The sequence below is a fragment of the Centrocercus urophasianus genome, unplaced genomic scaffold (assembly GCF_019232065.1).
Source record: "Centrocercus urophasianus isolate 14NV4802_14NV808 unplaced genomic scaffold, USGS_Curo_1.0 seq_25, whole genome shotgun sequence".
Lineage (NCBI taxonomy): Eukaryota > Metazoa > Chordata > Aves > Galliformes > Phasianidae > Centrocercus > Centrocercus urophasianus.
Genome location: NW_024884811.1, coordinates 7,576,256 through 7,648,344, shown reverse-complemented (window position 1 = coordinate 7,648,344; position 72,089 = coordinate 7,576,256). Strand labels below are relative to the sequence as shown.

The following is a 72,089-nucleotide window of genomic DNA, read 5'->3' as shown; positions in this document are numbered from 1 at the left end:
GTTGGTCAAGCAGGACCTGCTCTTCGTGAACCCATGCTGGCTAGGCCTGGTCCCCCGGTTGTCCTGCACATGCTGCATGATCTCCCTCAAGACAATCTGCTCCATAACCTTCCCTGGTACTGAGGTCAGGCTAACAGGCTTGTAATTCCCTGAATCCTCCTTACAACCCTTCTTGTAGATGAGAGTCCCATTGGCAAGCCTCCAGTCTTCTGGGACCTCACTAGTCCATAAGGAGCGCTGATAGATGATGGCAAGCAGCTCGGCTATCACCTCTGCCAGTTCCCTCAGCACTCTTGGGTGAATCTCATCTAGCCCCATAGGCTTGTGGCAGTCCAGTTGGAGTAGTAGGTCTCTGCTTCCTCCCAAATTGTGGGGGGTTCTGTCAGCACTCCAGTCGAGACCACCAGGTCAGAGTGTGGAGTACCCTGAGGATAACTAGTCTGACCTTTAAAGACAGATGTAAAGAAGGCATTCAGAACCTCTGCATTTTCCTTATCCTCAGTGATCATCCAGTAAAGAATGGAGAGTTTCTTTAGTCCTCCTCTTACTGTTGATATATTTGTAAAAGAGTTTCTTGTTCCTTTTAACGCCAGTGGCCAGATTGAGTTTAAGCTGGGCTTTTGCCTTTCTGATTTTCTCTCTACACACCTTAACAACTTCTCTGTACTCTTTCTGAGTCATCCATCCCTTCTTCCACAGGAGATCACAGAATCACAGAATTGTAGGGGTTGGAAGGGACCTCCAGAGATCATCGTGTCCAACCCCCCTGCCAAAGCAGGTTCCCTGTAGCAGGTAAGCAGGTACAGCAGATAGATTCTCTTTTTCTCCTCAAGCCTCAAGAATAGCTCTCTATTCATCCACGCAGGTCTTATTGTCTGCCGGCTCATTTTGTGGCTCAGGTGGACAGCCAGCTCCTGAGCCTTTAAGATCTCCTTCTTGAAGAGCAACCAGCCATCTTGGACCCCTTTACTCTCTCAGGCTGAAACCCAGGGAATTCCCCCTACTAGCCTACTGAGTAATTCAAAGTCTGCTCTCTGGAAGTCCAAGGTAGCAGTTTTGCTGTTGCCCCTCCTGGCTCCACCAAGAATCAAGAACTCTACCATTTCATGGTCACTCTATCCAAGACAGCCCCCAATCTCCACATCTCCCACCAGACCTTCTCTGTTTCCTAATAGCAGGCCAAGCAGGGCAGCTCCTCTCATATCCTCCATACACTCCAGAAACCTCTTAGACTGCTTCTTCTGCTCTATGTTGTATTCCCAGCATATGTCAGTTGAAGATGATGTGATATGGGAAGTTGAAGATGATGTGAAGATAATATGATCATATGATCACAAGTCACGATGTGAAGATAATAAACACTCTTACTTCAAAGACTCTTGAATAGTGGCAACATATCCAAAAGAGTCTCTCTTTCTCCAGGCATTAATTCCCAGATGCACCACAGTCTGTGGACTAACATTCCATAACAAGGAATGTTATGTCTGACAAGGGTAAATTTTACTTCTTTTATTTTCATATCCTACAAAAACACTTTGTTTTTATTAATATTCAACCTGCAGAAAACAATCAACCACAATAACGTTTTTATTTGACTGATACATGGCTCGGGTATTTTCTTATTTGTAATGAAACTGATCTGCCAAATAAATTGTTGTGTTCAAAGGAATTTAGGAAAAAGGAATGGAAAAGTTTTCAAAGTGTTCTTCCTCTTTCGATGGTTCTTTGGTCGATTTTTCTATTTTACTTTAACTGATGACAATAACAGAATCAAGCTTCTCAATAATTTATTTAATATGCGTAAATGAAGCACAGTTTATGGAATGTGAATACATGATATATTAGGGAGCTAGTTATTTAAACCACAAGTAAAGTTAAATTAACCACATGTTAATTATTATAAGGCAGCTAACCAAGGACAGCAAGCAGGAAATAGAACTTTCCACACTTCGCTTTGAAATTTTTTTTTCTTGATAACATACAAAACAAATCTGCTTCTTTCTAATGGAAGCATAAACAGACTCTTGAATGCAGCAACCTCAATGTGCTGTGCTTTCAGGGAAGTTTGTCAGCAGCTGTCTGATTAGCTCTGATCTTGCTTCCCACTGTAAACATCAAAGATGCCTTTTGTGACTTGCCATAAAAATATGCGTCAGGCTCCAGCATGGACTGTTTCTGGTAATTATCTTCTATGGACAACAAACCGCAGAAACACTGCCTGTGGAAATGCTAGAAGAGACCCAAAGAAATTCCTTTTGCTTTGCTCCAACAACTCTTCTTTGCCGCTTTTGCTACTGCTACTATAGCCATATCACTTAGTCTTTCAAATCACAAAATCAAAGAACTGTAGGGATTGGAAAGGACATTTGGAGAGCACCTAGTCCAACCATCCTGCTAAAGCAGGTTTCCTACAGGATGTTCCATAGGAAAGTGTCCAGATGGGTTTTGAATATCCCCAGAGAAGAAGATGCCACAGCCTCTCCGAGCAGCACACTCCAGTGCTCTGTCACCCTCAAAGCAAAGAATTCTTGCATCATGCTCACGTGGAACCAAATAGGCAAATATCTTAGTGTCCTGAGAACCAAACATGAATAGTTCAACGTTAGACACATCAGAATCAGTCTGCCTGTATTTTTACACAGAGTAGACTGGGTCTTTGTTAGATCCTCACAGTTCAATGGCTTTGCTCCTTCCGTGTCATATTATGTACTCAGTTAGACTGGTATCATTTATGACATCGATTCCTCATTGATCCAGAGTAGGATTAATGCTGACGAGAACAGAACACTTCCCGCAGCAGAACACCACTTTTAGAATTTCTGAAAGCATCATACCTTTCTTGGGTTTCTCTTCGGTGAAGAATAATTGTACAGATATTCCTGATTTAAGCAGCAGTCCCAGTCCTCACAGCTCCCAGATAAGTCAATTAGAAACCTAATTCAGCTAGTATCATATCACTGTTGAAAGGTCTCTTTGCAAATAATTGAGTAAGACGTGAAGTGTCCTCTCTGTGGACACCAAGAAGAAGATATCAGGGTCCACTACCTACATAAAGAACTTTTAGAGCAATACACAATTAAATGTCATTAGGCTGTTTTCATAGAAACAGGTTTTAATAAAAAACCATTGGCATCATAGTATATCAAAAGCCTTTTAAAATTAATGGTATCTCCAAAGATGTACTCCAAAAATGCTAAAGGCCAGTAAAAAGGGAACTTAAAAGAAGGGATTTTTTTTTTTTTTTAATGCACATTTCTGTGCAATTCGATTATTGTTGCAACACAATCGTCTTGTGGATTAAATAATCATGTTTTTTATAGAAATGAAATACTATGTATCATGTATTTTTTCTGCTAATTTGTTGAAAAAGTCATAACTAATGAGTTGTGACTGACATAAAACATAAGCAGATTTCATGAACATGAGCTGGCCAACTTCATTTGTGTTTTTTTATATTTTTATGAAACATTTTAAAATTAAGATCCATAAATAAAATTCATTCATTCTAGGTACTATTGAGCACAAGAATACGTAAAATAGACAGAATTCCCATGTAAGGTGTAAAGACTAGCAGCGCTGGTTTCAGTGGATTAAAAGTCAATGTATCTTTTTGGTACTGTGATCAATTCAGATAAAGTGAATTTAGATGGGAATCTTTCCCATTACCATTCACAGTACTGTTTCCTGTGATTTTTGATGTTTGGAGTTCCATAATACTGCTGAAACAACTGCAGTAACATTGTATGAAGTTACTGCAGTTACAATCATTATTTCTGCTTACTGAAAAGAACAACTTAGAGCATGGACTGGGGGTACAGGAAAAATCTAGGCCGTAAGAATATTCAAGATAAGTTTAAGCTACATGGCACTGACAGTTTCCTCTTCATCTACGAAAGAGGATTTCTTTGATTTCTTTTCATGTATCCATGACGATATTGCACTGCTCACATTTACAATTCAACAGCTTTTTCTTCTCAAAAAAGAATAAAACTCAAATTCTTCTCCAAAATATTAACTAGTAAAGACTGTCTTAAGGTAGTCCCAGCTATCTCTTAGGAGATGCTGTCTTCTCCAGTTATACTGTTTCCAAACATTACTTTCCACATGAAAGGAAAATGGTATCCACACTCAGTGTTCTCTCAAAACCCATCACTGTACAGGTAAATATGATCAAGCCAGTATACTGCAATTTAAATATTTTAAACTGATTTTTAATTTATTAAACTATTTTTAAAAATACATTCTATAAACTTACATTTTACACCTCCCCCCTATTTATTCTTCTTATATTAAAGTAATCTCTATACCACCTCCGCACTAAGAAAAATTCTAGCCACAAATTGTATGAACAAGGACCAAATTCAGCCATACCCCTAGGAACTGTGTGCCCTTGTGTGGAGTGTTCCCTTGTGGCCAAAAAAGGCCAATGATATATTAGGATACATTAAAAAGAGTGTGACTGGCAGGCTGAGGGAGGTGGCTGTCCCCCTCTACCTCTCCCTGGTGAGGCCACATCTGTTGCACTATGCTCATAGTTCTGCTCAAGAAAGACAGTGAACTTCTGGAGAGAGTCCAGAAGGTGAGGAGAGTACACAGAGGTGATGAAGAGCTTGGAGCACCTTGCTTATGAAGACAGACTGAGAGACCTGGAGCTGTTCAGCCTGGAGAAGACTGAGAAGGCATCTTACCAATGCTTATAAATATCTAGAGAAGTCAAATGGATGGAACTGGGATCTTTTTGGCAGTGCCCAGCAACAGAACAAAGGGCAATGGGCACAATCCAAAACACAGGAAGTTCATCTGAACATGAGAAAGAGCTTTTTTACTATGAAGGTGACAGAGTACTGGAACAGGCTGCCTGTTGTGGAATCACATTCTCTGGAGATAAGCAAAACCTGTCTGTACACTTTCCTGTGCAGCTTACTGTAGGAAACCTGCTTTAGCAGGGGGTTGGACTAGGTCCTTTCCAATCCAATTCTGTGATTTTGCTGTGTTTATTCCTCTTCCAGACATTGCCATCTTTTTATCATTAGTCTTGCCCGTTAATTACAAAAAAATGAAGAGAAACTTAGAAATCAATTGCACTTAATGACAGCAATTACAGATTATATCAATCAGAAGTCAAATCTAAACACTTTTGTTTTAAAAATGATATAGCAAATGCTGATATGTTATTGTTTCTTACAGGATATGTGGAGAACTGTACCAATTTATTCTCAATTTATCAAGAATGGAAATTACTTGATTTTAAAAATAGAATTATTTCAATGGTTTGCATTTAATTCCATACTGGAGTTTAAAAACTGCTATTCAGCTTGACAAAATTCTGGCTATTTTTATGTTTTAGTGTTACTTTTTTTTTTTTTTTTTTTGATTTAGACAGGTTTTTGCTTTATAGCATTTATACTTAGCCCTGCAAGTTCCATCAAATTCTTTAAAAGACAGAATTAGTGCATGTCAAGGATTAAGTTTGAATATAAATATTTAACACTTCACTTACAGGCAACCCAGTTTCTAAAATATTATCAGTAAAATTCCACATTTGGTCACAAAGTCAGTACCCTTGCATCATGAGCATTTTCAGCTCTAATTTCAGAGAAAACAGGAGAAAAACTAGAAACATTTCTCCATGTATAGCCTATAGGAATTAATTTAGGGAATTTCAGAAATATGCAGTAAACAGGTGAATCATCTTTTAAAAGTTTTGAATTCTGATCCTATGGACTGGGCTTCTATAACAGACTGTAAATTCCATTTTGCATGTGACTTCTGATTATTTCAAGCACTTAAATCTCAAAGGATAATGACACTTGACTGATGCATTAATGTCATCACTTTGTATTACTGATCTGGTTGGTAGTTAACCAGGAAGACACCCATTCTGAAAGTGCATCCTTGATGTTTCACTTTGAGCAGCTACATTTGGGACTGAAAATTTATCACACAATAAAAAATGGAAATAATTGATCCAGAACTTAAAAATAAACATATTGAAGAATGCTACAAGCCAGGGAATTTATGAAAGCATGTATTGCATTTACAATGGATTTTAAGAAGAATTGCTGACAAGTCTGCTAAGAAGTTTGTGTGGGCCGTCGAGCTGTACCATAGAAGGCAGGCGAGCAGACAGTGCTTCAGATCACAACGCTCTGTGTGCAAGTTGAGCAAACTGGGACCAGAACCATCAACCTGGTGAGTGCTGGAAAGCACAGCTCAGCTGAAACAGTAGAACAGAAACTCTGAGGTGGCATACAGCCTGTATACACTCCACAGTCAAGAGCTATAACTGTCTACATTAATCTGTTAGGAGCACATAGTTAATTTGTACATTTGTCAGTTTTGTTACTGATACCTGATCACAGAATGATAGAATCATAGAATGGATTAGTTTGGAAGGAAAGGACCTTAAAGATCACCCAGTGCCAAGCCCCTGACACCAGCTCAGGCTGTCCAGGGCCCCATCCAACCTGTCCTTGAGTGCCTGCAGGGATGGGGCACCCACAACTTCTCTGGGCAGCCCGTGCTAGTGCCTCACCACTTTCTGAGTAAAGAATTTTCCCATAACATCTAAAGTCATCCCTCTTTTATTTAAAACCATTTCTTCCATGTCTTAGCACCATCAGATCACGCAAAAGGTTGGTCTTAATCCTGTTTATAAACTTCCCTCAAGTACTGGAAGGTTGCAATGAGGTCTCCCTGGAGCCTTCTCTAGGTTGGACAAGCCTCACTCTCTCAGCTTCTCTTTATAGGAGAGGTACTCCAGCATTTTGATCATCTTTGCAGCCCTCCTCTGGACCTACTCCAACACCTCCACATTCTTCTTGGGGACCCCAGGCCTGGAGGCAGTACTCCAAATGGTTTTTCATGAGGGCAGAGCGGAAGGTGACAATCCCCTCCCTATCCCTGCTGGACACTCCTGTTGATGCAGCTCCGGATAGACTTGGCCTGCCAGGCTGCAAGTGCACACTGCTGACTCATGCCTATCTTTTCTTAAACCAGAATCCCCCAGTCCTTCACCACAGGACTCTTCTCAATGAGTCTTCCTCCCAGTAGACAGATCAGTCATTCTCCTATCAAATGCCAGTGGCTTTGTAAGAGCTGACAAATGTTTGCTCTGTACTTTGGGTACATATTTGCTATAAAAATACTAAGTATTAGAATCAATATAAAACCAGAAGTGCAACACGTTTTATTTTTACATGATTTTTTTATTCACTACATAATTTCAGGAAGTTAGTTTATAAGGAAAAGCCTAAGTGTTATGGCAGTTACAGTAAAATAAATTATTTTTTAAAAAAAGTGTAAGAAGAAAACATAGGGAAATATGTGAGAAGAAGTTGTTTAAGACTTTCCAGAATATTTCTCAGGAAAAGCTATGGTGTATTTTAGGAATAAAACAGGTACACGTGAAGATTGAGTAGTGGCAAATATAATATCATTTTGAAAAGCCCCTCCCTCTTCCTTGGGGAAAAAAACCCACAAAATTGTGATTATTTATTCTTCACATAATGATTGTTACTTTTATTGTCTTCCTTACAGCTTTCTTATGTACTTTGCAATTTCCCCAGTCATTTTCACAAATCTGCTTTTGAGTCAGTAGTTCAGGTAAGTTCCTGTCCTCCTCATGTCTCCTGCTGTGTTAGTAACTCAGAGCAAATAAGGAAGTCATAGAGCAGGACTAGAAAGATTTCAATTCCTTTGTTCTTTCTTCTATATTCTTTTCTATGGTTGAAATTCACTGTTTCCATAGAAAAGCAACATCATCTGTGAATTCATTCCCAGATCCACTGTGGTATCTGTGAGAACAATGACAGCCAAATAAATAAAGCTCAGTTGAAGATCAAGCTAAGAGTTTATAGATACAGAAACAGAGAAGCAATGTAAGAATATAAAATTTGTCTGGCAGAAATGCACTTTTATCAGATAAATCTTTGAAACACTGATGCAGTTTCAATTAAAAGGAAGCTTCCTATCCTAACTAAAATGAAATAAGATGGTAATATTCAGTATGAACTGATGAGCTTTGGAAGTGGAATTTGATGACAGAAAATCTGAAACAAAACCTCTTAGATAACAAATCATACCCTTGAACTAGAAGACGTACCATGTTAATCAGCTGAGATTAGCACGAAAATAAAATATAGCACCTTGGTATGTGAGTATTTTTGTCTTGGTGAGCAGTGCTGTGCTGCATTATTTCTGTTATTGACTGGGCAACAAGAGCAGGCTATGCAGTCACTAGGACGATCAGTCCTGAAAATACAAATCTACGTGTAACAGCAATGCTACTCATGCAGACATATTGACTCATCGATGAACACAGAGTATGCTCAGTACTACGGACAAACCTATGTAGTATACAAGGACTATGTGGAATGTTGATCTTCAATTTTCTTCTCATTAATTGTATTTAGATTGGAGGAATCCTTAGTGCCTCAGTTTACTTGGGATCTAAGAAACAGATTTGGACTATAGAAATAAAATTTTTCATTGCCTTCATTTTCCAGGTGCCACTACAGATTTGAAAAGCAAGTTTCTCCTAGCAGAGAGAGGCAGAAGAGATCACTCTAGAGTTGCTTTAATCCACGGAGGTCTACTGAATTTTCATCTTCCAGATGGAGGGTCATAACTCTGCACTGTTGATACAACGTCAGGGTGATGTCTTCGTTTTATGATTCATACAGGCCCAATGGGAATTCTATTCCCTATCTCTTCAATACTTTCTATTTAGCTAGGCTTACCTACCAAACAACCTCTTGCATCTGGTGGTGCTGAGCCATCTCTTTGATGCAACTTGCTTCAACCTGCCATTTTGTGACTCATTAAAATAAACTTTTCCCATAGTCCTGCACTACCATAGGCCTCTAATGTGGCAGATATTTTGCAGTGACCCAAGCTGTCTTAAGAAAATGGTTTTTAGCTGTCCCTAAAAAAATGGATTTCAGCATTTTATGCTCATATCCACAGTGACAAGTCATTAGAAGAAATTATTACAAATAAAATAGAGTTGTGTGAATGCACTGAAACTCCAGGGTTTTTGTTTTTGCTGTTGTTGTTGTTCTTTTTTAATACACAGTACAATTGCTTATTATTGATCTGTTCACTAGCATCATCATTCAGAGGTGTTTTATTTGCTTCATGTTTGGTGAAAATTGGGACATGGTGGAAAGATGGCTTAATGAAAATATGACAATCTACAAGACCGTGACAATGAAGTTCTGAGATGATTTTTTAACTCCAGAATTCAAAAAATTAAATACTTAACTGTAACCCCTAATTTTCAGAGATCTGAATATCCATAGCTGCCTGTTAGATCTCCATGAATTATTAGTTCAAAGATCTATTCATCCTTTTTTTATTTTCATTTTCATTTTTAAGAAGGATTTTAATAGGTAATCAAAACTGAGAATGAAAGGCAACGGTCCTGTAATTTAACAATTAATGTGACAACTTTCTGGGTTGCAGCCTGTGTGGTCAAAGCACATCTGTCCCTTATTTCCTCATTTTTCAGTGCATTAGTATCTTTTCAGCAATTCTCTGTGGATGACCAATTTGCTTTTTTTTAAAAAAATTTTAAAAAAAAAAAAAAAAAAAAAAAATAAAAAAATTTTAGTTAGTCACTTATTTGTGTAGTTCTCTTTTACGTGAGAGTGAATATAACAATCTCTAAGATACGAATGGAGGAAAGTTGCAGGATAGAACTTTGTTCTTTTCCTAATTCAGAACTGTTATTTTCCTATTTTTCTTATATCAGATGGTGCTGCGCCATGAGCCACAGAAAAAAAACTGATGGGAAAGTTTCCGTTGTTTAGGTTTAGTTTTACATATACTGCACATTCTGGAATGGCTTGGCTTAGTCTTGTTTTGTCTATTTCTTGTTTACATGGTTGAGACTGCAACCTCAGAATTAGAAATGAAAAATGATAGCAACTGTAACAACCCAGTAATTACTAAGTAACTTCATTTTAATGCCCCCGAAGGGCACTTCAGTGGTTTTGTACCTAATTATTTGGAAAAAAGAAAGGCCTCCACCTCTTCTGCTAACATACTGAAAGGGAGAGATTCTTTCTTTAAATGTCTTAGTGCAGGCACGCCCAAGTTATCTGGTAAATTGCATGGGTGGTGGTTGGACACAGTATTAAATGCACTGCTAAGATTACAACAGCCATGAAGTTCAAAGGTAATCTGTTAACCCAGGCAGAGGAAAGGCCTTCCACTCGAGGAAAAGAATTTGCCATAAATATAACAGAAATGTAAGGCTGCAAGGATGTGAGATAGGTCATCTATTCTATCCACCTGCTCAGAGACTGATATTTAATCTTTTCTTGAATCACTTTCACCAGAGGATTATGGCAAACTCCCTGCATCATCAAACCAAGTGCTTACTGCTCTTAAACTGTGCTTAAACAGAAAGGTGCATACTTTTCCTATAATGTACTGGAAATTATTTCCAGGCATTTCCAGGAGAAGGCAGTCATCATGAATAGTTAGCACAGGTTCACCAAGAGGAAGCTTCTATAATGAAATGACCAGTGGGAGGAATGAAGAGGTAACAGTGCATATTGTCTTCCTGTAACTTAGGAAGGCCTTTCACTCACATAAGACTATTATAAAGAAACTTTTGAATTATGGACTGGAGGAACTGTCAGTAAGATTGATCAAAAACTGGCTGAACAGCTGGACTCAGAGGATAGTTGTCACTGGTGCAAAATCTAGTTAGCTGGTGCAAAATCTAGTTAGCTGGAGGTCAGTAATGAGCACAGTACCTCAGGGGTCAGTACTACATTCAGATTTGTTAAACATCATCATTAACAATGTAGATGATGGGGCAGAGTATTCCCCTACTAAACTCATGGGTGACACAAAACTGTGGTGAGTGGCTAACTCACTAGAGGGCTGTGCAGCCATTCAGAGAAACCTCAACAACCCGGGCAGGTAGGCTGAGGGGAACACCATGCAGTTCAACAAGTAGAATAGCAGAGTCCTGTTCCAGGGGAAGAACAATCCCAGGCATCAGGACACTGGGTGACTGGAAAGGAGCTCTGCAGAAAAGGGCCTTGTAGAGGAGTTCTGGAGGGCACCAAGTTCAACACCAGCCAGAAGGTTAACCCTATGAAAGTTATTGGTGTTCTTGGCTGCACTAAGCAAAGCATCATCAGTAGGTCAAGAGAGGTGATCATTTCCCTCCATTCAGTACTGCTAAGATCACACCGGGAGTACTGTGTCCCTGGAGTCTCTCTGAACAACAGGAAGCACTGCTGTGATGTGTTAACAATGGAGCACTGGCAGAGGTTACCCAGAGAGGCTGTGGAGTTTCCTCCTTGGACACCTATAAAAACCACCTGCAGGAGACTGTGCTCTAGGTGTGGAGGGGGTTGAACTAGATGACATCCAGAGGTCGTTAACCATGCTGTGATTCTGTAAATTACTAATCCAGATCTTCAAGGACATGTAGAGCAATTAGTTGCCACTACCTCCAATTCCTTCTCATTCCAGACTTTCTGGAATAAACAAGACCAGTTTTTCAAGCCTTTTCTTTGAAATCACCATCTTTCAAGTAACTGATACACTATATGCCTCTCCTGCGAACTCTATTTCCCTCCATATTTTCATAATTTCTGCTGTCTGTAACTTGAAGTGTTGCTCCAGACGAGGCCTTGATGCTGCTGTGAAAACCAAAGCTGTTACCTTCTGTTCTTCCACATGCTACTCTTTACGAACAGATCTAACATCCATTGTGCTGCTTTTGCAAGAGCGTGACACTGGATTGTATTAATCTTCCTCACAGAATAAACCAGGGGAATTTTCAAAGCGCGAGCATTGCATCCTGGAGTACAACATTTGAATATCGGATTTCTCACTTGTAAGTCTAATATTGTTGTTATCATATTTAATCTTCTTGATGTATTAGATCTTGAAAATTGTGATTTTATTTCACATGCTCAATTTAGCAACTGGCTGCTTGTGCCAGATGCTCTTTCAGTGTGAGAAGCAGGATGGGGCCAAGTTTCTCAAATGCAGACAAAGCTTCTCTTAGATGTTACGATTGGAGGTAATCAGAATACTATATGCATTTGAATGTATTTTGGTTTGCTCCTTCTTTTTTAACATCATGTTACAATGAATACATCTTGTGGATGGACTATTGTAAAGTATTCTACAGCATACTGTTATGAGCAAGTCCAAAGGTGCTAAAATGAAAATTTCACAAGACTTTTCTTCATTGCATTGAATTTCATCAACTCCACATTAAAAAGGGAAAGTTTATTATATATTTGCCAGAAGAAAAGTAATAAAATATCTTCCTTAGATATGGTTCTGGGAATCAGAGGATACTTTATAGCACTCTAATGATACAGATCCATAGGTCTAGGAGCTAGAAATTTATACAAATTCATTTATTTTAGTGGAAAGATGAGGACAAACTCCAAACACTGTTTACACACTTTGAGAATAAAATATGAAAAAACAGTTTTCTCCCCAGTATACGTTCACTATGTCTGTAGTATTTAGCACAAGCATGAAATATGTATGCCAAGCAAAGTAGTTCAGTATTTAAAGGGCGCTTTTAAGCGAGACAGAAACTGACTTTGTACATGGCCTAACAGTGATAGAACAAGGAGGAGTGCTTTTAAACTAAAACAGGAAATACAAATTACATATCAGGGGAAGTTATTACTCAGAGGGTGTTGAGATACTGGCAGAGGCTACCCAGAGAAACTGTGGATGCCCCAACCCTTGAGGCATTCAAGGTCAGGTTGAATGGGGCCCTGGGCAGTTTAAATGACTTCAATTTAAAAAAAAAAGAAAGCTGCAATATTTTTACTTTATAAAATTATGCATCATTACAATTAAAAAGCATGCCCTTCTGTGTTTCATTTGCACAGCCAAGGAACTAGCAGCAGCATTTTTAGTGTCAGTGTCAGCAAGCTTGGGATTACCGTAGTATACTTATTTCATATGCTTTCTTACAGGATATGTGGAATAAAACCCACTGACTTGCAAACTATCTGCCTTTAAATTATCTTTTTAGTTTGAATGTAGGTCCTCACTGCCTCATGACAGAAAATCTTCAGAAAGCTGTTTTTTTTTCTCTTTTGTTTTCTTTTCTTTTTTTTTTTTTCTTTTAACCTCTGTTCCAGTTCATTGGGTATGCTCAGGATTTAATTTCATGTTCTCTGTATACATCACCATGCCCAGTGCCCATATGAGTGTTGCCAGAGAATTACATAAGTTCTTCCAGATAATTAAATTACAAGTTATTGTGCATTTATGAAAGAGTGCTATAAGATGGTAAAAACAGAAACAAAAGCACATCGACAATCTAATCGTCAATTTCCCCTTGTTTATCACTATCAACCTGCATTAAAATTCTAACACAAGAATGTTCTAAAATATTTTGTGTTAAGGCAAAAATACCATAGGTATAAATATCTGTTATTGCCAATACTGGTGCTAATGATGCAGAAATACATAGAAAGCTCCAGGATAACTTCTAAGAACAGATAAAGAAACCATCCTGTTTTTTACAAGGCAGGATAGGTATGAAGATGGGATCTAATCATTAGACTAAGCTACAAGGCAGCTACTTTCATGCAAAAACCATTTTCACAAGCAATATGGCACATTGCAGAAGGTTGTAAGTAGTGCATTTTTTTTCATTCAGATGAAAAGTCCAGCTGTTTTATTACAAAGCATCTGAGATTTCTGTTAGAGTTCTGGAGAATGGAGAGACGGGATAAAAGAGGAGGATGAAGGCTCAATATCCACATCGTAGCTATTCTGGACTTACCTGTTGGCAGCAGGAGGCTTGGGAGGAGACATAGGTTCATCTGCCTTCACTAATGATTTTTCTGAAGTAGTTTGCTATCTTGCAGGAATTTTGCTTGTGTTCCATACAATCAGTAGAAAAGCATAATTAAATATGACCAGACGCATAGCTTCCTTGGGCCAGACATTCAGCAGCAACATATGGAATGAAAAAGAGAAGATGTAATGCATGAATCAGAGCCACAATGATCACACCACTGTTTACTGCAATAAGCAGTGTTGACCTTGGTTATTTTTCACTACTTCTATCAATTTGTGAACTAGCTTTTGAACTAGTGAGTTTTTTGAGACTGCTGTAAGATGCTACATACTATGATTAATTTGTCCAATGTACACAAATAGTATGAATATAAAAAAAAAAGCAAAAAAATTGTCACTGAATTTGCAGATACAGAGCAAAAGCGAAGGTCATTGCCATAGAGCAAGCTGAGCTTTTCCCAAATGAACAACGTTTTCCTCATGCCTTCTTCTTTGGAGAGCCCAGCATACATTCTTACCCTTCTTCAATTTTGATTCTTAATGTGGTATCTAGCAATGCTCTATCTGTCTGCATGCAATGTGGTTTTTAGATGTGCAGCTCATATTGCAATAATAAAGCAGTAAGTGAAATTAGTTCAATTTAGGTATATGCATTTGCTTTGGGGATAAATGTAATCAACAATTTCTCTTCTCCACTTTTCTGGCTGACCTTCCAAACTGATTGAAATGTACCAGAGCTTCCATACGCAGAGTGATGTTCTTGATAACACTAGAGGTCTGTGAGCCTCATATTTTCTTATTTTCTTTGGCCTGATCGTGTACCCATATGGCAGCCTTATGATTTTTCTGAGGCAAGATCTAGAATTACCTTGAGAAACCACATGGAAATAAATAAAAGAAAAAAAAAATGAAAACATGCAAACGGGCCATTTGCAGATGAGAGGCTTTTGGGAAATGTCTTTCTTGAGGAACATATAGAGAAGGAATAAGAAAAGCCACATCAGGAATTAGCAGAGTGCTGTGGGATGATACCAGTGACCAATGGAGGAAAGATAAACTTTTGCTCAAATCTGCTCTGTTTTCAAAACACTGCTGAAGAACATTTTGTCATGATGGTATGAATGTCTGCTTCTCACCAACAGCTCTATTTAAGGTGTGCAAGTGACATATGACAAGTATGTTTGAGTTTTATAACTACACCTTCAGCACCAGGATTCTATACTACAGACACATTACTATTATGCTAAGGTGAAAGCAAAAAAATCTAACATCATTTTTTTTTCCCTAATATTTAATTAGTAAACAATAACACAAGAAGTATTATCATTCTAGTAATACATCAGCTTTATTTGGGAAGATAACTTGCAGAATTTTTCAGGAGGAAATTAGAGAACAGTTGAGGAAGACATAAGAATAGTTATTCAGATTTTGAACAGTTATGAAGATTTTGAGTGATTTTTTCTGAACACTTGAACTCTCAGGGACGGCTATGTAAAGTTTTGAATACAGCAAAATTTACCATGAGATGCTGTTACATGAAAATGAGATTTTTATATTTCATTATATATTGTCAACAGTTTACGGGCTGGTTCGGCCCAGTCCCATGACTAGTGGGGAGGAGGATTTCACGAATCCGTGCATCCAGAAAAGGGAAACAGGGGACCCCAAAATAATTAAAAACCGCGGCAACAATCTGAGGAGAAACAAACTAATTTACTAAATACAGTATCAGAATGCAAGATAACACACCATAACATAATATTAAATATAACATAACATTAACATAAATTAATAATTAGAATTGAAGCCAATCAATCAAATACAGTGAGAGAGAGTGTCTGAAAGGTGGAAAGGCCTCTCCATAACCCAAGGTGAGGTGAGCAGTCCAGTTGAGCAGCAGGGAGGAGAGCCTGACAAAGAAGAGCGCATCGGGTGACCTTGTCAGGGGTTATATCTCCTCTGTGACTGAAAAGCTCCCCGGGGTGTGTAGTTCTCTTCCAGACAGGTGCCCAGAACTGGAGCATTAACAGTTTAACTCCCAGAGCACTACATGGTGTTATGATGTGGAATACCGATAACCAAAAATCACAAAATCATGATATGTATCGAATGGAAAATGGATTAAAATATTTTATCTCTATAGACATGGCAGTTTTCTTTTTAAAATCACTTTCTGATTGTATTGTGCTATTATTCATGAAGTCCTGTGTCTAGCAGGAGGGGAGTTTTAAATAACGATACAATCCATGTAGTAAAAATTGCACAAAACCAACAGCATAAAACTACAGTGCAAATTCCTGATGTGCCATGGAATATGGCGAGTAGAAGAAAAAAATTAGTTTTTAATTCAGTGTCAGACCACGTCTAATTTTTAAGGTCTAAAACATCTGTCGCATTTTCATTTAAGAACACCTACAGATCAAAAAGAACATGCACATTCTTAGCTCTGTTGTAATTAGAAGAGGCCTTCTCAAATGTATCATATTTCTTGTATTAGATCATTTACCTAGAATCATAAAATCACAGAACGGCTTGGGTTGCAAGGAACCTCAAAGATCACTTAGTTCCAACCCCCCTGCCATGAACAGGGCTGCCATCACCAGATCAGACTGCCTAGGAGCCCACCAAGTTTGTTCTTGAATGCCTCCAAGGATGTCACATTCACAGCTTCTTGGGCAGCCTGTGCCTGTGCCCTATCATTCTCTTAGTGAAGAATTTCTTCCTAACATATAGCTTAAACCTCTCCTGAGTCTATTTCCTCTTGTGCTATCACTATCAACCTGCATGAAAAATCAGTCCCCCTCTTGCCTGTAAGCTTCTTTCAGGTGCTGGAAGATTACAGTGAGGTCTCGGAACCTACTATTCTCCAAGTTAAATAATCCCAAATTCCTCAACTTTTCATCATAGGAGAGGTACTCCAGCACCCTGACCATCTCTGCACCCCTTTTCTGAAGCTATTCCAACAGCTCCATATCCTTCTTGTGCTGGGGGCCACAGGCCTGGACACAGTAATCCAGATGGGGCCTCACAAAGGCAGAGCAGAGAGAGATAATCCCCTCCCTCTCCCTGCTGCTCACCCTTCTGTTGATGCAGCCCAGAATATCATTGGCCTTCTGGATTGCAAATGCACACTGCTGACTCACAACCTGCTTTTCACCCATTAGAATCCCTAAGTCCTTAGCAGGGCTGCTCACAAGGAGGTCATCCCCCAGTCCATACTCATACCTAAGATTTCTCTGATCCACTGGCTTTATTACTGGCTTTATTATGTTCTCAGGGGTGTCCAAGACATCCCTTTCTTCTACTGTATTGACTGCACCACTCAGCTTAGCATCACTGTTTTTCAACGCAGTATAACTTTGTAAATTAAATAGACACTGAACAAACTAGAAAGTCAAAATAAGTTCTTACTGCCTTTAATATCTGCCTTTAGTAATTCCACCATAAACACGAATGTGATTCAAGGCCAATTTCTCATATAAAAAATGAAGGGCAAGAGAAAGGTTTTAAACTTATAATGCATTAAAAAACAAAAAAGTGCTATACTTTTATTCATCCTCTGTTTTTTTTCCTTAGCAGTTCATCAAAAGGGCGTTTTACACCAGAACAGATGCCAACACAAATTGCAACCAAGCAACCAAGCTGTGAGAGACAGTTGTTGCTGTTTAACCTTTTGCCAGTTCCTCTCTGGCTCTGTTCCGTGTGCACTTCTCTACATGCGTTCTGAAGGCCTGCAGGGGCCAAAAGTCATGAATGTCAAGTGGGTTGCTCTGGTTTCAGAGTGGGTCTGAAAGTGGAGACAGGGGAAGCTGTGGGGCTCAGAAGCTGAGGGGCCGTGGCCGGTGGCTCTCAATGAGGTGTCAGCCCTCGTTAGGCATTACTGGCTGGAGTGTGGATTGGGGGATTATTTTTAATAGACAGGCTTTGCTGGGGAAAGAAGAGGCTGTGTGCTAAGGGGTATTTATTGTGATGCTGCCCAAGGTGACCAGAAAGCTGTGCGAGAAGGGCAACGTTAAGCCACTGTGGCTTTGTGGCAGTTGCAACCACAAGGAGAAACCCAGGAGGCAGCGTCTCGACTTCGTCTGGCATCAGGGTCATCACTCCGAAACGATGAACATGCATTGCGCTTTGTTCCACACCGAGACGGAGCACGGGGCAGCGGTGGGGCGGGGACAGAGGGATGCTGCTGTTAGCGCGGCCTTGCTCGGCTTCGAGAGCTGCAGACAGGTGGGGGAGCTGCTCCGCAGCGTCCCGTAAGCTGTTTCACCTGCCAGCAGCGACCCTGCGAGCAGACAGCAGGCGGATAAAGCTATTAGGCTAAAACTTCAGAGCAGCTCAGCCACCATCTGGAGCCACGGAGCCGGGGACAGGTGCGGGAGGCGCAGCCCGCCGGCCCGGCCCGTCGCACCGCGACGCCCCACGCGCGCGACCCCGCAACCGCCGGCAAACGAATCGACCGCCGTCGGGCAGCCCCTCAGCCCCACCTCGGGCGCCCCCGTGCACGCGGCCCCAGCACCGCCTTCCGCCGAGGCGGGGACGGGCGACTAAGGAAGGCCGCAGCGGCTCTGGTTCTGCCCCCGCCTCCCCGTCAGCCGGTCCCGCTGTGACGCCGCGGCGAAGCGCGCAGGCGCAACGGTGGTCGGCGCCTGTTGTATCCGGCCGGCGCCTTTTTTCTCTCTCCCCCCCCCTCTTCCCCCTCCCCGACCCTCCCTCCCTGCTCCCCCGCCGCTCTCCCAGAGCCGCCGCGGTCGCTCTCCCGCCGCTGCTGCGCGCGCCTTGCCCGCGCGCCCGCTCGGCAGCGTCTCCGCTCTCCTCGGCTGCCCCATGAAGCGATGGCAGCGGCCAACTTCGGCAAGATCCAGATTGGGATCTACGTGGAGATCAAACGCAGCGATGGTCAGCGCGGCGGGGGGCCGGGAGGGGCCGGGTCGGGGCGGCGGTGCGTCCGCCGCCGCGAGGCTGGGCGGGGAGGGGGCCTCGCGCCGGGCCCATTGTGTGCGCGGGGCCGGGGAGGGGCCGGGCCCGGCGCTGCGGTTGTCAGGGGAGCGGCGGCCGCCGGGCACAGGGAGGCTGCGGCAGCGCGGGGAGGGGCGGCGGACGGGGGGCGCGCGAAGGGGGGAGGGAGGGCGCTGTAGGGGTCCGGGGGAGGGGGCGGGGGTTGGAGGACAGGAGGAAGGTTCGGGGAGGGGGGGGGCTTCGGGGAGGGGGCTCTATGATGGAGCTCAGTGATGGAGCTCGGTGATGGAGGCGCGTCGTGCGAAGGGAGAACTTCGCGTTCGCTCTGTCGTGGCGGCTGTGGGCTCAGAAAATGACAGTGCGGCGTGCGCTGGAATAAATGCCTTTGGACGCTTCCGTCTCCTGATGGAAGGCCTGGCGGTATTATTTCGGATGCGATTAAAATATAAGGGAAGTGCCTGCTCTTTGTGCCCGTGGATGGCTGCTTCTCTGCTGCGACCCGGTGCTGCTCTGGCCGCAGCTTGCGTGGGACCGGCTGTAAGCCCGTGTGAATGAAGGGTGCTGTGCCACGCTGAGGTGCCGGGTCGTGGCCTCTGCCAGAATGGGGAGGCGCGTCGCTCGTGCCTTTGGCTCTGTGGTGTGAGTGGGAGTGTGTCATCCATTCCCAGCCTCATGAGGTCTGAGACCTCCTAGCACAGGGTGGGGTTCTGCTGCCTTCTTCTGGAAGAGTTTTATTCTCTCCCATGTTCAGGAGCTTGATAACAGCCAGATGTTTTGAAGAGAAGATTCAGAGGTGGTCAGCGTGGTTTCATGAGGCAGAAACAAGCAGCAAGCCTTTGTGCGGCTTGTCTTTCCCATCTCCCGTAGTACAGTTCAACCCTACCAAAAAAATCAAATGCTCTGTTGTTAGCTGGATGTGGTATTGCACCAAACCCTCAATTTGTGCTTGATGGCTTGTGTTTCACGTGAAGAATCTGATAATTCCAAAAGTGATTTGCATAATGCCCGCAGAGTTCAGGAGGCTTCAGAAAACTGCGTTGTAGCAACTTGTGCTACTGTTTTTTGAGGCCTGTGTCCATTTTTTTTTTTTACATGTTACTGGCTGTTTTGGATGTCTTCTCGAAGATAAGGCATGACAGTGCTCCAGTGTTTTTTCTTTTGTACTCTTCAGATTTCTGCTCACTTATGAAGCCAGAAGTGTGAACATTAACTCTTGAATGTAATAATGCTAAATTCTCATTCCTATTAAGAAATCACGTGTTTTGCTGTATCACTTAAATATGAGATGCAATGTGTTAAATATTACCCATCAGTGGCAGAGTAGGGGGACAGCATCTCAGCAGTTATTTCATCATAGCACTGTAGGGTTTTGAGTATTTGCATTAGCGTGCTCCTTGTGTGAGCAGCCACACTCCAGAGTTGTACTGGGGTTAGCAGATCCTGGTTGTTGCAGTGTTTGCTTGTCTTCCGTGGGACTGATGGTAGAGATGTTCATGGGGCATAGAGAGGAACGTAGAGACAAATACTGGAAGAACAGATCACACTAGATTGCATGTAGGTGGCTTTGGTGTTCAGAAGGTAGGTTATTAGCAAGCTGGGCTGTGGTTGCACAGGCAATCAAGATTGATCTAGCTGCTTCTGACAAAGAGAGTGTGCCTCTGCCGGCTCTGTTGTTCTTACTGGCTGTCTCATTCGTTGTCTCCAATATCTTTTTTTCCCTGATATAATGTATTAATCACATAAATTTAGTGGATTTTTGAATCTGATAGTTTTCTACAGGACTGGGGAATTCAAATTACTGTCAGATGATCTGTGACCTCAAAAATATCAGAAAATGCATGACTGGGACAAAGAGAAAGTGTGAAGTATGATATTCTTCATTAAAAGTGAGTTACCGGGACCCGCCAAACCCAGAACTGTGTTCCATGTAGCATCAGGGCGTGATATCATATGAGCTACACAAGGTTGAAGGCAGTTAAAATTCTTACAGAAATTTTCTGTGGAAGTATTACGTTGGTCAGTCTGGGCATTTTTTCCCATACTGTCTTATCTTAAAGAACTCCATTTCCTTAAAACTAAATTTGTATTTTGAGAAATAAAAGAAATTTTTAAAAATTACACTTATGCTTGTTTGCTGAATAAAAGTGTTGGGTTTTTTTGTTTGTTTGTTTGTTTTTTTAGTAATGGACTTGTTTTGAGAAGTATATATTTTTTTCCCATCTTTCCATCAGCTACACTGAATGGTTTTTAGAATCCAGATAATGCTTTATTAATTCCATTTTTTTTCTCTAAATAATAATGACAGCTAAGAGAATAGTTTGATTTTTTTTTTTTTTTTTTTGTAAAAACATCACACTTAAAACTTATCATTCTTCACTACAACAGTATTGCAAACAATATATGAACAATAAGTGTGAGAATGAGACCAGAACCTTCTAGAAAGAAAGTTATATATTGTCATTTTGATAAGCTCCAATTAGGTTTAAGTGTTTCACAAGAGACTTCTTATGTCTGAATGGAAAATAGATGTACAAATGGAAGGCATTATTGGAACTTATGGCCAAAAATGCATGAAAACCAGTATTTGGATAAAACCCAGCATTTTCAAGAACTGACGCTACAGAACTGCTTGCTGTGTATCTTTTTTTTCTCAGTTGGATAAACATTGGTATAAAAGTTGTCTAGAGTTACAGGTAATGTTTCCAGTTACTATTGCATGGGATAACTTAGGTTCTCGTAATGTAATACAAATCAAGTCGTCAGCTATTTGAGCTTTTTTATAATCACTTCTGATACTGAAATTTGTTACATATTTCAGTACAATTTGTGGATGTTACTTGAAATATGCTTTGATAATCTGCTTTGGAAATGGGAGAGAGCTTGTTCATTTTAGCTTGTGAACTGCCAGCAGTAACTGTGGATCCAGTCATGAAAAATGTGCTTATACATTGAAGAGCTGGAGTGTGGGCTGTATGGGTTTTTTTCCCTGTCGTTTGACCTTTTTGAGGTCTAAAAACAGACATTTGTCTGGTGATGACTTTCCCTTAAAAAATAATAACCAACTGCTTTGGAAGTGAACTTATACCCATGTATCCTCACTTCTTATGCATTATCCATGTTATCTTGTGCGAAGATCTATACAATTATGTGGAGAAAGAATAACTTGCATTTATTTTTTTTCCTTAAGTTCAGCATTTGATGAAATAGGATAAATCTGTTTTATGCCCTGCAGACCTTTGGAAAGTTGATTGGTATTTTTCATTTACTTTTTCAGTCCAATTGTGTTCAGTCTGTTTCTTCCTCAGGCTGTTCCTATTCTCTCTTGTCTCTGCAAATCTGAAATGCTACCTAGAAGAACAGAGGAATGAATTATGTAATTGCTCATTTGAGAAGGGGGGAGGATACAGTGGTGTTCTCACAGTGTCAGAAATGATGTGGCAGAGAAGGGAAAGGACCTTCTTGTAAGGGAAGAGTAACTAAAGACTGGATAGAACGTCTAGGAAAAGGAATGTGCTATAAGAAAGAAAGATCATGAGCTTGTGGTGGTTTGTTTTTGTTGTTTTTTTTTGGTTTGTTTGTTTATTTGTTTTGTTTTTTTTTTTTTGTCTTAATAAAAGCACCAGGAGAACTGTCAGTGTTTGGAAGAGAAAACTTGAAACTGGGAAAATAGCAGGAACTAGGAATAGTTGTCATTTGGAACTTATTACCGGAAGACATGAATGCTGGAAGAATAGCATAATTTTAAGGAGAATGTTGGTATGGATGGTGGGAGTATCCAGTTCTGTACCACAGCCTAAAGAAACACCAAAATCACAGGCAGGCATAAGAGGTAGTTTATTTCCTACCTATCTGTAGTTTAAATAACCTCTAATAGATGGGAGGCAGGAAGAAATCTTGTCTTGATGACTATTATTTTGTAATCATCTGCTTTGGATTTTCTGTCATGTATATCTGAACACCTGAAACTGATGATCGTGGTCAAAGAAAATCCAGTTAAAAAACAAAAAGTTACTGGCAGCTACTCTGTCCTTAACCTTGCCAAAACATGGAGACTGTTCTGCCTTCAGATACAAAGGCTACTAAATAAGGGTAAGAGCTACGATTTTTGTCGTTGTTTCCAAAGCCCAATTTCCACGACATGGGTTTGTCAGTGTCTACACCATCTTCTGTGTTTTTGGGTAGTCTGGTATGATGATCTTGACCTTTATGTGCAGCTCCCAGTAGCAACACAATTTTATAGAAGGTATAATACCGCTATAAAAATTCTGTTCAGGCTTGGGTAGTCACTCTATTTCAGAGTTTCCAAAAGATAGGTTTAAGTGGTAATGTGCTTTTTACTCTTTCCTTTGGTGACATGTATCAGTTATTTCACTGTGATTAAGTCTTTTTTTTGTTACCACATTAAATCATTTGACTCAATTACCTAATCCCCATGTAAGCCATGCTGACACAATGTTTTATTGTCCTTCCCTAGTGGTCAGATCACACACAGGGCTTCAAGTTTGCTATTGTTGGTAGGGCTAGAGGGTCTGACCTTCAGACTTCCTTATCCTGTTCAGGTTCTCATTTTATTGCACCCAGACTTTCTGGGGATGGTAGCTACCAAAGTGTTGATCAGGAGGATGTGTTAAGTTTGCCGTGTTCTTTGTAAAATCACTCTAAGCGTTTGGCTCTTAATATGCAGTAAGTGGATATCCGTTGTAATTTGAAGATTTTCACATATTTATGTAGGTCTTCTATGTGTTGTATAAATAGTTCTTGGATGACAGGAGTTGAAATCCTAATCTTCAAAGAACCTTCTTGTCTTTTTGTTCTGTGTTTAACACAGAGCTGTATATGGCTGCTTGGATTACACAGCTTATATACAGCACGGTTTTATTCCTCCCTCCCATTATGTTACGGGGGAATCCTGTCTTCCATTTCTGTTCAGTAGTATTGTGCTTTGCCCCCACTTGCTATAGTAGCCTGTTGCAGGGTCCCAGTTTTACTCCTGTTTTCTTCTTACAGCTTTATGAAGTCTTTGTTATTACGTGGTCTCATGACAACATGGCATCAAGCATGGCCTTATGCCTTGAGGTGGGAAGAGATGATGACTCATTGGAAAGAGGTCATGCCTGAGCGAGAACTGTTGCTGTTGCCAAAGTTATAAAAGATGAATTACCCCTTGAGTTCTTCTAATGTACCTAGTTATTCAATGACTGTAAAAAAAAGTTGAACAGTGTGAAGTATTTATTAGGGGAGCTCCTTTCCTGAAGCACAAAATTGAACAGCATTTTTGTTGGGTTGATCTGTGGCATGTGCCATCTAGATTGTTTATTTATTTTGGTGCTTGAGAGTAACGGAATGGAAGAAGTTCATTTCGTTGCTTATTTTCTAATAACTTCTTCCTTTGTAGGCAATTACTGCTTACATCATCAATGTGATTTTATCTTTTTGAACTTTTCTCCCAGTGTATTGTTTGTTCTGTACTCTTGACATCAGGAGTAGCATTGTGTTGCCAGCCCACTGTCAGCAATAAAAAAGTGTTCACTATAAATGTACATTACAGAGTAAAAGAATCCACTGCCTTTTAGATAAATGTAAGGTTTAGGGTTAGGTTTTCAGAGTTAAGTTAAATTTCCAATGTAACGCAAAGTTAAGATACAGAAGTCTGCAGCAAGGGTTCCCAAGCACTCTGAATATTGTTCAGTAGTGAGAAGGTGCAGTAAGCAGACTGTATGGTCAATCATGATGAGATTTGAAATTTAATACAGTTTTTGAGAAAATGTCTGCTTTTGATATTTCTCATCATCTAATCATATAATTTCTCATCATGTCACTGTGCTATAGTTAATGTTGTCTGGACATACAGGTGCTTTCGGTATGTATTTCTAGATTTAGGGTGAAAGATTCTGATAGAACTGGAATTTTTTGTAATAAAGTTTAAGACTTTTAGATACTTACCTAAATTAAGCTTGTTGCAGTGATTTGGACTATGGATGTGAATCCATGTTCGGCTGGTTGATTCTGGGCTTTTGTCTGCCCACCATGTCAGTGTTAGTTTTTCATTAAATGTATGGGGTGAAGGGAGGATAGGGAAATAAAACTATGTCAGTCCTGATGTAAGTTGTCATACACTGCTATTGGTTATATCTGTGAACCTGTTCATACTGCATTTGTTCTGATGTGTGCTATTTCTTCTTTTTTTGTCGTTGTTCCTTTCCATAGAACATTCACAGTTGCTATATTCTTGTTTCAATTTTTTTTTTCATTTTCACTCCAAGAATTAAAAAGGCTATAGCTTGTTATGGTGTTCCAAATATAGGGATAGACAGATGGTTGAGATGATTTTCCTGCAACTATGACCTCTGCAAAGGGATGCTTCGAATTCTATAGGAAGTATGTAGCTATAAAATGGTACTGACTGTGTCTGATACCCTGGAAATGTTTTGTTCTATTCCTGAAAGCATCATGATAAACAAGTCAATTGCTGGCTTAGAAAATCCATAAGCCATTGGTTTAATAGAAGCTGGTGAAGAAATATCTGTCCTGATAAATACTTCTTTAAAGTAAAACCACTGTTGGAGGCAGAGTATGGGGCTATTGGTTCTTGTACTTTGCTACTCTCTTCTGTGCCTTATTCTCCATGAGGAAAAATAGCTGACTTAGATAGGGAGGATGTAAGGAAGACTGTATTGCCATTTCTCTGGTGGAGAGTGTTATGCAGAATTCGTTGCTAAATATTTAAAGCTAGATTTTTATATCTGTTAGACATATAGTGATAGTGCATAGTCAATTAGTGATAATACAAGTAAAGAATTGCATTGGAATTACCTTTCCTAGGAAAGGGAATTAATTTATCAGATATATGCTTTTATTTATTTATGTCTGTGGTGATAGGAATTGTTTACATGAACAGAGCATCCCTAGAAGACATTTGATTGCTACTGCAGTCTAAATTCAGTTCTTCTTTTATGTCACTATGAACCCAAGTTAATTTTAGAATTGCTTAGAGTATAGGAGTAAGTTATTAGAGTTATTAGATACAACTTTGCATAACTGTGCTTCTAACCAGAACTTTAACTGACATTTTCAAACAGGTAAATTGTAATTAAGCTGTTTCTTTTCAAGCATGTTTGTTTTTTCCTCTGTAGTTTTCTTTATTTGAAGAGGCTCAGAGTCTGATCTTATATTTGAATCTTCAAAAGAGTGAGGGAAATTAGTACTTAAAGTCTTGAATATAATCAGGGAACTTTTTGTTCTTTATTCAAATAATACAGCTTTCAGTGCAGCTTATTGTGTTTACACAGTGGTGTGCTGGCTGCATCAGGTATATTCAGGCAAATTTCAGGTTTCCCATATTCATAGAGGAAAAAGTCTGCTTGTTCTTTGCCGCTCATGCTGTACTTGCAACACTGATAATCCCAGGACACTGTAAAATGCAATTGTGAAATCCCAAGCAGAAATAAAATGACGTTAAGTATAAAACATATTGCATATAGCAGAAAATCTTTGGCCTTGGCTGCATTACTGGCAGTGGGATCATCATGCCTTTCATTTAGAAGGATACTATTTTGCTTTCAAGTTATCATTAATTTCATAGACACTTGTAGTTAAGTGCAAATTTGAATTTATCATGGCTTCTATCAGGCATTGAAAGCTTTGTGCAATCCCATACGTGAGTATTGTCATTGTCTTCCTTTCCTGGCCAGCTAGTAATTAGCAATTCCTAGTAAGTTAGGAATTGCCTTCAGTGGTAGAACCCACCAAGTAAGTATGTAAGTAGAGGGAGGTAGAGTGAGAGTTTTATATAAAGCTTTGTGTTTAGAAGCATACTTAAGCCTTATTTCTGGCTCTAGATGAGGTAAACAGAAATTAATTTCGTCTGAAAAGCACGCTTTGATTTCTACAAAACTCCAAGTTACTGATGAAGTTTTTGTTTTATTCACATATTCTCTGTACCGTATGTGTGAATTAAATTCCCGAGTTTATCTTGATAGTTTAATGGAATAAGGAATTCAGGTGATGATGAACGGGATGAACGTGAATCCCAACCAGATGATTTTTAAGACACAGTAAGCTTTCATCAAACCACTCAGAAGAATTAAAATATTACTCAAAGATCAATTAATGGTCTTATATTGAAATCCTGTAACCATTCTATGGTAAGACAAAACACAGACTTTAAATGTGTATGAAGTGTAAGGCTTCTGCCTTTTAATTGGGGGCAATGTTTGACAGCCCTGAAATAAACTAAGTAGTAATAAATATTCATACTTGGTATAATACTGCAAAATAAGAGGAGGAAAAAAGCTTTATTTGATTGGTTAGATCAAAAAAGGAGAATAGTACTGAGTGAAAGCATCTGTAAGGGATGTTGCTAGAGATCCTTGTGATGCAAGAAGCTATTGTTTCTATGCAGCTATTGTCAGCTTCAGAGAAAACAAAATCATGAAAAGGAGGTCTCTGCCATTCATTTAAGCAACAAACAAAATGAAGAAGGGGGAAGGGAGGGAGAAAAGGGCCAAGTCATCTCAGTCTTTTGGCAGAGAGTATTCACCACTCTGTTTTGATCTACCACGATCTTAAATTCTATTGTAGAAAAGCTGGAAAACTTCTGCAACCACTAAAACTCAGTGCTGTTCTAAAGAGAGACTTGACTGAATCTGCCTTTGTTACTGCATACTATAACTGTCTTGGAACAAAAAGGACTTTGACCTGTAAAAATACACAGTTAAAGACTGGAGCGGTAGTTTCAGAAGCAGTTTTAAAAGATTTCAAGGAAGCTGTCTGCAAAGTTGTTTCAAATAACTCCAAGGAATTGCTGACTAAATACGCAAGATAGCAAATTATGTTTAGTCTTAAAAAAATAAAAACACAAGACATGGACATTAAAGTCATTAAATTATTCTTACAACTACAGTTTGTTATTCTGACAGAAATGATGCAAATGTCATTACCAGTGACTGAAGGAAAACCTTCACTTACGCAGAAAAAAAAATGAGTTACAGGACAGAAAATACAAGAATCTCATATGCTAATGTCTTATTTATCTTTTGAATGATATTTACAACTCTAACTACTTCCTCAAAACTGAGCACTGCAGAGGGCTCAAATAGGGCAGGAGGGTAACCAGTGGGAGTTGTAAAACCTTGTGTGAATATTGGAAATTAGTGGTTCTATTTGTTTGTTTTGGTTTGGGCTTTTCTTACAGTTTGGAAAAGAGACTGCTTTGTGAAAGTTAGTAAGATTGCTCTATGGAAAGTAAAGGATAACTTTTCTTCTAAACAACGCTTTAGTGAAATTGGAGAGTTGGACGTTTGTTTCTTTTTTTAGAAGCTCATTAAATGTTTCTGTCTTTTTGGAATGTTGTTTCTCACCTTTAACTAAGCTAATCGGTGTTGTAACAAATGTCCCAGTGGAGCACAGTGATGGTTCATCTAGCATGCTGGCAGCAGGTGAGGCTATTCATGAAAATCAGGCCAGTATTGCCGCTGACTGCTCTATGGTACCTTTGTCTTTCATAGATTCATAGAATGGCTTGGATTGAAAGGATGCAAAAGATCAGCCAGTTCCAACCCCCTGCCACAGGCTGGGCCACTAACCTCGAGGTCTGGTACTAGACCTGGTTGCCAAGGGCTCCATCCAACCCGGCCTTGAATGCCTCCAGGGATGTAGTGGCCACAGCCTTTCTAGGTAGCCTGTTTCAGACAGATCTTCTCACCACTCTCATTAAAACATTACCCCTATCGTCCAATCTTGAGTTCAAAACCATTCCCCCTAGTCCTGTCGCCATCTATCCTTGTAAAAAGTTGATTCCATTGCTGTTTATAATCTCCTTTTAAATATTGGAAGGTTGCAATGAGGTCTCTTCTTATGCCATCTCTTCTCCAGGCTGAACAAGCCCAGTTCCCTCAGCCTGTCTTTGTATTGGAGGTGCTCCAGCCCTCTGATCATCTTTCCCTCGTATCAAGAGTTTTATATTTGGTATGTTAGAAAGTCCAGTTCTGTACGGTCTTGCTAAATGCTTGCTTATGGACCTACTGTTAGTGGGCTTATTGAATACCCTTCTGAAGGAACATATACTGCCTGACTCATAAATCTCTTGTGGAAGCGAGATCTGGAAATTCACTGCTTTTTCACAAATTCACAAATGCGTTACTGCTGTCATCTGCCTGAAATTTGGATAGAGTGCTCCTAATTCTAGTGTTTGGTGAGTCTGTGATTTGGTGAGTAACTGTTTGCACTTATTTTATCTTTTCTGGTCATAAAGCTTAACCAAATCTACTTGTGGCCTTTTCCTCACAGGTGAGTGGCCTCAGATGCTTTGACTTCTGCTTTCTTTGTTCTTTTCATCTTTTTATCTCTCTCTAATTCTGCTGTGTGATTTTTTTTTTAAGTTGTGAAGATTAATGCAAACAGTAGTTAAAATGTGGAGACAGCAAGGATTTATTGTAATTTCATAGTGACACTTTGTTTTACTCTCTAGGTTCTTGAAGATGGTCTGTCTTACTGGCTTTTGTTGTTGGAGCTACCTATTGAATCAGTGATTTTAGAAAACTGTTAACTAATATCTGAGGGGATCTTTTACTTGAGTTACAACTTCTAGTAATGGTTTCAGCACTGTTTACCCCCCAAATTAGACTTTTCTCTTGATGCCTACTTCTGTTTTGAAGCTCTCTGCCACCTTTTTTGTGCAGTGGTTTATTTTTTATTTTTTATTTTTTTAGTTCCTCACTATTGTGGCGTCTGACTACCCAAAAATCTGTCTTTCCAAATGGTAATACCTCAGGCCTAGTATAATTTGGAGTCAGGTTGGAAGATAATACGCAAGTTTTTAGATAAGGTTTTTAGAATATCTGTATTATAAAGGAAAGTGTCACCTTCTCTGGCTTCCCAGAATAACGCATTGGCTGAGAAAGGACCTGAACTGAATCATTTTAGCTACTGTTGCCTGAAGAGCCCTTCTGTGTTTTAGTAGGCATCAAACTTCCATCTTTTCTTGAATATCCCAGGACAACTGGCATATGCTCATTTTCTAAAAGCATTTTAGTGAGAGGCTACAGTGCAGTATTTTCTCTATTTTTGTACAGGTCTGAGTGAACTGCTGTAAAAAATTAAGTAGATGTAGGGTCCTTAGGCATGCTGCACAGACTGCTGAAGTGTACCTACACAAGCATTTCAGTTCATATCAAGATTGAAGCTTGTCCATCATTTTCTTCTGAATTTCAGTAGAATGTTTTGTAAGGTCATTTGGAAAATCATTTAAAAATGATTAAGAGAAAGTTTAGTACTAAAGGTGTAGTGTGTTTAAGAAAGGTGTTGATGGTGAACTTAATGATTTCTATTTAGCAGGGTACCTTCTGGGGTCTGTTTTGGAACTGGCTGGCTGGTTTTTCTTCCATCCATTGTAGTTGTTCATTCCTAGTTATAACACAAAAAGTAACATTGTTCTTGGAAAACTTCATTACTATGCTAGAGTGAAAGCATCAACTCTGTGGAGATTTATGTCGTGGGAACAATATGAAGTATGAAATAAACTGGGCTAGAACATAATGGCACAAAGTAATCATATGTTTACTATGAAGTAGGAGTTCAAAAACAGCAGGATCTAGTTAATCAACAAACAACTGTGGAACACCAGTGTGAAGTGGCAAAGAAGTGAATGGAATTTCAGAATTGCTGTAATTTGGCAGTGCGTATAATTTGGCAATGTGGAGTTGTATGTCGGCTGTTGCACATCATCTCTGTTGCCAGTGTTGAAAAAGGAGATAGTTGGATTGAAACAAATACAGGTGTCTTTTATGCTATTCCAGTACAGGTGTCTATATACTAGTTATGAAAGAAAGAGTAGTAAATGGCTGTGACCATGTCTAATCTAGAAAGAAGTTTATGTATGTTGACAGTGAGGTGCTAGTCCAACTTTCTGGGATGAATAACAGAGGCAATGGCCTAATATTGTAAAAGTGACATGTGTTCTTCTTATTAAAGGGTTTTATATAGGAGTTATGATAATATGCATTAGATTTGATTGGACTGGTGCTTTCTTCCAAGTTATATATAAGTTATATGGTAAACTTGGCTGTTCTCTAAGGTAATAGGTTGACTGGCATGGTACAGTAGAAATAACTGCTTGATAAATATCTAGATATGAGTGCATCTGTTAGCTGTTGTGATGTGATGCTTCTTTATGAATCAAGCAGCGTGAGGAACAAGTCTTCTGACTCCTGACTCTGTCACATATGGAAGCAATATGGAGCTATAGCTTCCAAGTTCTACAGCAGTGAGTTCCTTTTTCAGTCTTTTGTAAAGCTAATGTCATGACAGCCATTGATTTCACTGGCAATGAAAGCTTCTGAAAGTAAATAAAAGCAGGATATGAGAAGTTCACTAATATGAAATAGTGTACTTTGAAATGAACCTACAAGAGTGCTGACTCCACACCTGACCTGGACCTGTATTGAGGAGAAATGAAAAATACAATGCTTTGCTGACTGGTGAAGCCACAAACTTGCTTCAAATGTAAAGGGAAATCTTAGAGATCATTGTGGAAGCAGAAAAAACAATAGTGAATTGCAGAATGGAAAGACTGAAAAAGAAAGAACTGTTGGAGTAACACGAAGTTGAGAGGACAGTTGAAAGACGCAGCCCTTGGAAATGCTTTTGGAGGAGGTGTGGTAATGAAAGCAATTAACAAACTCAGCTAGACTGAGCAAGTAGAACTGCAGTTGAATTGGTAGGAATGGAAGGAGTTATTGATCTTGAATACAAGGAGGACTAAAAAGTGCTTGTGTTTTGTTGTGCTCTTTGTATTTTGAAGCTAAAGTTCAGTGGCATGTGAGCTTTGTGTTTTGTTTTTTTTTTTTAATTTTTCCTCCTCATCTGTCAGAATTGTCAGTAAGATCCATGACCTTCTAGTGCAGGGAGAGACATGGTAATCACTGACAAAACTAACAGGTACTCTACCACAGTTGATATCACTGGAGACATCCCAACTGGAATTCTATTCTTCCTTAGAATTTTTCCTGGAAGATTTCAATAGATACTGCTAGGCAAAGAATTACTGTTTTTTTTTCCTCTCAGAGTTCTCTAAGCAGCAAAGTCCTTCCACCAAAATTCTCTGCACTGGAGCCTACAGCACAAGTGAGAGCTTTCTAGGTTACAGTAAAGCTGTATGCACTGCTTCTTGATTCACAACTTCACATCTGAACATACAATAAATGTGTTTTGTATATAACTTGGATGTATATTCTCTTTTAAAAAGAGTGACAGAAATTCTATTTTTGGCAATTTTAATTTTTGAATATCAAGTGGCAGAGAGTGTCAGTAAAACACGTCCAGATGTCTGTGTGATAACACCGTGTTAGTCCTTTGTGAATATGATTAGGAAAATCACGGCTGTTTCACAAATGGCCACAGTAGTCCCAGAAGTGATGTGTAGCAGTGGTCATTAAGTTGTACTGTACCTTTGTATTAAACTATTCACTATATCACTTACTACTGATGCACATAAAAAACTTCACTTAGCTGACCCGATCACTGTCTGAGCTAATGTAACACATTTGTGTTTCCAAAAAGTGGCAGAGGATGTAACGTAAGCTCTGATTTTCCTTTCCAGAGCATTGGATCTCTTGACATGATCATAGCCTGAGCAAGCTAGTAATAATTGCCTGGTTTTGCGCTGACAAATCTTAAACAGTTGTTCTATACTGGTAGGGTGTTTCAAGTCTTGCTGCTGTTTTGGGAGGAAGGAATGAGAAATCTGTAGAAATCATGAAGTTTTCCTTTCTGTAGCCTGATTGAAAGCATGTACTTAGTTGTAACTTTTAGATCTCCTAAGATTTCTAAAGCTTTCTAAACTTCTGCATAAGAAGTACAAATGCAGTTTCATTTTAGGCCACTTCACTCTAATTATTTGGGAGCGTGGGGAAGGCTGTGGCCTTTCTCCAGCCTTATTTCTTAAGTTACTTAAGAAAGCAAAGAATTGTTTATGTGCTGACCAATGCTTTAGCGCAGGCATTTAATTTAGAAAATATAATTTAGAAAATGCCAGCTCATGTTTACAGCTGGTAACTTGAGTTTCTGAAAAGTAACAGAAATGCAAAAAGGGTATGAATTTAGTATTGCAATTGATCACAACTTCAGAGTTGTGGCAGTTTCAGAAGGTTTTGCAGATGGAAAATGCTGAGTTTTCTCAGAGGTAAAGATCTAAATATAGCTTGGGGTTTGCTACGAAGCAATAGCTGGTATTGCTACCTATAATGAGGATTTGTTAAAATGTTTGATTTACCTAAAACATTTTTCTGCATCGGTGACTATTACAATATGAATATTTTGTTATTTCTGCAGATAGTTTTTGCTTTCTTTACTTCTTCTGAGTGGAGAGTTGATGTTTTTCACTTGCATTGATAAGGGTGAGGATATTGTAATGTGTATTTTGTGGCTCTGTATATGTTTAGTCTTACTTTTGCAGTGTTGTTTTCTGTGTGCTCTGGCTTTACAGTCTGACACAACTTATTTACACAAACAACACCCTTTTCAAATAACTTACCGGTTTTGAATTCAGTAGTGGTGTAACTGTGTCCCACAAAAATGTTCTGCCTGTGGTGTGAATTCTAATCACAGAATCATTAACATTTGGAGAAGATCTCTAGGACTATCTCATCCAGCTGTCAATCCATCACCACCATGGCCATTAAACCATGTCCCTCAGTGCCACAGATGCCTTTTTCTTGAACACTTCCAGAGATGTGACTCCACCACATCCCTGGGCAGACTGTTTGAATGCATTACCACTCTTTCATAGAAGAAATTTTTCCTCACATCCAACCTAAATCTCCTTGGCAAAACTTAGGACCATTCCCTCTCATCTATCACTAGTTATCTGGGAGAAGAAGCTAACTCCCACCTCACCACAACCTCCTTTCAGATAATTGTGGAGAGCAGTCAAGTCTCCCCTGAGCTCTTCTCTCCTGACTAAGTAGTCCCATCTCCCTCAGCCATTCATCACAAGATCTGTGCACCAAACCCCTCAACAGCTTTGCTGCCCTTCTCTGGGCATGCTCCAGGGCCTCCATGTCTTTGCTGAAGTGAGGGACCTGAAACTGAGCATGGTAGTTGAGTTAGGGACACACCAGTGCTGAGTACAAGGTGACAATTACCTCTGTCATCCTGCTAATTACACTATTTTTGGTACAAGCCAGGATGCCTTTGGCCTTATTGGCCACCTGGGTACACTGCTGGCTCATGTTCAGGCTAGTGTTGAGCAGCACTCTCAGATCCTTTTCCTTCTTGCAGCTTGGCAACCACTCTATAGCCATGACTATCGGAAAGGCTGTTGTGGCCGAGGTGCAGGACTTGGCAATTAGTCCTGTTGAAGCTCATACAGTTGACCTCAGCCCAAGTGATCGAGCCTGTCCAGATCCCTTTGAATGGCCTTTCTACTCTCAAAAGCTGATCAACACTTCCTCACAGCTCAGTGTCATCTGCAAACTTGCCAAGAATTTTCTCAAATGTGTCCATATGGATCATCAATATAGATGGTAGCAGTGTTGGCCTCAGTACTGATCTCTGAGGAACACCAGTGATGACCTATTGCCAGCTGGATTTAATTTAAACCACCACCACTCTGGATGTCCTGGCCATGCAGCCAGTTTTTTTACCCAGTGAAGACTGTACCTATCTAAGTCATGATCTGCCAAACACCTGTGTAGAGGAACTGGAAATCAGGTGAAGAATCAGTGCATCACCTCTGTCCCTGGACTTTCTTCTTTTGTTTTTGAGATGTCTGCAAACATATATATATATATAAAATCATGTGCTTTTTGGTTAATCATAACATGCATTCATATTTGCATGAACATGTTTACATTTCAGATTTTCATATCAGCTGTAGAAAATACACCAAAAATGGGAGATGTTGTCTTCAGCCATATACTGCAGATTGATTTGGCTCCTGTACTCTTAGCATTTGCAGCTTGGTCTTGCTTTACATGCTAGGCAAGATTTATGCCAGCCTAATTAGTTGCTTGCATTCCTGAATTTCACAGCTGCTGTATTCAGCTGTGTACTAGAAAAATATAAAGGAATACTGTTTGCAGAGAGCAAGAGGCAATTGTAAAGATGTAAATGTGCTTTGTGGCGGTTCAGTAACATGTAAACTTTTAATAACATATGAAGAATCTCAGGGAACAAATTGTATGGGTACAATGCCAGTTTAAACATTGTAGTATATACATTTTCTGTTTAAGCCAAGAATATTTGGAAGTTGGACATAACATTTTTGTTTGTTTTATTTTTTGTTTTGTTTTAGTTCAGTCCTGACTGTCTTGGCCAGGGAGTGGATGAAGTCTGGCATAGAGATGGAAGAGTTATTGTGATTCTTTTGTTATGGCATGTTGGCTTATTGTGCTTGTGAAAGGATTTAGTATTTTCTATTCATTCATCAGCCTACTTTGATCTCTTTTCACTTGCAGTGGCAAAGATTAAACCTTTAAAAAAGATTAATTGTTATTTATTCTGTATTGAAAATAATCAGACAGGGAACGGGCAATGTGATATCTTTGTGATTAATGCAGTGTCACAGGTTTCAGCTGTGAACAAAATGTGTAAAACCTGGTGACATGCTAATGAATATTGTAATATTTTATGCTATATGTTTCACTAACTTTATATCTTTCACAAATCAGTTTTCCTTTGACAGCTGGGCCTTCCCTTAAGAAAAAAAATTATATTTATTTAAACTTGTTAGGTCTTGCCATTTCCCTTGCTGATGAAAAGTTTTCTGTGTCCTTGCAGTAAGCTGTTTGTTCCCGCACTGCAGGAAAAGAAGTGGGCTGTATTTCTGTTTTGCTGGCAAATCAGAGAACTCATTAAAACAGTTCTACAACAGAGTGTTCTTGAAGAAAATTAAGTCACTAACGGTTATTTACTAGCTGCAGAAAAATTAACAGACAAGTATACTGAGAATGCTGCACAAAGAAAATTTGCACAGAAATGTTCATCTGCAGAGAATTTACAAAGAAGTGCAGGACTTTTCTGCTGAGTGAGTGTGCTTCAGCACGGTCACCAGCAGAATTAGGATGTGGTCCTGAGGGGAGGATGTACTTGCACAACATTGTTTGGGTGTTGAAAAAAGGAGAAACATCAGTGTGTGACAAGGACGGCATGGCTGTGGTTCCTGCTCATGTGCCTGCTTTTGCAAAATCCATGCTGATATGCACAGAGGAAAGTGAAGACTGTGCTCTTCATGCATGTTGCTTGTTGTGCTGAATGAGCATGGTGTAAACATGGCAGTGAGAGTGTTACCATTTACTTCCTCTCTGTGAGCAACTTAAACTACCAGTATTGCCATGTGAGAATCTAGACCTTGCCTTCATGTGCATGTGAGTGCTGCTGGGACATGCATGGGAGTGCTGCTCAAGAATCACAAACAGCAGTGTTTGTTAAATAATAAATAAATTATATATGGTTCAGAGACATGAAAACTAGCAAAGGAAAGGAGCCAAAGAGGGAGACTTTTTTTTTTTTTTTGTCTTATTAATAGCTTTTTTTAATAATAAATTAACTACTACTCAACATCCTTAAGTGGAGAATTGAATCTTATGCTTGGGGCAAGTACAAGTGCAGAGTTTAGAAGTGGTTATGTAATGTAACGTTCACTGTGAGGTAAATGCTGCAAATGTGAAAGCACTGCTGCCTGGAGTGCCAGCTGCTGCATGCATCCGTCCATTTGCTTTGCTTTTGTCTGAGTTGTATTCAGTCCATCCCTCTGAATGCTACATCAGACTGCAAAGATCTGCTGGTACCTTCCTGACACTTGCAGTATTTCTTTTTTGCCTAGGTATACCTGGCTGTGAATGATTAGGCAGCCTTTACAACAAAAGAAGTGCTAAAAACATACATCTGTTATTTGTGCTATTAGGTGAGATAACTTGAGATACCATTTAAGATTTTTCTTCCTTTCTTTCCCTCAGCGGTCCCTAAAAGACTTAGAATGTATAAAAAAAACTTGCTTTAAAAGACTACCAAATTATGTCTGAGATAGCTAAACCAGAATTTTAAGCAACATATGGAGAGAAAACATGGGTGAATTTGGGGGCTGGGAGTTATAGTAAAGGAGAACTACAGAATTGTTTATGTTGACAAAGACCTTCAAGTGTTAACCTGACCCATGAAGTCCCATTACTAAAATGTGTCCTTAGTGCCACATCTACAGGTCTCTTAGTCTTTGCCAGGGATGAAGACTCTACTGCTTCCCTAAGCAGCCTGTTCTGGTGCTTAGCCACCGTTTCCATGAAGAAAATCTTCCCAGTATCCAATCTCAGCCACCTCTGCTGCAACTTGAGACCACTTCCTTGTGTGATAGCACTTTTCACTTCAGAAAAGAATCTGGTGTTCAACTCACTGCAGTCTTGTTTCTCGGAGTTGCAGAGAGCAATGAGGTCTCCCCTCCTTTTCTCCAGAAAAGACAACCCCAGTTCCCTCAGCTGCCTCTTGTAGGTTTTGTTTTCCAGTTCTTTCAGCAGATTCGTTACTTTTCTCTGAGTGAGTCCCAGCACCTCCATATTCTATTTGTAGCGGGGGGCCCAAAACTGACTACAGCCCTTCTGGTGTGTTCTGTTACACCAGGCCGAGTACAGAGGGACAATCACATCCCTAGACCTGCTGGCCATATAATTTCTGATGCAGTTTAGGAAAGCATTGCCCTCTTGGCTACCTTGGCACTCAGCTGGCTTGTGTTTAGATGACTGTTGTCTGTCATGCCCATCATTTTCTGCTGGGCAGCTTTCCAACTGGTCTTCCCCAAGCCTGCATCACTGCATGGGGCTGTTACCACCCGAGAGTAGTGCCTGGCTTTTACCCTAGTTGAATGCTGTATAGCCATATATACCATATAGCTGGGTGCAGCCTTGGTGCTGCCTAATCAGCTCCTTCCTATACTCCAGCACATGAAAACACGTGCCCAGCTTGACATTGTCTGCAGACTTACTGAGGGTTCTTTCTATCCTCCATCAAGTCATTGATAGAAACATTAAACAGAACTGGACCTAGTACTGAGTCCTAGGAAACACCACGGACGGCCTGCCAGCTGGATTTAACTCTTTTCACTTAGGCTCTTTAAGACTGGCTTCCCAACCTATTCTTTACCCAGTAGACAGTAATCAGTCCAAGTTATTAATGGTCAGTTTATCAAGAATATGTGAAGTGGAAGAGACCTAAGCAGTGACAGATAGCTTCCAAGGGCCAAGGTGGGTTTCATATTTAACAGTGGAAGCCTCATGTGGCGTTTGGAGGCTGGCTTATGATTGGATGTGGACAGTAGGTCACTGAAGCCATCGTTTGACTGTGACAGGCAGGTATACTATTGAAACAGTGGGTGGTGCGCACAAGTTGCTACGGTGTGAGAATGTGGGCAGTGTGTTTTTGTGAGAATTACTAGGCTGCTGTTGGCCTTGGATAATTGATTGACAGGCTGTGTAGATGTATGGTCTTCAACCAAGCTGAACATGGCCTAGTAAAGGCATCTGTGGTGTTCACCAGATGTAGGAGTGCATAGGCTATAAGCCATAAATAATTTAAAATTGTACAGTTTTGAGGGAATTCGTGGAAGGTTTAAGATGCATCTTGCTGGATGTGTAAAGCTTTAACAGTTTTGCATTAATTCTTTTTTTTTTCTTTTGGGAAGTAATATTTAGAATTTGTTTTTTACTCAATCATTTGCATTTCCTTTTCAATTCAGCAGAGTAAGGGCTTGCTTTTTTGTGCAGGGGCTTGTTAAAGAAGGGTATCAGAGAAGCAGTCGCACTGGGCTTTCGTTCTTTAGAAAGCTCAGTTCTTGGTATTTTTAGGGCAAAGCGTGGATGTGAAATCAATGTGACACTTGGATCTTGATTGTTTTGTGTCAGTGCATGGCTCCTCTGCTTTTGCAATTACTCCTTGCTACCATATCTAGAAGAAAGGATAAAGTATGACAGAAATTAGTTTTAAAAAAATAACTTTAAAAGAAAAATATATATATACATGCTAAGAAGGAAAATCTTTATCAACTGAAACCTTACTTTTTATTCTTCTTTGTGGGGTCTTATCGGCTTGAGATCTTTCACCATGTAAGTTATATTGGTGGTACTGTATTGGTTTCTATTATTGTTATGAGCAACTTAATTTTAGCTGAATTACAGACTGATTGGATGGATGTCAGAATATAACCTTACAGCATTTTACTGCTATGTCAGCATGTTTAATCTTGTATCAACCTAGAAAGGAGGCAGAATTTTTTTGTGGAGTGCATCACAGTAAATTCTGTGCTGTTTTTTTGGAAATCTTAACAAAACTTATCATAGAAAAAAGATTTTAAGTGGTGTGGCTTTCAAACAGTATTTTGTTTACTTATCACTGTTTCCTACTCCTTGAATTTTTTAATTCTCCCATTCTACTAGCAAATCTCAGCCAACTTTCAGTATGTGACCAGCAATCATTTTTACTTATGCCCCTTTCTGTTTTAACCTTTCTCTTCCTGCCTCTCAGCATGCAGGGATTCAAATAAATTCTGGGATTTTTTTTTTTTTTTTTTCACCTGCTAATAAGCGATCATATGTTTCTTTTCTAGGCCGAATTCATCAAGCTATGGTAACGTCTCTGAATGAAGATAATGAAAGTGTAACTGTTGAGTGGATTGAAAATGGGGATACTAAGGGCAAAGAGGTAAACTTAATTATTTTAGAACCTCGCTGTTTTTAAAAAAATGCATAGTCTCCATGAACGTTGCTTTGGAATTTGCAGTGGAAAGGAAGATAAAATGCCAAACTTCATTTATTCAATGATTTTTGGCTACAGACTTTTGAATGGAAGCTTTTGGGTAAACATTGTTTTCTGTTGTGTTAAATTTCACTTCCTGATATCAGTGTCATAGCTTTCAAATAGTGCATTTTATTTATAGATTTTGAACCCAACTACAAAGGCTGAGTTGTTAACCCCTTTTTACAAGTAGAAAAATCAGTTTTTTTGAGAAGGACTTGCAGTTCAGACAGGAAACTAGTGGGAGAAGTGGATTAGAATTGCATTTGTTTGTTTTATTGAGAAACTTAAGTGCTACAAGGTTTATTTACGTAACTTATTTTTGGCAACAATTTTTCATGCTTTATGAAGTGATGTCTTTCTGTGTGTCAGTTATATTTTGTTATTCCTTCCTGGAAGTTTTGAATCTGCTTAGCCTGTTCAGGGTGAGATTTGGAGAAGCATCTTAGAGATAATAACACCTTACCAGTTGGATGAAAACCTACAAAACAAAAAAATACGAGAATGTTCTGTGACTTCATTACGTGAGCTCATCCTTCTGGACACAAAGAATCCATACAGTAATTAGATCTTTGAAAGTTCCAGCCTGGGGAAATGACAGTCTAGAAACAAAAACTATTTCAAAGCCTTTAGGAAGCTAAGTCTCAATGGATTCTGAATGAAGAATTCTGATGAAAATAACAGGGTAATATATTTAATATAGCTTGAAGTTGCCTTTTATTTTTGGGGTAGTTGTAATTTGTCTGTCTCTTTTGCACTGTCTGAGAAATTTCAAATATCTAAGATTTTTTTAATGCTATAAAATACTGTGCAGCATAGAATACTCTTATTTTTTGCAATAATGCTAGATACTTCTGTTATAATTTTATCACACTATTGAATTCTGAATGTCTTTTCACCGTTATTAATACATCTGTTTTCTAAAAGCTGTACATTTCAACTAATATGACAACTAGCACTTCTGATTTTTTTTTTTTTTTTTTGGCAAATTTGAATTGAGACATTTCCAGTTATAGAATTATAAGACCTGTTGAGGAGTATTTTTGTTTATTTTGGGATATATTATGGGGTTTGTTTTGTTTATTCTCAAACGTAGCAGAAATGAACAAGATTAATTTGTTCTAGAACTCATAAATATTCTATTATTTTAAACAGATTGACTTGGAGAGCATATTTTCACTTAATCCAGATCTTGCACCTGATGAAGATATTGAACCTAACACAGAGACACAGCCTCTACCTGCTCCATCAGCCAAAGTAAACAAAATAGTTAAGGTTGGTAAAATCTATTCATACTGTAGTACAGAACTCATAAACATGTTGTTATGCTTGAATTTTTATATCTGACTTCTGTCCTTGGATCTACTCGTTGAATATGTTGCATTTTTCCCCATGGTGAATGAGGTTTTCTGAGAACTCGTTTGGCAGGGTTAGGAACTAGTACTTACAGCTAGATATAGCTCAAGGAAAAGATTCATAAAAGGAGATTGTTTTGAAACAGTTTGTATAGTTCAAGCAGTCTCAATCCTAGGCTCTTCAGAGATGGATTTGACAATAATCACCTCTCTGTTGTGTTGATGATGTTATTCTGGAAGCCTAGGTGGGGCTCCAGTTTATGTTTTAAATTATGAAGTGGTCAAATATCAGAGATTTCTGTCTTTATAGGGTCGACGGACTGTGGCACCTGTTAAGAATGACGCTCCTGCCAGAGATAATAGAGGTAAATATTGTATCTTTCCATTTCAGGGAAACAAACAATATGGAAACATTCTAATGTGGAGCTTTTCTGAGATTCTTTAATAGTGACAATGTAGAAGACATGGTGTATCATTCCTAGAATTAATCCTGTGTGTATTTAGGAATGGATGCTGTATGAACAATGTTTATGTGCAAGTTGAAGCAACATAGCATCGAGGAAGTTAAGGTGAATAAAATGAAGGTGCAGAAACTTGAAGTTCATTAACTGTGCTACATTAAATGATACATGGACTTTTACAAATGAAAACATCAGTTTCTTTCAATTTGATTGTTCCCATATACTACAAGTAGTGTGCTTAAAATTCTTTCAAGTTTTTAGCTCAGTTTTCTAAGTTAGTAGTGAAAAATCTGTAAAATCCACAAAAATACAACAGGAGGATTGATGAAATGAAGTATTAGATGAGTACAGATGCAACACATTCATAATATGGAAAGGAGTAGTTATTGTCTACTTTTTTTTCATTTTCATGGCTGTTTTAAGCATAACTTACTTAATCTGGTGATGGTGATCACTCTTCCAAACATTAATTTTGTGTCATTAATTCAAACTTGACTCCATTTCATCTGTTTAAACTTATTTTTTAAGTGGGTTTGCATATCTTTCCAAGAGTTCAGACTCTTTTCAGGTGGACAATAGAAACCACTTCCTGCCTACTGCCTTTTGTCTTCAGCGGTGCAAACCAAATCAGAAATATCGTAAGGAGAAAATAGCTTTTCAATTATTGTTTTCAAGGTAACATAGTCTATATTCGTGACATTTAGTTGATGGACTCTCCTCACATCTGTACAAGTTGTTATTTGTAGTAAATGCTCTTGTTTGGTGTGGAGTAACTCTGCAGCTTGCATTTCAGTAGGTATTGTGCATCTTACTATTTGCAGTGTACCTAAGGATTAGTTCTTTTCTTTTGTAATTAAGCTTTTCTTGGCATACTTTCTTGTTTAGTGGAATACATTCATGCTGTAAAGTAGATCATATCTGGAAGTGATCTGGGAGTTTTTGTCTGTTCCTTTTGAATCTGTTTCCACAGTTTTCTCTATGTTGTACAGTATTTTGGCTTTTGGAATGTCATCTCTAAGCTATTAATCAAAACTGTTACCTTCAATTTCATGCTCTTCTGGCAGAGTTCATTACTAGCATGTACAAGAAACTGCCAAGCTGAAGCAGAAGCACTTCAAGCACCTTTTCAACAAACAAAATATTCAACTCTACCGGAGAGGCTTTGCATGCTCACTACTCACACTGCATTCACTGGGAAGAGATAACATTGTGTCTTTAGAAAAGTGGCATTCTTATCACATATGGAATCAATGCAGAAATTTAGGTAGACATACCCCTTTCAACTAGATCTCAAAAAAGTTTATTTCTTCCACTTGTAAATTGAGCTGTGTTTGGCTGCCTTTCACTTGTATCCCTTTACTCCTTCAAATACTGTAGGTTCAGTGAGGTGAGACTATTTTTTAATTTCTTAAGAGTGAAACTGTGGGTCCGTTTTCTTGTAATATAAATAAAATTCCATCAACTAAAGGACCATATATCTCCAAGTATATTCTTCATTTTATGTACATAATAGGTTTTGTAATAGAATATATAATAATTTGCACAGGCAGCATAGGTACATCATAATTTGTTGTGTTGGTGTATGAGAGAAAAATTTTCCTGTCATGTGAGGGGAAAAAAAACTGAGTAGGAATTGTAAGAAGGTCTCAGAAAAGCAGGTAAATAGAAGGGAGAAAAAAAGATTAAAAGTTGAAGGTGAAGCAAATGGTCAGCTTACATCTCTTTGATTGTTACAGAAATTAGGCAAAACAGTTATACATCACATTCCCTAGAAGTATTCAAGAAGTGTGTAGATATGGCACTGAGGACGTGGGTTAGTGGATGATATTGGTGAATGGTGGACTAGGTGATCTGAGGATTTTTTCTGTTAATGATTCTATGATTCTATATTCATTAGAATTAAAAAAAAATCTGCATACTGTCTTTAATAATGAACTTTCCATGTGTGTATGTGTGCATATCTCACTTCCCTCTAATTCTCAGTAAATTATATGTCAAAAGAGGACTAGTTTTATCATAATAAAATAATTCAAAATTGGGTTGATACATTATTAGTTAACATCTGGATCAGCTTTGTTCTTTTCTTTTGCAGTGGCTGGTTCTGCACGTGCACGGCCCACTCAGCTTCCTGAACAGTCATCTTCCTCACAACAGAATGGTACTGTTTCAGATATATCTCCAGTTCAAGCTGCAAAAAAGGAATTTGGACCCCCTTGTATGTAAACCGTATCTCAAGGATTCTTTCATCCTGGACATTACATGTAGATTCTCTTGGATTATGTTGCTGTTCATAAAGGACAAATGGTCTGTAGGCTTCCTTATGAAGCTTTTTCAGAGCACAGTGGCTAAACAAAAGTTCAGTTTTGCCATAATCGGAATTTATTTTTCTTTTATCTTTCGTTATCTTTTATCTTCACATAATGAATTTGTGGGTTTTTTACTGTTGTTTTTTGTTTTTGTCTTACATTTGTCTAGACTTTTTTTTTAATTTGAACCAAGAGATCACATGTACTTGTCCAAATGTTTTTTAAGGATCACTTTCCTTATAATTTTATTTTTTTTCAATTACTGTTCCATTTCCCTTCATTTATTTGGTAAATTTTAGACACTGAATTCCTGTAATTGTACTAACCCTGATTTAATCGAAAAGGTAGTAGATATAAATAAGTGTGTACTGGTTATTGATTAATTAATATAATTGAAATAGTAGTGTAATTACTAAACTCATGCAACACATTGAAAATATTTTAAATTATATCATTTTCTCCAAGCACGTAGAAAATCTAACTGTGTGAAGGAGGTTGAAAAATTGCAAGAGAAACGTGAAAAAAGAAGGCTACAGCAGCAGGAACTTAGAGAAAAAAGAGCTCAGGTTAGTATTTTTAGCCTAGATCATGCTTTTTTTCATTCATACATAATTTTTATGAGCAGTGGTAATCCTGAAACTAAATGTTTTTTCTCCTGTATACAAATTTGATACATTATTTTGCATTGCATATTGTGCATATTTGCACTGTTCCAATAACTTAATATTTAGACAGTTTTCCCACTCTTCTTCATCCTACACAAATAATTGTGTGCAATTACTTGTTTTCCCATATGTTATTTCATAATCAAGTGCTGATGAAACCTATATCTTAAGGATAATGTGTTGATTAAAAACCATCAAGCTTTGGCTTGAGATATTTCAATGTTACGACAAATTGTTCCTTCTGATCTTTGACGCTTTGTCAGATAAGCTTTTGAGGTTCGATTTGATTTTTATTTATTTTTATTTTTTTATTTATTTTTTACTTCTTTAAACTAGTCTATGGCTCTAAAGTTTAGCTTTTCATCATGCAGGCAGGTTGGGAATAAATTTTTAGAAACTTGTGTGAAAGAGATGAAGTTGCTAATCCTGTTAGGAAAAAGATCTCCTAATAATAAATTAATTTCTGTCACGGCAGTGTAAAAGGTTCAGTAAAAGTAGTAGTGTAATCTTGTTGGCAGGCTTGTGAGTATGTGTTAGTCTCTCTAAAGAGCAGTACTGATCTGCTGCTGACACAAGTACCACCACTGAGTAAGTAATTCACCTAGTTTATTTCATGCTTTAATAATGTCTTTGACTTCTGGCTGAGGAAGATCTGATTGCCTTGTTGATCTGTCTGTATCTTTCTTGCATTCTGTTGTGAAGTACAGTGATAATAAGTAATCACTGTCTTCTAGTGGGTATGACTTTTAAGTGGAGTTAGAAGAATAATTACCTTTTTTCTGCAATATGTAATAGCCTTTTCAGAATTATAGCAGGAAATACTTAAGCTATAATACATTTTATATAGACTTACTCTGAGTGGTTTTAAGTTCGCTGTATTTAGGATTAAGAACATAAAAGCATAGTCAACTTCTGATTACCAGGCCATAGTTTTGTCTGGGATGGGGATGACTGTTCCACAGATGCATAGACATCAGTTGGCTTTATTTCATCTTGTTAACACCAGTGCAGTGCTTTCTGAAAGTGCCTATGCTACTTCACTTATGTGTGATGAGCCATGCACAGTTCAGTAAAGCATGTGGACCAGAACTAGCTGAGTATGGCATCAGTAGGATCTCCTGAAACTGAAAATTGACAGGAAGGAGTACGTAAGGAATTCTGCAGCCTTCTCAGCTTAGATGTTCTGGCTGAACAAGGCTTAGGCTCCACGCACAAGTTCTTGTGTGTCTTTTTGCTGTGCTATTCATGGTTCCAGGTTTAGGGATGGGAGGCCATGTATCTGGATGTAGCATATTGTGGAACCTTGGGATTGCTTTTACTTCTCAGAACTTCCAGGCATGTTGGAAAAGTTGACAGTGCATCCAAATTACTGTTAATTTGTTAATTCAAGACCAGTAATAGAATCAAACTTTAACTCACTCAGATCTGTTTGAAGCAGCCAGAATACCTGCACTGTTTTGTGAAGCATAATAACGTGAATAATAGTTTACTCACTTCTTCACGGTATAGTCTTATGTCTCAGATTGACTATAGATACTAAATTAATAGAAACACTGTAACTGTTTTCTTTCATGTTTAGTAAATTAGCTACATCAGTTAATGTCTATTTTTCTTTATAATTAAATACAGAAGGTATTGAAACTTGTCAGTGTTGGGGAAAAAAATGTAAGAAATTCTTTTGCTTACTTTCATAGGATGTTGATGCTACAAACCCCAACTATGAAATTATGTGTATGATAAGAGATTTCAGGGGGAATTTGGATTATAGACCACTGACAACTGCTGATCCTGTAAGTACCCAGACAATGTGGAAATGTTTTGTATTTATTTTTTCTGTGTCTTTTTAATGTTTTCAGTATATGAATGTAGTTTTGTCTGTAAACATGAAAAATAAATAGCTTAGTATTAGTATTCTTTATAGCATGTGTTTTTTTTTTCTAGATTTTCCTGGAATACGAAGGGAAGCACAGACAATACCCTTTTAGGTTCCTAGAAAAATCTCACTGAATGTGAAGATTTTTGATTACTTTATATATAGCTGAAATATTTGATAATGTTTGATTTTTTTTCAAGCTGATAAGAGCCTTTGATTTGCATTTGAACTGCATTATCAGATTTTTGTGGTCTTTGTTCCAAATCAGTGATTGTAACAATTTCCACCAATAGTTTATCCAACTTATTACAGCTGGATTTGCTTACTATGGTGCAGTGTGTACCAGGTACTCTACAGCATCACTATCTGCAAGTAATTTGGTTATTTTTGATGCATGGCTCTCCCTTCTAGTTTCTTGCAGATACAATTGGCTTTTGCTGTTTATATGACTCACAGTCTTTGAAAAGTCTCTTCATTTAAAAATTGATTAATTCATAAATAGAAGTAAAGTAATCTGTAACTGGAACTTAGATATAGTTCACTGAAAGATTCTTTCCTTTATAGATTGACGAGCACAGGATATGTGTTTGTGTGCGAAAACGACCACTCAACAGAAAAGGTATGACCTTTCAAGGTTTTGCAAAATTCTTTCTCTGAAAAGCTTCTTCTGATTGTAGTGTCCTTTGTAGTGAAGAGATCTAAAATACTGAAAATGAAACTGTTATACTAGAAAAAATGTTTGACAGACAATTCATAGATCTGTCACAGTGTGGATAAAGGGGGGACAAAAGTAATTTAGCTGCCACCATTTTATGAGCTGGGAGTAGTCACAGAAATTGCAGGTTTTTTTTACATGGTTATCTATGGTGTGTTTAGTTAGTCTGGAAATTAATTCTGCTTTAATTTCTTGAGCATTCTTATACTGTGTTGGGATCACTTTTCTTTTAAGTTATCCTATAAGTAATCTCTTCATCAGTGAGCTACTCCATGGAAGTGTTTTTTTGCCCATTTTTATACGTGCTTTTTTTTTTTTTTTTTTTTTTTTTTTTTTTTTAAGCTCTTTCAAGTGGTCTTCAATAATGCATTGAGGGAATTATTCAGGTGGTGCCTAATGTTGATGTTCCATGATATGTTGGACACCCAAGGGTATCCAGAAAATTTTCATAGAGCTAATGAAGCAGTATTTCTTATGCCTGTTTTTAAATAAAGAGTATGAAAAGATCAAAGATAGTAGCGTACAATGCACTGACGAGCAGAAAAAAAAGTTTGTGTCCTTATTTCATAAAGAACACGTCAAACATACTACCTTTCCCTTTCCATGTTCTGTGTTTTGGAATTCTGTAAGATGTTCAAATCAGGTCTGCCCATCATTCTATCAGCCTTGTACAGGTAAAATTATCACTATAGTCTTCAGGTATTCACAGCACAAATCATTTTGTGAATTGACCTTGCAGGAAGTAAATCTTCAGGTTGATACTTTATTTTAGTGAGGTATATTTGCAGTTGAGAAATGCATTGTGGGTTTCATAGACAGTATTCCAAATTTTCGTCAGCAAGGAATGCAGGTTGTTAGAGCTGGGGGGGAGGTAAATGTCTAATTGCAAACAATTCTTAAGGAAGTAACAGCTTTTGACTGCTCTAGTAGAAAGGCTGTTTCTGTAAATAATTGACCTTCATATATTTGTTTTTACTGGTGTTTATTTCTTGTCCGTGATTACTGAAGAATAACTGCATTTTATTTTATTGCAATGCAGTTAAAATTTTGATTACGTTATGACTTGAAAGCATTCTTGTATTGGCATGAAATGTCATGAAGTAGTAATCACTGTACTGTTTGATGAATGTGCTGTCTGATGAAAAGATTTCTATGTGACTGTGTAAAGCTACATCTGATTTTTGAATTAAATGCCTTACGGAAATTTATGTAGAATTGCAAGTAGGACAGATTAGTGATCCTGACTGAATACAAAGGATCTTGATTTTCATGCATATCATGGACCACTGGGCTCTCTATATTTTGCTGACTCTTATCTCCCACAATAATTAGCCATAAATTGCATTTCTGCTTAGTAATTATAACCTGGGAACTCACTGTTGAAATCACATCTAGATAGCTTTTGCTCTTTCCCATTGATAGAAAGCATCATTGGCATTTTCAGTTTCTGTTTACAAGGTAATTTACTATAGCATACTTTTTAAAACGTTTACTTACTGTAACATTTGGATTTAGAGAAAATGAAATTGCAAAACGTAAAAATAAAGATGGTTCTTCTAAAGATGTTAATTTCTGTTTTGTATGCTGGACAGTCCAGTTAGTAGCTACAGTGTCCAGTTTCTCCAGAGAAGTTATTTATAAAAACTCACAGTGTATGGCAGTAAATGCAGAAGAGTAAATAAACATTGGTAAAAGAACACAAATCCATAGAAAACATTATTATAGAATACACTATGAACCATAACTGATCTTTCTTTTTCTTCTCAACTTTTTAACGCTTCTCATGAATTTCTCTCCACTGATTAGGTTTCCAAAATGAAATCTTACTTAGCAGGTTGCTATCCAGATTGCAGTCGTTTTCACTGATGTTACTAAGAAGTAGCTGTGATATGTGAGATTTTATAGAACTGTAAACACCGGGGTGGAAAAAAGTGTTAGTAGATAAAAATCTGTATTTCACTTATTTTATAGAAACTTTAATGAAAGACCTTGATGTAATAACAATTCCTAGCAAAGACGTTGTGATGGTACATGAGCCAAAACAAAAGGTGGATTTAACAAGGTACCTAGAAAACCAAACTTTTCGTTTTGATTATGCCTTTGATGAAACGGCTCCGAATGAAATGGTTTACAGGTATGTCATATGCTTCTTTTATGAGTCTTTTTTTCTTCATTTATTTACTGTGTCAGTAACTGTGGGCTTACTTTAACCCTTGACTCCTCTTTATTCTAACTTCTTTCACCTGTATAATTGGAATATAATTCTGCTTCTGCTGAAGTTTTTGTCTTCAGTGTCACCTCCGTCTCTTGAGCTTACTTCTGCTCTCAGTCCTTCTCCAATCCCCACTATGCTAAACTCTAGCCTGTATTGCCTGCCTTCTCAGACAGTGAATGTTTTGTTTTCAACAACTTCATTGCTATCCATCTGTTTAGGCACTATTTTCTTATTAGTTAGTTTGTGTGCAGCACCTGAGGCACAAGTCATTGCTACTACAAGAGCATTGCTAGATTTTTTCATGCTGCTGAGAATTCTGAGCTGATTTGTCTGTTGGAAGAAATTCAGCTGATGTAACACAGATCTATTTGGGAGCTAATTCATCTTGTTGAAAATGGCATAACTTTCTGATTTAAAAAAATAACAGCAACAAAGACAAATGCATGTGCATCCCCAAGGAATTTGGGTCTCCTTTTTTTTTTTTCATTTGGTCTTCTGTTTTAGTATCCCAGTTGGCACAGAATAATGCTCAGAATGCTTTGAAAAACCTTACCAGAAGTTGCTACTTGCATTGTACCATTCAGTGAATGGATTAGATACAGTAGTAAGCAAGGTGCATGGTAGGTGCTAATTTTGGTATGCAGTTTGAATATTGTGAATCTTTTTGTGAGGAATGTTGATATTAAAAAGGCGTTCGTTAAGATAACTTTCTGAATGTTTGGAGAGTGCTTCACATTACTTTAAAGAGAAGTTTTAGTGCTTATTTTTAATCCAGCAGTCAGGAAGTGATATCCTGATTCAATGCTGTGGGTGGAGAGGAAAAAGTACATAGCAAAAGATTTGTTGAAACGTGTTGAAAATGAAAATTTGTTTTATTCTTGATAGGTGGAAGAGGATAGCAAAAGGCAAGCCCTTTTGGATGTTAGTGTAGCATTAGCACAGTGTGGAGGTTTCACACTAATGTTTGTCTTTTGGAGACATCTTTTCTTGACGCACAAGGCCTGTGGGAGTGCCACCTAGTTGGTGATGAGCTTATTGCAACAGTATTTCTTCTGCTTAACAACAGTTCTTTAATTTCCATACTTCTTGTTGTTCTTCATGTATCTTTGAGAGTGTACTTTTAGCTGTAAAAGACGTTTTGTCATACAGCATCATCATATTTTTGTATCTAATTTCTTCTGAGTAATTTTCATTAGTTACCTAGTAGTGTAACTATGAGAAAATATACGAAGATGTTTGTATTAATACTGAAATGGTATATCTCTGGCCTAGGTAGTAGATCAGGATACTTTCTTTTCCTTCAGACAGTGTGGCATTGATTATTTCTTGAAGAATAGCTTTCTTCCAGGTCTCTAGCATAATTTAAGAGCAAAATATCGTAGTGTACTCCCACAGTGGGGAAGAAAAGTAATGTGGCTACTTCTGTTTTCTCTGGTGCTAAAATTACTTTATTTCTATACTGAAAAACATTTTGCAATTTGTCAGGGAGAAATCTCTTACTTTTCTTTTGGTATTTTAGTGTAAGCTGTATTTGAAGTGTTTTTGATGCCTTAAGCCACAAAACTGAGTTGCAGTTTTCCTTTAAAAACGCTTACCAGTTTGAATGGTATGTGTTTTGAATTTTTAAAGGAGAATCAGAATTTGTATTTTTGTAAGATCAATATTACAAGTTGAGATTCTAGGTGAGGGAAAGTTTTTGGCTTGGTGGTAATTTAGGTTGTATAATGCTTTATGAAATCTTTTCTAGGCATGATTGTGTTTTGCCTTATTTAAAAAAAATAATATTAACTTCCTTTTTTTTATAAATAAAAATAAATAATTTTAAATTCAACTGAACAGAGATAATGGTGTATGCTTCTTGGGAGGATAGAATCATAGAATTGCTCAGGTTGGAAAAGACCTTAAAGATCATCAAGCCCAACCACAAACTAACCAAACTGCGCTAATTCTGACAACCCTCCGTTAAATCATGTCCCTGGGCACCACATCCAAACAGATTTTAAACACATTTGGGAATGGTGACTCAACCATAGGTTTCTTGAAATTTGTATTTAGAGTATACAAAGAGCAAACAGATAAGAAAATATCTGGTTGGTGACATAGGCAGTACATGCTTGGAAGGAGATAAGACTAAGGCTAATCAGGTATCTTTAGGTATGTTTTTGATGAAAATTAGTGACTGTGAAATGCTTGTCTGCTGAACAGGTTGATCTTACCTGTTCACTCATAGTAATTTATTTGTTTATCCTGAAGTAGAATGAAAGGAGCTCCTCAGTGTTTCTATAAGCAGTCATTCCTGTTTCTGTCACTAAACTTAGTGTAAACACCTTGAAGTTTAGAGTCTTACCATTATTTTTTTAGTAGAAGTAATGCTCTATTAGGTTACCCTTTGCTTTTTCAAGATTTTATTGAAGTAACTCTGTAAAGCACCTAGAGGCAGTAACAGTGTGTGTTTTGTTTCTATTCTGATGAACTTAGTTACATCTCTTCTTAAGCCTTTTTTCAGCATACATAGCTTCTCAAGATATTAAGAATCACAATGTTGTTTTTACTACATATCTTAATAAGTAAGAAAAGGAAAAGAAGAAGAAATTGAACATTTTTTATATTGGTGAAACCTAAATATTTTTCTGTTTTACTGTTCTATTACATATCTTCTAATACTGTCTCTGTCAGAAATTTTAGGGAGCTACAAACTCCATGTAGTAACCTTTGCTGTGTTGCATTATTAAAACAAGGTGGTTTTTTTTTTTCCTGAGGGTTTAAAGAAGGTTAACAATGTTGTAGAAAAAATAGGAGATGCTCTTTAGCTATTGTATAATTTCTTAAGGACATTTTAATGTGTTAGAACTCTGTTAGCCTCTTTAGTTCAAGAATTAATTCGGAGATATTCTTTGCCTTCTCACGGCACAGAACCAGTTTTATCACTTCTTGCCTTAAAGTATATGTTGTCCCTGTGGTAGTGGAATCTTAAAGTATTTTTGTTTCTTATGGGTTTTTTGTTTGTTTATTTGTTTGTTTGTTCTGAGGGTTTTTTTTTTTCTTTCATTCTAGGTTTACAGCTCGACCATTAGTAGAGACCATATTTGAAAGGGGAATGGCCACTTGTTTTGCATATGGGCAAACAGGCAGTGGAAAAACCCATGTAAGTATTTCTTCTATATGTAAGCAATAATCTTTTGTTTTTATGTACAGTGCGCTTTACTAAATTCTGTGGATGACAGAGATCTAAGTTCTGTGATTTTTATCATGTTCATTTTGGTGTTTGATTTTCTTATTTTTTATATATAGACTATGGGTGGTGACTTTTCAGGAAAGAACCAAGATTGTTCAAAAGGAATATATGCACTTGCAGGTGAGTCTTTTATGGTCTTTTGGCTTTTCACAAGCAAGTTGATATCAGTGTTTTGTCTTATATTTTCTACAGTGTTTTGTACAAGCATTAGAGTGTGTATTTTGTATTACAGTGAGACTTCAGAAACATCAGAACTTGTTCCTAGATCTGTAGTCTTTACATGGCCAGATAAGTGTATAAATAGAGTGTTTCAAATATAAAATAAAGATTATGGTTGAGTTTACTACTTGGGGCCTTCAGCATTTTCCATTGTAATCCGGCAGTATAAACTGTAGTGACTTAAACTTGGTTGATTTATCATATCTTCTTTATTCTCAAATTATGAGAAATGCTGGCTATTATGTAATAATGAGTGTTAAATGAAAATGTGTAACTAAATCTTGGTTTATTTGGGTAATATATTTGTAGCTCGAGACGTCTTTTTAATGCTAAAGAAACCAAACTATAAGAAGCTAGAACTTCAAGTATATGCAACATTTTTTGAGATCTACAGTGGTAAGGTAAGGAAGTACTTCTTCATAGCAAGATTGTGAGATTGTTATGTAATTATCGGGATTTTATCATCTGAATGCTTTATTTCAAATAATTATTTGTACTTCTCTTCCAAACATTATGCTATGGATTTGAAACAGATGTCTTTTAAGATTAATTCCTCTCCTACTATTCTATTTTTCTCCCCCTCTTTCCATAAGGTTTTTGACTTGTTGAACAGGAAGACAAAATTAAGAGTGTTAGAAGATGGTAAACAGCAAGTCCAGGTGGTGGGATTACAGGAACGAGAAGTCAAATGTGTTGAAGATGTTCTTAAGCTTATTGAAATAGGCAACAGCTGCAGGTATCTTCCGTAGCTTCCACTAATTTTTCATAGTAAATTAATGAATTAGAACACCTCTTGTTATTTTCTGTCTCTGCATAGGCTTTTTAATAGGCAGTTGGTTTTCTGAAAATATTGACTGCAAGGAGTAAGCCTACCTGCCTTTTAGTATGAAGATAGAGTTTCTCTGCCTCTTAGAGACATGGAAGAACAGAATTTTCTACAGTATATGAACTGCTTGCATTTATGTAACCAGCTTACTGACTTAAATTCACATTGTTTGAAATCTGGAATACTGCCAGATTCTTCAGATCTAAAAGGCCTTTATATGAACCGACAGAGGTTAAGCATAAAGTTTTTTTCTTTCTTAAAATATAACTTCACTGTTTTTAAAATTAGTCTTTCACATGGACTGCTGCTTCATGAAATAAAAAATGTCATTGGCAATTTTACATGTAAGCTCTCTTGTCTAGAATAAATGTCTTTTATTCTTGCTTTTAAGATGAAGGTAAAATACTTAAAATCTTCAATTTCTTTATAATGCTGGAGAGAGAGGTGTAACTGTATCATGTGCACCAGATTATTAGGATTATATCTCTAGTGTCTGTCAGCATGTTAGACATACTGCCAGTGTAGGTAAGAAGAAACAGGACTCTGCATTGAAAGCATGTAGGTTATTCTGAAAGTAACACTTCATATTTATTTCCATGGAAACTACAACAGATACAGAGAGCCTAATAATGCTACTTGATAGAGCAAATTCTCAGCTGCAGAACACTGTTTTCCAGCATAATCACCACCACTAGTTATGCATTCTTTGCCAGCGATGAACAAGAGCCTAAAGGCTGCACTCATAAAAATCTGCATGGCCATCTGGAACATGGCTTGTCTTTCACATTGCTGTTGCCACTGCAGAAACGTACCACCCACCATCTCACTGTGCTCACATCCACTGTTTGATCTCCAGCAACATTCAGCAAAGGTCGGTGAATGTCAACCTTTTTTTCCACATGGAGGAAATTGATGACACACCTTTGCTTCATCTGCACTTCCATGTTGTATGGCATTTTGTCAGACTGCCCCTGTGCTGCTATCTGTAACATAGCAACAAAATCTAATGTAATATTGATGAAAGGTTCAACCTCTACTGCCATACCACTGACATCTGCCCCTGATGTTGTGGGCTAACAGAATAAAATAAGAGGCATTGTTTTCAGAACAGCCTTCATACATGTATTGTGTATGTGTTTATCGTGTATGTCCTTCACATCTTTGTATGTTCCCTTCTTTTCTCCTTTTGTTCAAAGGACATCTGGTCAGACATCTGCAAATGCACACTCATCTCGAAGCCATGCAGTGTTTCAGATCATTCTCCGAAGGAAAGGGAAATTGCATGGTAAATTTTCTTTGATAGATTTGGCTGGAAATGAAAGAGGAGCTGATACTTCCAGTGCAGACAGACAGACGCGGCTGGAAGGAGCTGAAATTAACAAGAGCCTTTTAGCACTCAAGGTAACTGAAATGTTTCCATTGCATTTGAGTAGATGGAAGCTTTCTACATAAAATAGAAATTACCATGAAAACAAGTGTTTTTTCAGACTTTGCTTGTCTGTGCTATCTACTGGTGTGACAGGTAAAATAATGCATTGGGTTTTTTTCCTCTGAATGCCTGAAGGAACACCTGTTCGTTAATAAATAGAAACATTGCAGAAACCTGTACTATCACTTTTCATGTAGTTTAAAATAAAAACAAGCAACCAAAACTACCTTGGATTTTGAAGACTTTTCCAACATATGTCTAAAATGGAATGAGATGTGAAGAGTTAACTTACTTTGTCACTTAAGTTCTGAAATACTTACTGGAAATATTCCTACTTGTCTCAGTATTTGTGTGTCTGTGTATGTATGTGTATTTTTTAAATGAAAGCATAAAATGACATTGTTCACTGCTGTTAATTAATTCACTAAGGTGGAAAAAACCACAGCAGGAGTATATGCAGCAAGAGCTAACAAATTAATTAATTCTTTAACAGTGAGACCTGTTTTTTGGCTATTCTCCATAGCAAAGTATGTGATACAATTACAGATTTTCATATATTAATCCAGAACTCATCAATAAATGTTGCTTAAATACTCAAATATGTTTTTTTCTTCTGCTTTGTAATCTTCTGAAGAGATTCAGTCTAAATTTAAAAAAATGTGGTTTTTTGCTTCTAAACAAATTTTGCAAAGCACAGAATTATAGTTTGTAATGACATAATATGGCATGTGTGGCATGTTGAAAAACTGGAAGCAACAATTTCAAAACTGGCCTGTTTTGGTGTAGCATCAAAATAAATAAAGCAGGCAGCACTGTGTTGATTTTTATCACTTTTTTTTCCAAATTGTTATTGAATATTGAATCCATTGTTACTGAATGAAATTGCTTTGTTTTCCTTTTACTTAAGAAATTCGTAAAAAGGCAATTAACTTCAGTTAGCTTACCCATACAACATAATCATTTTTCATACAATTCGTCTATTTATGGTGAAAAATCATGCTGCTGCTGTACTGGTGATTGAAATCTAGTTTATATATGGAAAGGAAAAACAAAAAGTCTTGCAAAAGTCTTAACAGTGATATAATAAGATACAACTATTTGACACTGATATTATAATTTTCCATTTTTCATCTGCCTCAAAAAATGTTGCGTAGTTTGTTTCATTCTTTTTCAACACTCTTAAAGTTATTTTGAAGGTCATATTAAACTGGTGTGTATCCAAGATTTGCTGTTCACATGTGTGATGATCCAGCATGTTCAGAGTTGATACAAAAGGTTATTTCTTGAATGTCTCTATGTGGAAGTAGTGTTGTCATTTCTTTGTTTGGTTTTCTGAGCTATGATGGAAAGAAAAACAATCTAAAAACTATTTATGTAAACATTAATTATCTATTTCAGTTTAAAAGCTGGGGAAGTCCTGCTATAATTCTTACGTAGTTAAGGAGACAATACAGTTTTGTGGGTTTTTGTTTTTTTTTCTCTCAATAGAAAGTTAAATGAAAATCACTCTAATTAATTATTATAGCTTAATTCACTTATGAGTGCTATACCAGTAGTTCAGCATACATATTTGTTACTTTCTGATCTGTTTTTTCCTTATCCAAATATATTAGTAACATACAAAATAATTAAAAGATTTCAGTGGATGCATTACCTTTCTTACCGAAACCTTTTTAAGCATTTACATGTGAGCTTCAGTCTTTCTGTTTACCTGAGCTGTGTCCATTCTATCAAATTATACTCATGAGGTTTTTTTTAAAATTATTTGTGAAAGCCAACTTGCCATTGTGTCTGTTCTGTATCTTGGTAGTACTAGATGGAATCCTTTTTTTTTTTTTAGTTCTGTTATTTGCTGTTTCACAGTTGCAATGCTTTCTTGGACTGTTATCCCATGGTTTCTAGCATGGGTTTTAGAAAAAGTTCAGACTTCTTACATAAGGAGTAATTTTTTAGCAGGTGTTTGAACTCTGATTGGAGAGGAATGATGATTAGATTATAAGAGTGGTGGCTTGCACTGTTGTACATAGTTGTTGCTATGACTTTTATAGTAATTTCTTAATATTTGCTTCTGCACTGTATTTCTCACTAGAACTTCCAGAAAGTTGCAGATATTTGTTTAGCCTCATACTCTGATAAGCAAGAGAAAAAACATTATGACTATTTTTTCACGAGATATATTTTAAAGCAGAAAACAGTATATATTTTGAAGTATAACTTCTAACTTCTGCTAGCTCAGTATGAAGTTATACTTGCTATGCTTGTGACCTGTGAAAGCCTTTATACAGCTTGGGCTGTGTTGTTTTCGTCTGATCAGTAAAGAAGGTCAGCAGCAGAGCCAGAATCATAGCTATTGCTTTTAATTGAGAAGAGTTAATGCGGCACCATCCAGACTTCTGCTGATGGAGGCTCTAGGTCATTCAGGCTTTTATAGCTGGTAGTCAGATACGGTTGTTAGCCTGGAGGCATAACAGCAAGACTGTATTTGTTGTTGGATGTGCACATGTAGAAGTTTTGGATCATGTTCAGGAAATTCTTTAGGTTCATAGCTTCTAGGGTTCTGCCTCTCTACTGAACTTGAGGAGGGGTAAAAACTGTAACACTTCTTGAATCAAAACTTTAAGGGTAAACTGTAATGATATCTTAGAGAACAACAAATTAGTATAACATTAATTATCTGATTTTTTTTTTAATTGCGTTTTTATTATGTGTTTTTCTTATCATGGGTTGAATAAATACAAACCTCTTTGTTTCTACAGGAGTGCATTAGAGCCTTAGGCCGAAATAAACCTCATACGCCATTCAGAGCAAGTAAACTTACTCAGGTGCTAAGAGATTCGTTCATTGGAGAAAACTCCCGTACCTGTATGGTAAGTTTGTTTAGTTAAATGTATGTATTAACGATTTCATAGAGAAAAGCTACTAAGACAGGATATTGTGTTTAGAACTTGTCATTTGCTGCTGGCAATCTGTTGCATTTAATCTTACAAGACTAAGCAATCAAGAAAATAAACTATTATATTTGGAGGGACACTTCCAAGCAGAGATATTTCAGGTAACTCGTTCCCCCCTCTTATTGCTTGTTCTACTTTTCTAGCTAGGGACCTAGCTAGAGTGTTGTTCTAGCTGGAGTGATGTTTCTGTTGGTGGAGGTTTTTTTTTTAATGATGTCTTAATTGTTTAAGAGTATTCTTTGTTGAATGAGAATATTGAAAAAGTAATGTAAGCTGGAAGTATTCTGATGAGTTATGGCCTTTAAATGATGAAGGTAAATTTAGAGTTGGTATCGCAGGCATCAGAGTGTATTCTAGGCTGTTGGAGGTGGGGATAGTTGGGCTGTGTGGGATGAGTAGTTGTATATTTTGTGTGTATTTGCATTGGACTGCAAAACAGAAGTCTGTTGAGGAGTGGAAAGGACAGATGAAGGCATTTATGTTTAGTGGTTTTATTTGTGCCTCCATAACATTCTACCCTGGTGGAAATGCAAGCTCTCTGCAACAAACAGTGGCTATTAGGCTTGTTTGTGATGGTCACTTTTCAGACTTCTTGGAATCAATTTACATGCTACAGAAGTCTGCAGACCACAGCATGGAAGCGACAGTGTTAGCACAGCTTTGTCTTCTCTTTAGCTTTTTAGTATGGTTCTAGTCTGAAAATGGTGATAAAATAGCATTTTTTATTATTCTTTTACTCTCCTTCAGTTTTCTAATGAAAATACGGGTTTATTTTCTTTCCACTGTCACATGACTTCACAAATCCTATTCAGAATCAGAAAACAAAAGCAAAACAATGCATTGCTAGCTAATGTATCCACAATGCTGAAGATTTGGAAAGTTAGGCTGTTAGGAACTACTCTTTATACACAGAAGGATTAACAGTTATGGGTATTTCATGAAGTTCTCACCAACATCCTTAACATTCCTAGAAGTGCTTACAAGATGTCTCCATTTTGCTGCAGCCTTTTTATTTATTATGCTTCTGTTAAAGGTGCCGTAACTTCTTTTTTCTTGTTTAAATGCACAACAATCAATGATCATAAAAAAAATAATCCATGATCTAATGGTTTTCAACAATTGATACACCCAATGCAGATCATATTCCTTTATTTTATGTTCAATATATTCTGCATTAAGAAAAAGAGGGGAAATGTGAGTTGTTTTTATTAATTGTACAACTACGGTTGTATCTCAAACTATCAGAAACATGAAGTCAGCATAAATATTTTGTCTTGAATGTTATTAGTTGCTACAGTTACACTGTAGGATATTGTATTATTGTCTGAAATTCACAAGGTAGCTACATAGAATAGTCCTTTCAGCCAGTTCTGCATCCTGGATGTGCTGCAGTCATTGCTGAAGATTAAGGCCCCTTAGTCCTTCAGGCTGGGAATAGGAACTTGGGTACTTCAGTGTTCCAGAAGGGACATTGATTCCTCTTTGATGGCTTATAAGCAGTGTAGATTAAAGGTAGGAAGAATCATGTTTCCGTCTTAAAGATATTCTTATGTATGTATAGAAACATAGGAATATCTATATCTGTGTATATATATATATATATATATATATATGTTCTAGCCTTTTCCATCCTCCTTGACTAGAATTATGAATGAGGAAGTGAGTGCTGGAGGGGTCAGAGCCATCCTGTCCTTTGTAGAATAGACTTGTTGGGGTACAGGAGCATGTGATTTAGTGAATGTTTCTATTCAACAGACTGAGTCTTGCTCCCTGAAAGTTGTATCATCACTTGCAGGGGCACTTGCCTGTAGCAGCTGTTCATATGTGCTTGAAGAGGTTGAGCAGCCTCCTGACACTGCAGGAGTTGCCATGTGTGGTGTGCTCTGAACATTAAACTGATGGAAGTGATGCACGCGCCTTTCTCAGAACATGGTTTTGGAAGGATTTTAGGGGCTTTGAGATTTTGTTAATTAGTACCTATGATGCTTTACTATGTTTATCAGCATTAGAGACTTAAACATAGTGTATGTATAGCTGTTTAGACATTCTAACTTCTTCCCACTGCGTAACTTTCCTTTCTCTCCAGTAGGAGAAATTCCTCATAGAATTATTTGCACAGTAATGCCAGCAGCAGGATAAAACAGAAGACCAGGATTATGTATTCTTTACCAATTTTAGTCTCATGATGCTGTGCTGCCAGTGGGAAATTTAGTGTGTAGGATCATAGTGGTTTTTATCCTGGTTAGTGCCCTGATGGCCATCCTGAAAGGAAAAGAAATTAAATAAATTGGAGTGCTGAGAGAAGCTAGGACAAATAGTGATGCTACTGTTGTCTGTTACTTTTGCTGAGTGTTGAAAAGAAGGTGAGATATTCTGGGTATGTTATTTAACCAGAAAAGGAAAATCCTAGAGGTTCCAAATATATGTGATTAAGTTAGATATGAAGTATTATTTACAGATAATTTTCAGTTCAGAAAAAGAAAATGCGTAAGGAAAATACTTAAAAATATTAAACATGTGTTTAAGTACCATTTTGGACAATAGCAGAAACAACTCCCAAATCAGTATACTATCTGTTGAATGTAGAACGGTCTTTGAAAATGCATACTTTAAAAAAAAAAAAAAAAAAAAAAAAAAAAAGGAAAAAACAACAAACAAAACAACAAAAACAAACAAAATGGTAGTGGTAGTATGGAGGATACGTTACACTTATTTTTTACTGAATAGTATATTTCTCTTTTTGAGAAGTCTTACTTTTTCAGTTCGAGTTTTGCATTTGCAAGTTATGTAAAGACTGCCAGATGAGGGAAATTGAAGCTTGCATGGATTCTTAATGTGTCAGGTTACAGTTATACAAAAGCTGATCTGATGGTTCAACTTCATTTATCTGTTCTTGAGATGTCTACTGTGTATAGCTGCCTTACTACAATGACGTTTGCTCTTGTAGAGGGCCTCGCATGAAACTGGGTACTCTAGGGGGAAAACCAAAGTTAATTTGAATTCATCTACCCTTTCATATATGCAAAACAATCTATTAACATTTGGCATGTTTTCTGCAGATTGCTACAATTTCTCCAGGGATGGCATCATGTGAAAACACTCTTAATACTTTGAGATACGCAAATAGGTATGGAAAATGTTATTAAATATATGCTGTTGATTACTGAAGTTTGGAATGCTGTTGTTCCATGATGTAGAATTGTTTTAGCTCCCTGAATATTTTTGAGTGTTTGCATTTGATAATAAGATTAAAAACAAAATAATGTTTCAGGCTTACATTTAATTCAATTAGTCACTTTTTGCAACCATAACAGAAGAACCAGTAGAAAGTGCATGTAATCAATTTTCCAGAGACAAGTTAGTGTGGAATGCAAGGAGTATAGAAGATGCTGCTATTTTTGCCCCTTTTATGAAGACATCTCCTCTTGCTTTAGGGGGTTGTTGTGTACTTGTTATTTGTAATGATTCTCTGGAGTGCTGGCAGGGATACATTTCTGCACTATGTTTTTTCTATCCCCTCATAATTTTGAGGTGTTACAAGCCTATTTGATGTATCTGTCAGCTAGATTATTCATTTAAAAATTCCACTTTTGCTCTTGTCATGATTTTGTACTTCTGAACTGTAGACAAATATCTGAGATAAATTGAGAAAGAGCTGGTTAATCCTACAATGATTATATTATCAGTGTAGAGAAATTATCACCTCCAGAGACTGTCAGCACCTCTGGATTTGCTGCTGCTGCTCTATGAAAACATTAGCTTCTCTTCAGTAATTTTAGAAGGAGCCTTTCCCAGTTGTGGTTCTCTTTATTTACTTATATCTTGTTTGTGCTGCATTCGGATCTGCTAGAGTTTTCCAGCCAGAGACAGAGATTGCCAAGAACAAAGGAGGCAAGCTATGTATGGGCTGTTAGAAATTCTGTTCATTTTTCCAGAATAGGCTACCACCTAGTGGCGTAGGATTAGCTTTTTTTGCCTGAATGAAAAGAGCAGAACCGTGCCTTGTGCATGCCCTGGCTGGCCACTAATGAGCAAAAAGAGTGCTGTAGAAGCTTACCACTGACTCCTCCTACAGTCTGAGTTAGTGCCTGGAGCGAGGGAATTAGTAGCAAGTCTGTCTGGCTCAAATTCATGTTTGATTTCATTCCTTATGAAGTCTCTTGCAGTTATGTAAAAAAAAACTACAAAAACACACACACCGATTTCTAGTATATGAAGTAATTGCAGTGAAACTTTTTCTTCCTCTTGGTGTCACATTTGTATGTTGAGAGAGGGTAAATGCTTACCACTGTAAATTTGCCTCATGTTTTCTGGGTTTTTTTAAGCATTTTTTATTCTAGCAATGTATCATTTTCATAATACAGGTAATTTATAAGTGCTGAACGCCAGTGAGTATGCAGTGTAAGAAAGTGGGCAGGACAGAAAGTGTTGTAGCCATACAGGTTTGATACTTTAAATGGAGCAATTTGATAGAATCTTGAATGTGTATTAACAGCATGGGCTGAAATCCAGAATTCTCTTTCAAAAACACTGTATTTGTAGTCTCCTGCAGAAGTGTTTTAATTTAAAACTTGTTTTGTCTGTTGTTAAGCTATTAAAGAAGAATTTTAAACAAAGAGTTGTTATTTTAACTGTGTTTACAAGAACATTTTCTCTTAATTTGCTGCTGTATTTTGCTGCTGCAGAGTAAAGGAATTTGGAATTAGTCCTTCGGACATTCCCTTCTCACAGGGTAGTGGCAGTCGCTCTGATCTCTCTCCTTCCTATGAGTATGACGACTTTTCTCCTTCAATCACCAGGTCTACTTCATTCTATACATGGAATCTTTATTTTTAAGTTTTCGTTTTGGCTATGTGATTTTACAGACCAAATTTTCATTCGTCCCCTTGCCTTGAGTCACATATACTTTTCATTTTTATTTTGTTTGGCAGGTGATGGTTCTGCATGATCTGCAATCATCTTCCCAGTATTCTGTTCATCCTCCTTAAACATCCACCCTTTTTATCTAGGCTTGCTATTTTCCTTCATGCATTTAAAAAAATAATAAAATGGTGATGTCACCTTTGTGTATTTAGTGGATCTAATCTAAAAAGTCTTTTTATAGAATAATTAATATATTTCTGAAGTTATTTTAATCAGAGGATATATTCATTCTCTGGGATACTTGGTTGCAAATAATGATTTTCTTCAGAATTTTGATGGATTTGCTTATAACAGCTTGTGAGCACTGAAAGATTAATTTTTTTTTAAAGCATATTTATATGCACAGAAAAAGAGACATGTCAGGCTTTGAGTATCAAACGAACTTTTCTGTCATATGCTTTTATTGTTAAGGAGTTGGTGTTGAGAGTTTGAGAATTTACACCCTCCTGGCATTTTGATGGGGAGTGAAAAAATGACTTTTGCTGAAACACGCACTTTAATTTACGTGTAACTGAAACTGAATTATACTTTTTTGTTGTTGTTGTAATACATTTATGGCACATTAAATTTGTGAAGGTGACGTCATCATCCGTATTAAATGAATTAAATTGCATATAAACCCATAGAGCTTTATTTTTAGTGATGATGGCTACTTTGCATATTAAGTTACTAATTTGAAAATGAAATATTCTCTAATTGTAGGGTGAAAGAGCTAACCATTGATCCAAGTGCTGCAGGGGATATCCGTCCCATTATACACCATGCTCCCAGTCAGATTGATGACTTGGACACACAGTGGGGAGTGGGGAGCTCTCCTCAGAGAGATGATCTTAAACTGCTTTGTGAACAAAATGTAAGTGGCTTATTGCATTATGTGTAAAGAGAAGGTCGTAAATACAATCCAAGTACAAATCCAAAGTAATATGTATATGTAGCCTGTTAGCAATTAAGTGGCTAGCATGCATCTTCATCTTCTCACTTTATAGTTCATTCCCATAGAGAATTTAAAAAGAAAAGTTCTCTGGAAGGCTGAGTGAAGAGAGAATGCTTTACTTTTCTTTACCTTCCTTGATGATTAGAACTTTGAATGTGTTTGCAGTGCCTGCTCTGACAGTTATTTGGTGTGCATTTTTTCCACTGTAGCTTCACCTCTTTATTTGGCAGTTAACTGTATCCTGGGAAACTAATCCATTTTATTTAAAATACTTGTGGTTTTGAGCATTATTATTTGGGCATGCTGCACCTATTTTAAGTTAGTATGCCTTTCTTTGCATGTACGAATCATCATTCTTATTCTAAAAGAATTAGATTTTCATGATGAGAAACCCCAGTTTCCAGTGTGAGAAAGCTGCACCATGTTCCCAGAACGTCTTCCTGTGCTGAATATTCAGGAAGCTGGCTTCTGAAGGACGTTTTTGTTTCACTGCTGATTTTCATCTCTTGTCTGGATTCCTTAAGTATTCAACAGAGATTAAAACTCAATCTGTAAAAATACTGCTGAACGATAGAAAGGAAAAGTCAGTGTTTCTCAGACACTTGCTCTGCAATCTTTGGCATATTTCTCTCATTTTATTAACTGTCCCTAGAACATGCTCAGAGATTTCTGAAATCTACCACTGAACTGACAGATATTGTTACATATCATACTTTTTCACTGTTCACTGTGGAATTCAGTTAAGCTTTGCAGTGTATTTTTATACAGACTTCAAAGGCATGGTATAAGAAACCATACTGTCTTGCTAAAAAATTAATTGCAACCTACCTAGCACTTTTGCCTTAGATTGTTAATTGTCTGCAGAAGTCCTGTCTGGCCTAGTTTGTAAATCTATGCTCTGCAGTCTTCTAATGTATTAACTGCTTTATATTTTGTAGATTTTTTCCTTCATGTTTATTCCTTTTTTTTTCACCCTGAGAATGAACTTAATCCCATTTACCTGAAATGTATTGAATTTGTTCTTTTTTTTTCTTCTTTTTTTTTTCTTCCTAATTATTCCTTGTCTATTGTGATATCCGTAGCAAAGGCCTTGATAGAAAATATGGTTTTCATTAAGTATTGAAACCTACTAGAAATTACCATTTTTCCCACTGTTTTAACTTGTTCTTCTAACGTGTTTTCCAGTACTCACAAGGATAAGTGACTGGAAACTTTTAATGAATATGAATTAAATGTAAATCAGTTGACATTTCGATTTTTATTAGCATCTCCCCTCATTTTTAGAGAATTTAATGTAAAAAGTATAAAATTCTATCTGACAAGCTGTGCTTTTTCATATTTCTTTTCATTCTGCATGATGTAATGGAACATATTCAGTGTATTTTCTGTAGCCACCCTTCTTTCCAGGCTGATGATTTTAATTGTTTTTAGGAAGAGGAAGTTTCTCCACAGTTGTTTACTTTCCATGAAGCTGTGTCACAAATGGTGGAAATGGAAGAGCAAGTAGTAGAAGACCACAGGACTGTCTTCCAGGTAAAGCACAGAGCTCTGTTTCATTTTATCCTAATCTAAGAATTTGGGTTTTACCAGTCAAAAGAGCATATCCCGTGTATAATGTGAAATATAACCTAGTCATTACTCTGCACCAGGGATTTTGTAATTTTTTTTTATTACATGAAGCCCAATGTAGTGAGCAGGTAAGACTGTCTACTTAGGAATGTGTCTGAGAAGCAAAATTTTAATGCATTTCCTGGGATGAAAGAAGCATACGTTTCTGTCATCCCATGAATGTATTAAAATTTTGCTTCTCAGACACATTCCTAAGTAGACTATATAACATTATTTTTCAGCATAGTCACCACCATTAGCTACACATTTTTGCCAGCAGTGAATAAGAGCCTGCATGCTGTGCTTGCCTGCATTTGGCATCTGCATAGTGGCCTGGAGTGTGGCTTTGCAACACTGCTGTCATCACTGCTTGCCTCCAGCAATGTTCGGCAAACATCAGTGAGTGCCATTTTTTCCATATTCAGGGGAATTCAGTGGCACACACTTCTGCTTTATCCACACTTAAATCCTGCCCATGGTAGGGAGGGTTGGAACTGATTGATTCTTAAGGTATCCTCCAACATAAGACATTTTATGATGCTATGATGATGTCATTCTGTCAGACTGCCCCTCATGCTGCCAACAAATACTGGTGAAGATTCAGCCTCAGCTGTCATTGCCACCAACATCCACCTCTGACATCATGAGCCAACATAATAAATAGCAGGTGTTACTTTTGGAGCAGCCCTCATAGAATACTGCCTTCAATTATCCTTCTGTTGATACCTCCTTTTAAGATGCTGAGATCCAGAACAGACCAGTATTTTTGTAACTGCCTGTTTGCTTCCTGCTTACAAATACATAAAAGTTTTCACCTGCAAGTAGTCAGGGAAGGACTACTCCAACACAGTGTTCGTAAATCCTTTTACAGTCAGAAGATGAATTGTAATAGTAAGTACAAATAGCTATTTTTCAGCGAGAAGTGGGAGTTCCTTCTGTTCTTAACCTAAGAATCTTAATGCATGCCTTCCATTTGGAATGTGCTTCAAGAGAATACAGGACATTAAACCTGTAGGATACACACCTCCTCAGTGTAGGCATCAGACTTTATGGAGCATTGATGTGTGAGCATGTAATACATTAGGATGGCAAATGACACATTTCATACATTCAATTTTGAAACACTAGCCCTGAAGTAAAACATGCAGAGGTGTGTGAAAGTTGTACTCCATATGCTGTGAACCCTGTATGATGAACCTATATTATGAACCCTAATGCTTGGATTTTGCTTGTTCTACTGCTTGGAGAGGCTGTTAGTTTAAGATGTTACTGCCCCTGTGTGTCCATCTGGCCTTCTGTTGGAGATTACTTTTAATCACCGTCAGTAGAAGGAAATGTGTTCAATCTTTAGCTCTCATGTTTACCACCTTGCTTGATGGTTTATGGCATGGGTGGAAGTGTACTGCACCAGTACGAAATCTCTGGGCTGTATCAAGCACAGCTCATCTGTTACTAGCTTTCTCTGGGAAGCTGATGATTTTGGGATACAAACTACCCTACACTGATTTAAAAAATAAAAGAAAAAAAAGAAGGAAAAAAAAAAAAGTCATCAATGGAATGAATTGTGCTCCAGATGTGTCAGTTTTCCTTAGATTCTTGGATATATACGTTTACATTAGATGAGATGAATCCTATCCCAGTGTGAGTTCCATTTGTCCTTAAAACATACATGATGTTTAGACTATGCTTTTGACATTACTTGGCTGCTGAGCACAGAGGGAAATACTTAATTTCAGTATTTCGGTCCCAGCATGCCTCGAACTGTCAGCCACTTTCTCTTTTTAAATCAAAGCATTTTTAATGAGTAAGTTTGCATGGTTCTGTGAACTTCAAGTTCCTGATTGCAATCTTTCCTGCATGACTTTTTAAGCTACTCTTTTTTATTGGAATGCAAAGGCATACTCCTTTTTCAGTACTCATATCTGTGTGAGGAGTTATCATATGCAATATAGACCTTGAAATAGCTCTCCTCTTTTACAGCTTGTCAGATTTGGTGTTGAGTATGGATATAATTGCCTTGGCTCCTTGACTGTAGCAATGAAAGTTCCAAGAGGGACTAGTGAGTGACGTAGGCAAGCTAGTAATAGCAGGCAAAAGGAGACTAAACTTTTTTGCCTCAGTATTCTCTAATTAACTGCTTGTCATGCAGCTCTCAAATGTTTGGTTTGGTAGGAAGGGACTGGGAAAGCAATGTCCCTCCCACTGTAAGTGTAGATCAAGTTTGTGACTCCCTGAGGAACCTGAATATCCACAAGTCTATGGGTGCCAATGAGATGCATTCCAGAGGCCTAAGTGAATTCATTGATGTAGTTACCAGCCCACTCTGGATGACTTTTGAGAAGTCAGTGCTGGTACTCATACTCTTTAATGTCTTCATTAATAACATTGACAGTGGGGTTGAGTGTACCCTCAGCAAGTTTGCTGATGACATCAAGCTGTGGAGTGCAGTCAACACACCAGAGAGATGGGATGCATCCAGAGCAATCTAGACAGGCTTGAGCAGTGGGCCCAGGTCAACATTATGAGGTTCAACAAAGCCAAGTGCGAGGTCTTGCACCTGGGTGGACGTAACCTCTACTATCAGTACAAGCTGAGGGATGAAAGGATTGAGTGCAGCCCTGCCAGAAAAGACCTGGGAATACTGGTGAACAGCAAGTTGTACACGAGCCAGCAATGTGCTCTCACAGCCTAGAAAGCCGATAATGAGCTGGATAAAAGAAGCATGGACAGCAGGTTGAGGGATGTGATCCTGCTCCTCTGCTCTGGTGATGCCTCACCTGCAGTACTGCATCCAGATGTGGAGTCCTCAGTACATCAGAGACATGGACCTGTTGGAGTGTGTCCAGAGGAGGGCCACAAAAATGATCCAAGAGATGGAATACCTCTCCTACAAGGAGCTGAGAGAGCTGGAGCTGTTCACACTGGAGAACGAGAAGGCTCTGAGCTGACCTTATAGCAGTTAGTTATTAGCAGCCTTTCAGTATCTGAAGGGGAGATACAGGAAAGAAGGGGACATTCTCTTTAGCCAAGTCTGTGGTGATAGAACAAGGCGAAATGGTTTCAAGCTTAAAAAGGAGAAAATTTAGGTTGGATATAAGGAAAAAATCTGTACAGTGATGGTGGTGACAGGTTGCCCAGAAATGTAGTGGATGCCCATTCCCTTGAGACTTTCAAGGTGAGGCTGTACTGGGCCCTGGGCAACCTGATCAAGCTGTGGATTGTCTCTGTTCATTGCAGGGGAGTTGGACTAGGTGACCTGTAGATGACCTTTAATGATCCTTTCTATCTCTAAGGATTCTGTGATTCTAACAGCGCTGCCATCATAGACGGTGGCAAATAGCCCATAATTGAAACTGAAGCATGAATGTAGAACTGTGTAACATGGTTGATGATGTGGCTGTTGGAACTAAGAAATTGCATGTAGAGCACATGTAGTTTTTCTGAACTGAAAATATGGATTCGTTTTAAGACAGAAATTTGTTGGAGTGAGACAATTAAACAGTAGGAAATACAGTCATCTTGAGTGTAAGTAGTAATTCATCTCTTTATTTAAAACCTGTACCTTTGCTAATGTTTTTTTGTTTTGCTGTCTTGATTGGTTTTTTTTATAACTGTTACCTAGGAATCTATTAGATGGCTGGAAGATGAAAAAGCACTTCTTGAGATGACGGAAGAAGTGGACTATGATGTGGATTCTTATGCTACCCAACTTGAAGCAATTCTGGATCAAAAGATTGATATTCTGACTGAACTTAGAGGTAGATCACTTTTAATCACTTTTGCTTTATTAGCAGTGTGTAGTTTGGGCTTGTATTTTGGGATATTTTTCCTCTTACACTGTCATGTACATTAGAAGAAATGATTGTTCTGCTGCCTAGGAAAAAGTTCACATCTATGTTCCAGTCATTCTAGTTTGAAAGAAAAATCTCTGTTACATCTCCAGGAAGTATGAACTTGTTTCTGTAACTTCCTTTTCCTTTATTCCAAAATGTTAAAGAGAAGAAAAAGAAAATGCAAAGAAGATGCACAAAAAAAAAAAAAAAAAGTAGTTTCAGGATCTGTGTTGGGCATAGGCATCTCGGTACTCATTCTCTCTTTTTCATTACAGATAAAGTGAAATCTTTCCGAGCAGCTCTCCAAGAGGAGGAACAGGCCAGTAAACAGATCAACCCAAAAAGACCACGTGCCGTTTGAAAGGGGCCTTTGCTGCTAAAGGAACCCACGAACCCATACTGCTGTAGCACACATTTGTTACAAAACCCAGTGGCCCTAAGAACTCAACTACTTGAAAGTGTAAAAGCGTTAGAAATGTCTGTGGAAATGTCCTGTTTCTTATTCACCTGAGTGACATTTTCGATTTTGTGTGAAATGCTCCTATGATGTCTACAAAATGCTTCTAGACCAGACAGCACAACCATGCAGGGTTTAGATCTGTGAAGCACTTTGTTTAAAATATTTCATTTATTCAAATTGTGAATTTTATGTTGGGAAATATTTGCCATGTTTTTAACAATGAAGTAAAACTGTGGCTATTAAAAAATCACAGTATTTCCATATTACTATGTTCGGGTTTGTTACAGAAATCAGCTGTGTAGTTTTAAATTGTGTTTGCTTGCATGCTCACCTCACTAGTGGTTGTACATAACTTCTCTTCTGCAGATAGCTGTGCTTACCACTTCCTGTTCTGTGCCTTGATGAAGGCTCCTTAAACCTAAACATCCCCCTTCTGAAGCACAGCTTTAAGCAACATTCCTTATTTTGTCAATATAAATTGCTTTTAGCGTATGTACATTTTTAATGTCTTTTGAAACTTTTTTTTGGTGAGTAGTTCATTCATTTCACAGAATGTGCCATATCATTTGAACAGGAACTGCAAGAGCTGTTAGAGTGGACGAACAGCTGGACATTCCATCCTCCTTGTAAAAATATGGATTCTAGATTTATCTGAAAACCATGAAGTATGGTTATATAACACTTTTCTCAGTTAAAAAAAAAAGAAAAAAAGAAAAAAAAAAAAGAAAAAAAATATAAATTAGTTGATGTATAATAAAGGGTAATGTCTAAGTACCGAGGAGAGTTGTATCTTAGGATAATGCAGATATGCAGCATGTGGTATGGTGTGATAATGCTGTCAGAATAAAGGTACAATCTTACCTCTGTGTATGGCTAGGATAACTGTCAAAGTTTGGGGATCTAGCTAAATAAATACATTTTGGGGATCTAGCTAAATATACTGGCCTTTCACATACTGTTAAATTGGCTTTTGATGCATGACAGATTTACATGTACATTAACTGTAGTTTGCAGGTAGTTTGAGTAGCTCTGTTGCTTTAAAAATAGTAGCTAATACCTATTTTTCCCTTTGTATGCAGTGCCAGCAGCTGAAAAGTGGTGTGAAATTGCATCATTTAAGGATTTGCACAATACCTCTACCTAGTGCTAACAGGAATTCCTCAAGTAACTAAATTCTCACAAATGGCGCCATGTGTATCAGCACTTCTTGGCTGGTGGCACTCAAGTTACTTTGTGTATCCAAAAGAGATTGACCTTTCATGTAAGAACTTCTCATCAAGTGAAGAGCTGTAGACCTCTCTAGGAGTTCTCCCTGTTTCCAGGAGTTTCTATTAGCAGACTTTCCTGGGAACTGCTGAAACATTACTTTTGGAATACAAGCCTGTTCGCTTGTGTAAGGCCTAGAGGGAAATAAAGGGAAGGCAATGAAAAGAGAGTTAAATGAGCCAGGAATTCTTGTAGTGTTTAATGTTTGTATCTCCCATAGGAAGGTAGGCTATGGGAAGCTCTTGTCGCATCATGGTTAAAAGAATCAAAAAAACCTCTTGTGTGTAAACATGAAAACTGAAGAAAAAAAAAAAAAGCCAATGTAGATTTTACATAATGTGTTTAATAAATTAAGCTATTAAATGAACTACAAATGAGAATTCTATCAAAGTTCTGTTCCATTTTGGGGAGGGTGGTACTTTGAAAACGTGTGAGTGGCTGCACTTTTGAAAAGGCTTCTTGATTTTTGATTTTTTGAACTTTCTGTTTTGAGACAAGAATTGGAGAATAGGCTTCAAGACTGTTGAAAAAAATTAATGTCTTGTGACTCCATTTTCAAGGCATTATTTGCAAATTTTCAAATGGAATGTATGGAGTTGCAATCCAATGTTCAACTCAAAAATCCAACTCTCTTTACCAGACTTCTATAAGCCTTATCTTAGCAGAGATAAATATCCCCTGCTTCACAGTCATGCCTCATTCATGTTGGCATTTTTCACAGTACTTAGATTTGTGAAAAACTATTTTCAGGGACAAAGCATGGGAAGAGTAAAATTTCATCACAAATCTGACAAACGCCTTGAGAGCTCACTAAGAATTGCAGCCATTGCCAATGAACTGGGGGGATACGTTAGTTTCACAAAAACAGGGTCACGTACCTCACTATTTTTGTTGTTATTGCTCACTTTATGTTTTGGTAAGAAATATTTTAGAATACTTCATTATTGATGTACAAGTACTTATATTTTATATGCGGCCCAAGATAATTCCTGTTCACTCAATGTGGACCTGGCAACCAAAAAGTTAGGACACCCTTAGGTTATTTTGTAATACCAGAGAGTTTGAGTTTCTCTAGAGAATTCTTAATTTCTAGAAGAACATCTGAAGATCGTTATATGGGATTACAGAATGACTCGGGTTGGAAGGGACCTCAAGGATCACCAGTGTCATCCCAACTGCTATGTGCAGACACCACCCATCTGATCAGGTTCCCAGGGCCCTGTCTAGCTTCCTTGAATACCTCCATGGATGGAGCATCCACAGCTTCTCTGGGCA

At 37.8% G+C, this 72,089-nt stretch overlaps 1 protein-coding gene across 3 annotated transcripts; it reads left to right on the top strand.

Moving 5' to 3' along the window:
• Positions 1–18,588: 18,588 nt before the first annotated feature.
• Positions 18,589–71,199, top strand: KIF2A (kinesin family member 2A). Of its 3 annotated transcripts, XM_042825802.1 has the most exons (21): positions 18,589–18,705; positions 39,353–39,447; positions 40,696–40,815; positions 41,206–41,260; positions 43,449–43,571; positions 44,128–44,228; positions 46,022–46,117; positions 46,765–46,819; positions 48,887–49,049; positions 52,185–52,275; positions 52,422–52,485; positions 52,894–52,985; positions 53,178–53,320; positions 54,607–54,811; positions 57,596–57,706; positions 60,850–60,917; positions 62,476–62,589; positions 63,416–63,566; positions 65,079–65,180; positions 68,878–69,013; positions 69,364–71,199. In XM_042825802.1, the coding sequence occupies exons 1-21, from the start codon at positions 18,642–18,644 to the stop codon at positions 69,447–69,449; spliced, it is 2,235 nt and encodes a 744-aa protein (XP_042681736.1). In that variant the 5' UTR covers positions 18,589–18,641; the 3' UTR covers positions 69,450–71,199. The 3 variants fall into 3 exon arrangements, with proteins under 3 accessions (XP_042681736.1, XP_042681734.1, XP_042681733.1); XM_042825800.1 differs by lacking the exon at positions 62,476–62,589 and having other exon boundaries at positions 18,590–18,705; positions 43,449–43,514; XM_042825799.1 differs by lacking the exon at positions 62,476–62,589 and having other exon boundaries at positions 18,590–18,705.
• The last annotated feature ends 890 nt before the right edge of the window (positions 71,200–72,089 follow it).

Coding starts and splice junctions, on each gene's coding strand:
- KIF2A (XM_042825802.1), top strand. CDS start 18,642: ATGGCAGCGGCCAACTTCGGCAAGATCCAGATTGGGATCTACGTGGAG. Junction 53,321..54,606: donor GAAATAGGCAACAGCTGCAG/GTATCTTCCGTA, acceptor TTTTGTTCAAAG/GACATCTGGTCAGACATCTG. Junction 63,567..65,078: donor AACTGCTTTGTGAACAAAAT/GTAAGTGGCTTA, acceptor AATTGTTTTTAG/GAAGAGGAAGTTTCTCCACA.